This window comes from Emys orbicularis, chromosome 12 (genome assembly GCF_028017835.1).
Source record: "Emys orbicularis isolate rEmyOrb1 chromosome 12, rEmyOrb1.hap1, whole genome shotgun sequence".
NCBI classification, from domain to species: Eukaryota; Metazoa; Chordata; order Testudines; family Emydidae; genus Emys; species Emys orbicularis.
In genome coordinates this window covers 41813654-41885411 of record NC_088694.1, presented here as the reverse complement: position 1 = coordinate 41885411, position 71758 = coordinate 41813654, and positions in this window count along the sequence as shown.

The window sequence follows — 71758 nt, the reverse complement described above, 5'->3', positions numbered from 1 at the left end:
GGGGGGGGGGGAAGGCTTTTGTTTGTGCTCTTTGTTTTGGGGGTTGTTCGCTCTTCGGACTCAGAGGGACCAGACATCAATCCAGGCTCTCCAAATCTTTCTGAACAGGTCTCTCATATTTCAAACTTGTAAGTAAAAAAGCCAGGCAAGGCGTCTTAGTTTTACTTTGTTTTCTCAACTTGTAAATGTACCTTTTACCAGAGTCTTTATCTTTGTTTGCTGTACTTTGAACCTAAGACAGAGGGGGGTCCTCTGAGCTCTTTAAGTTTGATTACCCTGTAAAGTTATTTTCCATACTGATTTTACAGAGATGATTTTTACCTTTTTCTTTAATTAAAAGCCTTCTTTTTAAGAACCAGATTGATTTCTACTTGTTTTAAGATCCAAGGGGGTTTGGATCTGTATTCACCAGGAGTTGGTGAAAGGAAGGAGGGGGGAAGGGTCAATTTCTCCTTGTTTAAGATCCAAGGAGTTTGGATCTCTATTCACCAGGGAATTGGTGAAAGGTTTCTCAAGGCTTCCCAGCGAGGGAATCCATTGAGAATGGTGGCAGCGGGACCAGAGCTAAGCTGGTAGTTAAGCTTAGAGGTTTTCATGCTAGTTAGAAAGTCTCTGTTAACTCAGCAGCACTCAGCAGGAGCCTGAGCTAAGTACATCCCAGTTTCAGTCAACTGCAGAGGGTGTGACCCAGCACAAGAAAACAGGAAAATGACTACCAAAGAAGTAGCTAAAAAAATAGAACTGGCCAAACTAGAAGCAGAAGAAAATGAAATAAAACATCAGAGACTGCTTCAAATTAAAAAACTCGAGAAAGAAGCCAAAGAGGAGGCCCACAAGAGAGAGATGGAGCTGGAAAAAGCCAAAGAGGAGGCCCATGAAAGAGAAGAGAAAGCCAAAGAGGAGGCCCACAAGAGAGAGATGGAGCTGGAAAAAGCCAAAGAGGAGGCGAGAGAAAATGAAAGGAAGCATGAACTGGAAGCAGCAAGGGCTACGCAGGATGCATCAGACCATCCTAGCACCTCCTCTCCAGGTACCACTTCCCATCTCAGGAAATTCCCCACCTACAAGGCAGGCGATGATACTGAGGCCTTCTTAGAAAATTTTGAAAGGGCCTGCCTTGGATACAGCATCCGTCCAACCCGGTACATGGTAGAGCTGAGGCCGCATCTCAGTGGACCCTTAGCAGAGGTGGCGGCTGAAATGCCTAAGGAACACATGAACAGTTATGAACATTTTAAAAACAAGGCCAGACTCAGAATGGGGCTAACACCCGAGCATGCCCGTCGGCGGTTCAGAGCCCTAAGGTGGAAACCAGATGTGTCATTTACTGGGCATGCCTACCACATTGACAAAAATTGTGATGCCTGGGTATCAGGAGCAAATGTTAAATCTCTGGAAGATCTGCTTTCCCTAGTAAAAATGGAGCAGTTTTTAGAGGGTGTTCCTGAGGAAATAGAAAGGTACATCCTAGATAGGAAGCCCAAAACTGTAACCGAGGCAGGGGAGATTGGAGCCAAATGGGTGGAGGTGACAGAAAAGAAAAAAAGCTAGTAGCAGTTGGAGCGAATATCAGAAGGGGCAAGCCGAAACAAAACCTTATCAACGGGGACAACCCAAGGCCCCACCCACATCCCAAGGGAAACCCCAGACGCCTTCTGTCATAACTATAAAGGGAAGGGTGGCAGCTCTCCTGTGTACAGTGCTATGGAATCCCTCCTGGCCAGAGACTCCAAATCCTTTTACCTGTAAAGCGTTAAGAAGCTCGGGTAACCTGGCTGACACCTGACCCAAAGGACCAATAAGGGGACAAGATACTTTCAAATCTTGGGGAGGGAAAGGCTTTTGTGTTGTGCCCTTTGTTTAAGGGGTTGTTCGCTCTTGGGACTGAGACGGACCAGACATCTATCCAGGTTCTCCCCATCTTTCTAAACAAGTCTCTTATATTTCAAATTTGTAAGTAAAAAAGCCAGGCAAGGCGTCTTAGTTTTACTTTGTTTTCTCAACTTGTAAATGTACCTTTTACCAGAGTCTTTATCTTTGTTTGCTGTACTTTGAACCTAAGACAGAGGGGGGTCCTCTGAGCTCTTTAAGTTTGATTACCCTGTAAAGTTATTTTCCATACTGATTTTACAGAGATGATTTTTACCTTTTTCTTTAATTAAAAGCCTTCTTTTTAAGAACCAGATTGATTTCTACTTGTTTTAAGATCCAAGGGGGTTTGGATCTGTATTCACCAGGAGTTGGTGAAAGGAAGGAGGGGGGAAGGGTCAATTTCTCCTTGTTTAAGATCCAAGGAGTTTGGATCTCTATTCACCAGGGAATTGGTGAAAGGTTTCTCAAGGCTTCCCAGGGAGGGAATCCATTGAGAATGGTGGCAGCGGGACCAGAGCTAAGCTGGTAGTTAAGCTTAGAAGTTTTCATGCAGGCCCCTACATTTGTACACTAAAGTTCAAAGTGGGGATACAGCCTTGACATGGTGGCACAGCGGTGGAGATCGTTTTAAACCCAAAAGCCAGTAAGAGATTTTTTTTTCCTTCTAGCTGCTTGGAGAGCAGAGCTGAAGGTAGATGCATATCTTATCTCTCCTTGCCTGAAGGCAGAGGTGTTACGTTTTTTTTTAACGAGGGGCTTTGTTAAGAGAAGGGTTCAAAGTGAGTAGACTTTGACTGGTAAAGACAATTTACAAGCTGAATTGTTTTTTTTTTCTTTTTACATCCTCGGAAGTAGCTAGTTAGAAAGTCTCTGTTAACTCAACAGCACTCAGCAGGAGCCTGAGCTAAGTACATCCCAGTTTCAGTCAACTGCAGAGGGGGTGACCCAGCACAAGAAAACAGGAAAATGACTACCAAAGAAGTAGCTAAAAAAATAGAACTGGCCAAACTAGAAGCAGAAGAAAATGAAATAAAACATCAGAGACTGCTTCAAATTAAAAAACTCGAGAAAGAAGCCAAAGAGGAGGCCCACAAGAGAGAGATGGAGCTGGAAAAATCCAAAGAGGAGGTGAGAGAAAAAGAAAGGAAGCATGAACTGGAAGCAGCAAGGGCTACGCAGGATGCATCAGACCATCCTAGCACCTCCTCTCCAGGTAACACTTCCCATCCCAGGAAATTCCCCACCTACAAGGCAGGCGATGATGCTGAGGCCTTCTTAGAAAATTTTGAAAGGGCCTGCCTTGGATACAGCATCACTCCAACCAGGAGTGGGTGGGAGCTGGGGGCGGGGGATGGTTAATTTCTCCTTGTTTTAAGATCCAAGGGGTTTGGATCTGTAATCACCAGGGAATTGGTGAAGAGTCTCTCAAGGGAAGGGAATTAGCACATTTGGGAGTGGTGGCAGCGGACCAGATCTAAGGTGGTAGTTAAGCTTAGAAGTTTTCATGCAGGCCCCAACATTTGTACCCTAAAGTTCAGAGTGGGGAAGCAGCCTTGACATGGTGGCAGAGCGGTGGGATCATTTTAAACCAAAAGCCAGTAAGATTTTTTTTCTCCTTTCTAGCTGCTTAGAAAGCAGAGCTGAAGGTAGATGCATATCTTATCTCTCCTTGCCTGAAGGCAGAGGTGTTAAGTTTTTTTAACAAGGGTCTTTGTTAAGAGAAGGAGTCAAGCAGTGAGCAAACAGCTGGCAAAAAGAATTTACAGGCTGAATTGTTTTTTTTTTCTTTCTATCTCTTGGGGATAGCTAGTTAGAAAGTCTCTGTTACCTGAGCTGAGTGCATCCCAGTTTCAGTGAACTGCAGAGGGGGTGTGACCCAGCACAAGAAAACAGGAAAATGAGTACCAGGGACGTAGATAACAAACTAGAACAGGCAAGACTAGAAGCAGAAAAAAATGAAAGGAAACATCAGAGACTGCTCCAATTAAAATAAAAAGAGATGGAGGAGAGAGAAAGAGAGAGGAAGCATGAACTGGAATTATCACGGGCTAGGCCAGATATACCAGCCAATCCTAGCATCCCCTCTCCAGGTACCACTTCCCATCCCAGAAAATTCCCCACCTACAAGGCAGGTGATGATACTGAGGCCTTCTTAGAAAATTTTGAAAGGGTCTGCCTTGGGTACAGCATCACTACAGACCAGTACATGGTAGAGCTGAGGCCGCAGCTCAGTGGACCCTTAGCAGAGGTGGCGGCTGAAATGCCTAAGGAACACATGAACAGTTATGAACTTTTTAAAAACAAGGCCAGACTCAGAATGGGGCTAACACCCGAGCATGCCTGTCGGCGGTTCAGAGCCCTAAGGAGGAAACCAGATGTGTCATTTACCCGGCATGACAAAAATTGTGATGCCTGGGTATCAGGAGCAAATGTTAAATCTACGGAAGAGTTGCCCTTCCTAATGCAAATGGAGCAGTTTTTAGAGGGTGTTCCTGAGGAAATAGAAAGGTACATCCTAGATGGGAAGCCCAAAACTGTAACCGAGGCAGGGGAGATTGGAGCCAAATGGGTGGAGGTGGCAGAAAAGAAAAAAACTAGTAGCAGTTGGAGCGAATATCACAAGGGGGAACCCGAAACAAAACCTTACCACCGGGGACAACCCAAGGCCCCACCTACATCCCAAGGAAACCCCAGACGCCTTCTCACCCCACCACACCAGTCTCCACCAACCAACATCACCCCGGTGATACCTTAGCGATGTTTTAAATGTAATGAACTGGGACATATAAAGGCTTATTGCCCCAAGAACCCCAACCAATTACAGTTCATTACACCACACTCACATCAAAGATCCCCAGGCCCAGATGCCTCTCTCATACCCTCGGAGCGAAGGGAAACCTTGAGAGTGGGCGGAAAGAAGGTTATCGCGTGGAGGGACACTGCGGCACAAGTGTCAACTATCCACCAGTCCCTAGTGGACCCCAAACTCATCAACCCGGAGGCTCCAGTGACAATTCAACCCTTCGTGTCACAGTCTGTAACCTTGCCTACCGCCAAGTTGCAGGTCCAGTACAAGGGCTGGTCAGGAACATGGACTTTTCCAGTCTATGACAATTATCCCATCCCCATGCTGCTGGGGGAAGACTTGGCCAACCATGTGAAGTTAGCCAAGAGGGTGGGAATAGTCAACCGCAGCCAGGCTAAGCAAGCCTGCACCCCCATCCCAGTTCCTGAGCCGTCTCCCAGGGCCCCCTCTGTGTTACCAGAGACCCAGCCAAAGGTGGTGGAACTGGATCCCCTGCCAATGACTGCAACAGCCGTAGTGGATCCAATCCCAGAGACCCAGCCAAAGCCAGTCCCAGAACCGGAACTGGCAACGCAACCAGCACCAGAACCATTGCCAGCACTGAGTCCAGCGCTTGCAAACCTGTCTACAACTCCAATGCCAGAGGGCACTAGCGAGCCTGAACTGGCAGAAGCAGCAGATAACCCTACCCCAGATGCTCAGCCAGAGCCTGAAATACCACATAGTGCACCAGCGGACAGCGGTTCACAGTTAACGGAAACAGCCCCAGCACCTGCATCGCTTCCAGAGGGACCAAGCCCAAGTCCACAGTCCAAGGAAGAACTGATGTCTCCAGCATCAAGGAAACAGTTCCAGGCCGAGCAGGAAGCAGATGACAGCCTTCAGAAAGCTGGGGCGGCGGCACGGAGCACCCCACCGCCTCTCAGCTCTTCTAACCGATCCCTGTTTGTGGTAGAACAAGGACTTTTATACAAGGAGACTCTTTCTGGTGGGCACCAGGAAGACTGGCATCCTCAAAGACAGTTGGTAGTTCCCACTAAGTATCGGGTAAAGCTCTTGAGCTTAGCCCATGATCATCCCAGTGGCCATTCTGGGGTGAACAGAACCAAAGACCGGTTGGGGAAGTCCTTCCACTGGGAGGGAATGGGCAAGGACGTTGCTAATTATGTCCGGTCTTGTGAGGTGTGCCAATGAGTGGTAAAGCCCCAAGACCAGGTTAAAGCCCCTCCCCAGCCACTACCCATAATTGAGGTCCCATTTCAGCGAGTAGCTGTGGATATTCTGGGTCCTTTCCCAAAGAAGACACCCAGAGGAAAGCAGTACGTACTGACTTTCATAGATTTTGCTACCCGATGGCCGGAAGCTGTACCCTTAAGGAACACCAGGGCTAAAAGTGTGAGCCAGGCATTAGCAGACATTTAGCCAGGGTAGGGTGGCCCTCCGACATCCTTACAGATTCGGGAACTAATTTCCTGGCAGGGACCATGAAAAACCTGTGGGAAGCTCATGGGGTGAATCACTTGGTTGCCACCCCTCATCACCATCAAACCAATGGTCTGGTGGAGAGGTTTAATGGAACTTTGGGGGCCATGATACGTAAATTCATAAATGAACACTCCAATGATTGGGACCTAGTGTTGCAGCAGTTGCTTTTTGCCTACAGGGCTGTACCACATCCCAGTTTAGGGTTTTCACCATTTGAACTTGTGTATGGCCACGAGGTTAAGGGGCCATTACAGTTGGTGAAGCAGCAATGGAAGGGGTTTACTCCTTCTCCAGGAACTAACATTCTAGACTTTGTAAGCAACCTACAAAGCACCCTCCGACACTCTTTAGCCCTTGCTAAAGAAAACCTAAAGGATGCTGAGGAAGAGCAAAAGGCCTGGTATGATAAACATTCCAGAGAACGGTCCTTCAAAGTAGGAGACCAAGTCATGGTCTTAAAGGCGCTCCAGGCCCATAAAATGGAAGCGTCGTGGGAAGGACCATTCACGGTCCAGGAGCACCTAGGAGCTGTTAACTATCTCATAGCCTCCCCCACCCCCAACATAAAGCCTAAGGTATAGCGTGTTAATTCTCTTAAGCCCTTTTATTCCAGAGAATTAAACGTTTGCCAGTTTACAGCCCAGGAAACAGATGACGCGGAGTGGCCTGCAGGTGTCTACTACGAAGGAAAAAGGAATGGTGGCGTGGAAGAGGTGAACCTCTCCACGACCCTGGGACGTCTGCAGCGACAGCAGATCAAGGAGCTGTGCACACGCTTTGCACCGATTTTCTCAGCCACTCCAGGACGGACCGAACGGGCATACCACTCCATTGACACAGGTAATGCTCACCCAATTAGAACCCCACCCTACCGGGAGTCACCTCATGCCCAAGCTGCTATACAAAGGGAGATCGAGGACATGCTACAGATGGGTATAATCCGCCCCTCTAGGAGTGCATGGGCATCTCCAGTGGTTCTAGTTCCCAAACCAGATGGGGAAATACGCTTTTGCGTGGACTACCGTAAGCTAAATGCTGTAACTCGTCCTGACAACTATCCAATGCCACGCACAGATGAGCTATTGGAAAAATTGGGACATGCCCAATTCATCTCTACTTTAGACTTAACAAAAGGGTACTGGCAAGTACCACTAGATGAACCCACCAAGGAAAGGTCAGCCTTCGTCACCCAGGCAGGGGTGTATGAATTCAATGTACTCCCTTTCGGGTTGCGAAATGCACCCGCCACCTTCCAAAGACTTGTAGATGGTCTCCTAGCGGGATTGGGAGAATCTGCAGTTGCCTACCTTGATGATGTGGCCATTTTTTCTGATTCATCGGCAGAACACCTGGAGCACCTGGGAAAAGTCTTTGAGCGCATCAGGCAGGCAGGACTAACTGTTAAGGCTAAAAAGTGTCAAATAGGCCAAAACAGAGTGACTTACCTGGGGCACCAGGTGGGTCAAGGAACTATAAATCCCCTACAGGCCAAAGTGGATGCTATCTAAAAGTGTCCGGTTCCAAAGTCAAAGAAACAGGTCCAATCCTTCTTAGGCTTGGCCGGATATTATAGGCGAATTGTACCACAGTACAGCCATATCGCTGCCCCGCTGACAGACCTAACCAGAAAGAAACAGCCAAATGCAGTTCAGTGGACTGATGAGTGTCAAAAGGCCTTTAACCAGCTTAAGGCGACACTCATGTCTGACCCTGTGCTAAGGGCCCCAGACTTTGACAAACCGTTCCTAATAACCACAGATGCGTCCGAGCGGGGCGCGGGAGCAGTTTTAATGCAGGAAGCACCGGATCAAGAATTTCATCCTGTTGTGTTTCTCAGCAAGAAACTGTCTGAGAGGGAAAGCCACTGGTCAATCAGCGAAAAGGAATGCTACGCCATTGTGTACGCGCTGGAAAAGCTACGCCCATACGTTTGGGGACGGCGTTTCCAACTACAAACCGACCATGCTGCGCTAACGTGGCTTCATACCGCCAAGGGGAATAACAAAAATCTTCTTCGGTGGAGTTTAGCTCTCCAAGATTTCGATTTTGAAATACAACACATTTCAGGAGCTTCTAACAAAGTGGCTGATGCACTCTCCCGGGAAAGTTTCCCAGAATCAACTGGTTAAACATTGTTCTTGGAATGTGGAACATATTGTCAGTTTTTTATATAATCAGTAGTATGTCTAAAGGTGCATGTGTCTTATTAACTCTGTTTTCTCCTAGAGCTCCGGGAAGAAATCACAGCCAGTGTGGAACCGGCTGTCCAACACTATCTGTGATTTGGGGGGGGCGTGTCATAACTATAAAGGGAAGGGTAACAGCCCTCCTGTGTACAGTACTATAAAATCCCTTCTGGCCAGAGACTCCAAAATCCTTTTACCTGTAAAGGGTTAAGAAGCTCAGGTAACCTGGCTGACACCTGACCCAAAGGACCAATAAGGGGACAAGATACTTTCAAATCTTGGTGGGGGGAAGGCTTTTGTTTATGCTCTTTGTTTTGGGGGTTGTTTGCTCTTGGGACTCAGAGGGACCAGACATCAATCCAGGCTCTCCAAATCTTTCTGAACAAGTCTCTCATATTTCCAACTTGTAAGTAAACAACCAGGCAAGGCGTGTTAGTTTTTATCTTTATTTTCTCAACTTGTAAATGTACCTTTTTGCTAGAGTGTTTATCTCTGTTTGCTGTAACTTTGAACCTAAGGCTAGAGGCGATAACTCTGGGCTCTCTAAGTTTGATTACCCTGTAAAGTTAGTTTCCATCCTGATTTTACAGAGATGATTTTTACCTTTTTCTTTAATTAAAAGCCTTCTTTTTAAGAACCTGATTGATTTTTCCTTGTTTTTAGATCCAAGGGGGTTGGATCTTGATCCACCAGGAGTTGGTGGGAGGTAGGACGGGGGATGGTTAATTTCTCCTTGTTTTAAGATCCAAAGGGTTTGGATCTGTATTCACCAGGGAATTGGTGAAGAGTCTCTCAAGGCTACCCAGGGAAGGGAATTAGCACATTTGGGAGTGGTGGCAGAGGACCAGATCTAAGCTGGTAGTTAAGCTTAGAAGTTTTCATGCAGGCCCCCACATTTGTACCCTAAAGTTCAGAGTGGGGAAACAGCCTTGACAGGCTCACTGAGTGCTACAGCACTACCAGGTTTTGGTAGATGGGGGAGTTGCTCAGATGCTCTCAACTGTTGGGTTTCTTGGACCTCGGTGTGTCAGTTGCTTTAGACACCACCCCATGAGTAGATTAAAGAGAGAGATCACCATTGACAAGGGCTGGCATGGAGTGAGGATGACGTGCCACTGCCTGTGTCTTCAGTGCTATTTAGCTCACTACTACTGAGATTGTCAAAGCTGCCTTGGAAATTGGAATGCCAATTCCCATTAATTTAATTCAGAACTGAGCATCCAAAATCCTCTAAGTGGATTTGCAATTTCAGCCCAAAAGACTAGAGAAAGTTAAAAAAAAAAAACAGGCCTATCTCCCATTTTCAAAAGTGCCCCACTACCTCCCTAGAGGCACCTAAATACCTTTAAAAACTTGGCCCTTAGTCACGTGGGCATCTAAGGTCTTGTCTACACTTTGAAATGAGACAGCATCACAGGTGCAGCTTTGTCCACTCCATTTTAGGGATCCTTCAGCATTAGTATTTTCCGTCTTGTTAATATTAAGACAATACTTGCAATGATTATTTTGAGCCTTATTTTCATCCCGATCCTGAAAAGTGACCCACCTGAGCAGATCATTAGGTCTTGACGTTCTTGGACTTTTTTTTAGAGCTCATGGACTGTATGTCAGTAGAGAGATTGTCTTCTGGAAAGTTCTGCTCTCATTTGTGATCTCACCAACAGACTCTCCAGCCACACACTTATGTGACTTCCCCCTTGCACATTCAGCGTCACAATACATCCTGACACAAGCTACAGAAATTGGACGTGTGGAAATGTAAAGTTACATAAACATTAGGGGCTGGACTAAGAGTAATACACTGTAGGGCAAGGTCCAGGGCTCCAGGTCCAGGAGTCATGGCATTACAGCAGAATCTCAGCTTTCATTTTTTAAACAAAAGTAAATTTCTAGTCTTCATGGGCTGGAAAGCGTCAAAACATGACCCACAACTAAGAAAATAGCCAAGTGTAACCAACAGAGCAACATCTTTTTGAGTCTGCAGAGAGCCTGAGCCAAGCGCTCTGAGGGGACTAGACTGCTTTGAGTGAAACTGACATGATGACACCTGCCTGAGTCTTCACAGAGCCTGATCCACTCACAAAGTTAACTCCCTAAGAATGAGGTGCAGATTTCTGCTCCAGGACCACACTCATCCTCAGTTGATGATGTAGCCCAAAGAGCTAGCTTAGCATTGTATTCAGCAGGAACAAAAGGAACCTACAGGCCTATATCCTGTGAAGCTGTCAGCAGAAGTCTTTGAGATCTATGAGCCTTAGAATAAGCAAGTGGCCCAACAGTGACTCTGAGATTTGAAGAACTGGGAGCATTGTTCTCTGTATAAAATGACACCAGGTAACTGCAGGAACATTGAACTGATACTGGGCTAAGATGTTTTAGGATAGAATCCTTGGTAGATGTTTAGCAATGAACTTACCTTGGCAACAAATTGACCAATATGATAAGTGAAAAGAATTAAAATATGAACTGAAAAGATAAGGCCCCCCCCCCCAATATTATTAGGGTGAGGAACTTATATATGGGCAAAGGAGTTGGGCATATCTATGAATGTATATGGTAACTATCAGACCCTCTACTTGACCAGGCCCCAATGTAAGGGGGATATCTGGACCATTGGACTCGTTTGGCAGGCCAGGGCCCGGAGAGATGACAGCTTGTCTCTTACCACCAAATCCCCCCACCTCCCAAACATTGTGATTCTATGTAAGGGATGATACAAAATATCAGCTTAATGTATATTGCTGCTGTCTTTTTATGTGACTGGAAGCATTTGTGTCTTTACTCATTGTACTAATAAAATTGCTTAAAGTTTTATTTTACCCTGGTATGAAAATGTCACCCTAAAAATCACAGCCCCAAACCAACACTGCTCTGATGCCAAACGTTTCTAATACAGACCTGGTTTCTGCGTTCATTTTTAAGATTACATTCTAAATGCAATTCAGAGTCTACACACTCAAAGTAACAGTGTTGTGTGAATGGGTGTGCTTTGGTCAGTGTACGTTATATCCTATGATATCTATGATATCATAGAATCATAGAATATCAGGGTTGGAAGGGACCTGAGAAGGTCATCTAGTCCAACCCCCTGCTCAAAGCAGGACCAATCCCCAACTAAATCATCCCAGCCAGGGCTTTGTGTGTGCTCCTGAGGAAATCAACATGCAATTGAGTTTTTACATTGCTGTGAGTCTCTTTGAGAACTTACATGATGTGAATGTGTGTTTCTGACTGTGAATCATTGTGTGAATTTATGAATGTATAACATCATGTGTGAAACATACTTGTGCATGTGTGCATTATCAGTGCTCATTAGGGTATCTGAGTGGATTTCTGGGTGTTTATTTGTGTGAGTTTGCTTCTGAATGAGAATACTGTGTTTATCAGTGCAAAATGTTGTGTGAGTGTGTGTGTTTCAAAGTGCACATAACTGGATATTTATGAGTATATATTATTTTGTTCATGTGTTTGTGAGTGTACATTGACTTACCAGAGTCCCTTTATTAAAGCCAAAAGCTGCTATCTACCTGAGCTCCTAGCCTCTAAGATCATAACATTTTAGTGAGTTGAAGAGTAGAACTAGCTGGGAAAGGGGGTTCTCAGCTTGTGAGACTTTTTAAGATTTTGAAATATGTTCCTATCCCATGTCAGTACAAAAAGTCAAAATAGCATTATTTTTCAAACAGATTATATATATGGATATATAATATGCATAGAATTTTAGGCCAGAAGGGACAATGCAAGTGTAACCCATGTGCCTAATAGGGAGATATCTCTTTAAGAGACCCATTGGTGGGAGGTAGGAGTGAGTTGTGTCTGGGTCATTGGTGCTAGGCAGATTAAGCACTCCATATCCAGAAACTTCTAGAATTGGGTGCGTTAGTTTTGGGTATACGCCAATAAGTTCCCTGTTGCTGGAGTCAGACTCCACATGGGCAAGCAGTCAGGACAGCTGCTTAGCAGAAGGCCATGTGCCCTGTGTGAGTTGGGAGAAGCTGAGCCCAGGAGCAGAAAGCCCGCTGTTGTCCCTAACTCTGAAGCATTTTGCAGCAGGTTAGTGATATTGTTAATCCTCTAACAGGGAAGCATGGGCAATGCAAACTATAGCAAGGGGAAATTGGGAGGGAAAATAACTTCTATTTTAATTGTATGCTTTGAATGTTGTTTTGATTTTAGCCAAACTGTTCTAGTTAAATTGTCTCACCTCGTCTGATTCACCAACTTTTCTTTAAATGTAATAATGTGGAAAGAGTTATTTCTATTTTGCTATTCTCAGTTTTCTATTTTCTTGTAACAGAGTTTTTTTTTTTAATCTAGACAGGTAACTGAGTGTTTGGTTAATCAGTCAGCTGACTGGCTAGCAGTGATTTCAGCAGAGGAAGAGGCCGCATGGATTCCAACTGAAGATTCCTACAAGCAAGTGGAGAGATGTTGTTTTAGACTCAGCAGACTGTATAGATTTGCAAAAAGAACAGGAGTACTTGTGGCACCTTAGAGACTAACAAATTTATTTGAGCATAAGCTTTCATGGGCTACAGCCCACTTCATCGGATGCATGTAGTTGAAAATACAGTAGGAAGATATATATATATACTCAGAGAACATGAAACAATGGGTGTTACCATACACACTATGAGGAGAGTGATCAGTTAAGGTGAGCTATTATACTCTGAAACCTGTATAGATTTGGTGATCAAAGACTCTAACTTTAGAGACTTAGATGAACAAAACCTAAGCTTTTGGGAACTTTCAGTTTCTTTTCACTGTATTTTTGTGGGGACTGAACTGTTCAGATTTTAATTGGTTTTCTTTATTTATATTTATGTATAACTGTGAAGGTAATGTCTGTGGGTTATCAAATAGCTATGTCATGGTGTAAAAAATAGATTATTATTTGTTTCTTTATCATAAGATTTTATAAAGTTATTTAACTACATTCATTTCTTTAGTTCCTTTTGGGACTTGAATGTGGGGCAGTTGACCCTGTGCAAGCCTCACTGAAAATCCTTAGAGACTGAACTCTGGGTCTCCAGCTACTTTCTATGGGAGTTGGGTTTTGTTTGTTTTTTTAAGGCACTGGAGACCGGAAATGAAGTGAACTCTAGCCCACCCAAAGGTTACACAAGCAACTAGTTAGAACTTCTTTTTATCACAGGCCATTGAATCCCACCCAGTGATCCCTATGTTGGGCCCAATGACTTCAGAGATCCACCCAGCACCGTGCCCATGCCTGTATGGGATTACATAGATCCCACTTTTATTTCCCCAGGGATTCCCCTCATCTTATTCACAGGGCTGCCCGGGGGAGGCAAGTAGGGCAATTTGCCCCAGGCCCCGCAGGGAACCCATGAGCCCTGGCCCGGCTGCGGTCTGGGTCTTTGGCAGCCCTGAGAGCCCTGGCCTTCTATTTTAATTGTATGCTTTGAATGTTGTTTTGATTTTAGCCAAACTGTTCTAGTTAAATTGTCTCACCTCGTCTGATTCACCAACTTTTCTTTAAATGTAATAATGTGGAAAGAGTTATTTCTATTTTGCTATTCTCAGTTTTCTATTTTCTTGTAACAGAGTTTTTTTTTTTAATCTAGACAGGTAACTGAGTGTTTGGTTAATCAGTCAGCTGACTGGCTAGCAGTGATTTCAGCAGAGGAAGAGGCCGCATGGATTCCAACTGAAGATTCCTACAAGTGGAGAGATGTTGTTTTAGACTCAGCAGACTGTATAGATTTGCAAAAAGAACAGGAGTACTTGTGGCACCTTAGAGACTAACAAATTTATTTGAGCATAAGCTTTCATGGGCTACAGCCCACTTCATCGGATGCATGTAGTTGAAAATACAGTAGTGGGTCAGTCTGGGTCTTCGGCAGCCCCGCGAGCCCTGGCCTGGCAGCGGTCCGGGTCTTTGGCGGCATTTCAGCAGCGGGTGGCCCTTCAGTGCTGCCGAAGTCATGGAGCGACTGAAGGGCCCCCGTCTGCCGAAATGCCGCCGAAGACCCGGACCACTGCTGGGTGAGTACAAGCGCCGCAGCTCCCCCGCTTTGCCCCAGGCCCCTGAATCCTCTGGGCAGCCCTGCTTATTCATCCCTGCAGTACGAGAGTACACCCTGAACAACTGTTTCGCCACCTGCCCCGGGATCAGAAACATATTCCCCAACCCTGCCACATCAATGCCCAGTGTGCCCCGTCTCAACAGACTGTGCCAGACTGTGCCATATGGCCACCTGGTCCTCACGAGTTAAAGCCTGCATCTCTATAACAACATCCACAAGCCACAGCAGAAACTGATCCCAATCATCCCAGGGCACCCTCCCCAGCCGACTCAGCAATGCATCCCAGTCCTTTAGGGACAAGGGATGAATTTCTGCCTGGACTACTATTTCTGGAGCCCAGTCCTGTCCCCAACCCCCCTCAGGGACTACTATTGCCACCTTCTGGAGCTCCTATGGAGTAGGGGATTCTGACTGTGGATTGCCGACTTATAACATCCACTGGCAGTCGTTGGTATAATATACTCAGGGGGGAGGGGGTGCCTCCTTTTCTGCCATTGGTGGTGGAGACGGTTCAGTTACTCCCCTGCTTACACCAATACAGCTCATCTCAATCTACCACCCTCCTGACCAGTTCATCCCTCACCCGCTGAATTGCCTCACAGGACTCCTCTGCCCTTGCAGCGTCCCAAGTCTTTAAATCCACTACCTCCGGCACTAGTACGGATTTTTCTATTAAAATCCATTCTTGGTCCACTATCCCCTACAAAGCTTTCATATGTTGGAGGAGATCAGCTTCCCATTTTACCAAGTACGCCACCCCAGCACACAGACCTTGTAATACCATTCCTTTTTTCTGGTATTCCTTTCCCTTGGGGACCCCAAAAATCTCTCCCATCTCCTTGTCAATCTCATCCCAGGTTGACCCCCACATCTGGTATGGGCCCTGATTCTTCCATATCCATTTATTTAAAAAGTCCATTACCCTGGCTTGCAAGAACCTACAACTACCATTGTGAGAGCCCGCCATACCCCTGCCAAGCAGCTGCGTGGAGAATTGGTGAGAGGGACTTACCTGGCTGTGACTCACCTGTCCAGCATGATGCATCCAAATCACAGCACCAAGATGTTAGGGGGTTTTCCCTTCACCCTGCCCTGATTCTTTGTCACACAGACAGAAAGCAGAAGATGGGAAGTCTGAAGTGCAGGCAATGCGATGTTTATTGGGGTTAATCAAGCAAACATATCCATAGCTCTACACGCCACAGAGCCTTCCCTGTGTCCCCCTCACCTTACTTAGCAGGCATAATTACACCTGCAGTGCACACCCTTGGTCACACTCCTTACAATTTATGGTCATGTTCCATTTTGGAGGGTTGTGACTCGGGGCTTCATGACCACCTCTTTTGTATTCCACGGGAGGGGTAAGGAGTGAGGTTGCCCTTCGGTCCGGGACAGGCAATTCTTTGGTTTTAATGTTTCTTATACCTTCCGCCCAACCCCCCTGACCACTCCCAACTGGTTGCTTGACCTTATCTCGGGAGAGGAGTTGAGGGAGGACTGTCCTTCAAGTGTACACTTGTATATTACACTCCTACTCTGCGCAGCAACACTTTAGCTGTATCTCTTATCTCTTTTCACCCCATTTGCTTGTGGGAAGATGTAACACACAGTGTCTTTGTTCTTTGTTCACACATATTAGTAAGGATATAAAAATATCAAATGGGCAAACAAGACCCAAACTTCTATCTCAGTCAAATATACAGGCCTGAATACTACACAATCATAATACTACATAATCATCACGTACATTCCTAACAATCTACTAACAATCTACTAACCTGTAAGATGAAAATACCCCAATGCCATGAAGGTGAGGCGGTTAAGATATGGTAAAAGAGGATATATGCATGATGAACAGCAACGCCTATACATTTTTAGAATGGGTACGCTCATTGGAATTCTCAGTCAGCATTCTAGAGTCAAATGAAGATCTGTCTCAACCCTTCCAGAGCTCTCAAAGTGTACAGTGAGTATACCCTAGGTAATGGTGCAGGACATTATTACAGGGTTGTATTATTTCTCCTTACGTGTGTGGAGTGTTTTACTTTCAAGACAAATCATAGTAATAATAAAAATTTTGCAATTCCAAAAAGTCTTCCCAGCATGTCGGTGTTGTTGTCACTGACATGCACAATGGGGCTCCCAAATAAACAGTAATATTGATAATACTCAACCCAATCTTGGACAAGAATATACCATATTTTGGAGTGTTAATTGGGAACTCTAAATAATTAGGGTGATCAATACCTAATCAATAGATCAGGCAACAGAAGACAAGGCTACATAGGTGTACGGCACCCAACTAAACAGTAACTCTGATAATACTGGGCCTGATCTTGGGACAAGAAACTAACTAATTCAAGTTTTAAATGGGAATGCTATATACTTAGGCTGATCAATACCTAAGCAATAGATCAGACAACACAAGATGTTCTGCAGAGGCCTACACTTTGGAGAATGAGCTTTCTTATCTGTCTCTATAAATAAATAATGCAGATAGTGCTGTCCCTGGATTCTATGGCATTACACCACCTGTGTGTTTTAGAGGTGACTCCAGACTTGCAGTTGTTGATCTTGTGCGCAGCAGCACAAATTCATATCTCAGGTAAACTGGCCTGGCAACATTAACTCCAGGTGATGATGAGCCCTTTTATACCGGGACTGGATTTGGCTCACTGGGTGCTACTGCACCACTACGTTTTGGTAGTTGGGGGAGTTGCTCTGATGTTCTCTCTGGCCTTTGTCAACAGTTAGGTTTCTGGGACCTGGATGTGTCCATGGCTTTTGACACCACCCTGCTAAGTAGAATAGAGAGAGATCACCATTGACAGGGGCTGGCATGGAGTAAGGATGCCGAGCCACTGCCCAGGTCATCAGTGCTATTTAGATCACTACTGCTGAGATTTTCAAAGCTGCCTTGGAAATTGGGATGCCAGTTCCCATTAATTTCATTCAGAACTGAGTATCCAAAGTCCTCTAAGTCAGTGGTTCTCAAACTAGGGCCGCCGCTTGTTCAGGGAAAGCCCCTGGCGAGTTGGGCCAGTCTGAATATCTGCCGCTTCCGTGGGTTGGCCGATCGCAGCTCCCACTGGCCACGGTTCACTGCTCCAGGCCAATGTGGGCTGCAGGAAGGGCCGCCAGGGCCTTTTCCTGAACAAGCGGCGGTCCTAGTTTGAGAGCCACTGCTCTAAGTGGCTTTGCTATTTCAGCCAAAAAGATTAGAGAAAGGTCAAAACACTTTTGCTGAGCCCCTCCAAATATCAAGAGCTTTCTAAACTGCAGCTATGTCCAGATATGAGTTTTGAAAACCCTCTCTCTTTAAAATGAGCCAAACACAGACCCCGGGACCAAACACCCAAGAACAATGAGGTTTCCAAAATGTAGGTTTGCTCCCATCTCAGCTTAGATAAGGACCATCTCACTTCAAGGTCACAACAAGAATCTGGTCTCGGGTTGATAAAGGATGAAAGATTATTCTGTTTCATGAATATCTGACAGCCAATGGTAGCTGGGCACATTTGAAAATGAGGCCCCTTTGAAAATTGCAACTCAGCACCTTGTAAAGTGGGAACATACCCAGCCTCAGAGTTTACAAATGAGTCCTCTCTTTATCTTGGCCAAAGAAAACCACCAGAAACATCATCCTGGAGCATGGCAGTGCTCAATATTGAGCCTCACGTTCACCTCTGACTGCCTAAGAACCGTTCCCCCTCTAGGCCACTCATGGAAACATTCCCAGACACATCAAAGCTCCCTGAATACAATCAGATGGATTGATGGTGACTGGCCTGAAATGCACTGGAGAGCTTTGTCAAGTTCCCAGACAACAAATGTGCCCTACATCCACAATATTAGCAATAATATTCCCCCTTGTGGTCTTTTACTGTGGAGAGGTCCAGGGGGATGAAGAAGGGAATCCTCAGTCAGACATTATTTAAATCTGGATGTCCAGACAACTTGTTTCCAAGAGTTTTTAAGGAGTTGTCTGCAGAGCTCACTGGATCATTAATGTTTCATTGTAGTGAGACTTGGAACACAGGGGAAATTCCAGAAGACTGGAAATAATCTAATGTTGTGCCAATATTTAAAAGGGGTAAACGGGGTGACCCAAGTAATTATTGGCCTCTCAGCCTGACATAGATCGCAGCCAAGCATGACTGATATGGAACTCAATTAATAAAGAATTTAATGTTGTTAACATGGATTTATGGAAAATAGATCCTGTCAAACTAACCTGATCTCTTTTTGTGATGAGATTACAAGTTCGGTTGATAAAGAAATGGATGTTAATGTAATATATTTAGACATCTGGAAGGCATTTGAGGTGGTACCGTGTGACATTTTGCAGGGATTGGTTCCTGGCCCAACACAACTTAACATTTTTATCAGTGACCTGGAAGAAAACATAAATCATAACTCATAAAGTTTGCATGTAACACAAAAATTGGGAGAGTGGTAAATAATGAAGAGGATGGGCCACTGATACAGAATTATCTGGATCACTTGTTAAATGGGACATGCAAACAATAAGAATATAAGAACATAAGAAAGGCCCTACTGGGTCAGACCAAATGTCCATCTACCCCAGTATCCTGTCTTCCGACAGTGGCCAGTGCCAGGTGCCCCAGAGGGAATGAACAGAACAAATAAGCATCAAATGATCCAACCTGTCGCTCATTCCCAGCTTCTGGCAAACAGAAGCTAGGGACACCATTCCTGCCCATCCTGGCTAATAGCCATTGATGGACCTATCCTCCATGAATTTATCTAGCTCTTTTTTGAACCCTGTTATGGTCTTGGCCTTCACAACATCCTCTGTCAAGGAGTCTCACAGGTTGACTGTGAGTTGTGTGAAGAAATACTTCTTTTTATTTGTTTTAAACCTGCTGTCTATTAATTTCATTTGGTGACCACTAGTTCTTGTGTTATGAGAAGTAGTAAACAACACTTCCTTATCTACTTTCTCTACACCAGACATGATTTTATAGACCTCAATCATATCTCCCCTTAGCTGTCTCTTTTCCAAGCTGAAAAGTCCCAGTCTTATTAATCTCTCCTCATACAGAAGCCGTTCCATACCCCTAATAATTTGTGTTGCCCTTTTCTGAACCTTTTCCAATTCAAATATATATTTTTTGAGATGGGGCGACCACATCTGCACACAGTATTCAAGATGTAGGGTACCATGGATTTATATAAAGGCAATATGATATTTTCTGTCCTATTATCTATCCCTTTCTTAATTATTCCCAGCATTCTGTTTGCTTTTTTGACTGCCGCTGCACATTGAGTGGATGTTTTCAGAAAACTATCCATAATGACTCCAAGTTCTCTTTCTGAGTGGTAACAGCTAATTTAGAGCACATCATTTTATATGTATAGTTGGGATTATGTTTTCCAATGTGCATTACTTTGCATTTATCAACATTACATTTTATCTGCCATTTTGTTGCCCAGTCACCCAGTTTTGAGAGATCCTTTTGTAGCTCTTTGCAGTCTGCCTGGGTCTTAACTATCTTTAGTAATTTGTGTCATCTGCAAATTTTGCCACTTCACTGTTACCCCTTTTTCCAGATCATTAATGAATATGTTGAATAGGACTAGTCCCAGGACAGACCCCTGGGGGACACCACTATTTACCTCTCTCCATTCTGAAAACTGATCATTTATACCTACCCTTTTTTCCTATCTTTTAACCAGTTACCAATCCATGAGAGCACCTTCCCTCTTATTCTGTGGCAGATTAATTTGCGTAAGAGCCTTTGGTGAGGGACCTTGTCAAAGGCTTTTTGTAATTGTATGCCAGCTGACTGGTTGGCCGAAGCATTCCCGACTAGATGAGCAACCACCTTGGAAGTGGGAAAGACCTTATTGAACCATGTCATTCCTAGGTTTGGACCTCCTAGGTCTATTGATTCTGATCAAGGGACTCATTTCACCGCCCAGGTTATTCAACACATTGTTAAGGCCCTAGGTATTACCTGGCTTCTACATACCCCTTGGAGACCACCATCTTCTGGACAAGTGGAAAGAATGAACCAAACTTTAAAGCTTAAGCTCTCCAAATTGTGTGCACATACTGGGTCAAAGTGGCTTCAGGCTCTACCTTTGGCCCTCTTGGCAGTTCAAACTGCACCTAGGGGCCGGCTTGCTCTCTCACCTTTTGAACTTTTCTTTGGCACACCATACACCAGATTTGCTGACCCAGGACCAGTGACTGATTTAGCCACTTGAAGGGACGAGGAGTTGACCAGATACGTTGTTTCCCTCCAAAACAATCTCATGTCTCTTCATAGGTATGCAGCTCAATTTCAGTCCCTACCTGCTGATGTACCTGCTCACTGGATCAAGCCAGGGGATTGGGTCTATGTAAAGGAGTGGAGAAACGAGCCTCTCCAACCCCGGTGGGCTGGCCCTTTCCAAGTCCTTCTTACCTCCCACACTGCCATTCGAGTAAGGGAATGGGATACCTGGATCCACCACACTCGGGTCAAGCTAGCCCCTAGGCCGGGGCCAGAAGCAGACGACACTGGACTTCGAGGGAGCCCCGCTAGCTCTTCCCACCGTGATCCGAAAGAGCCAGAAGCAGACGACACCTGGAAAGCTGAACCTCTCTAGGGACTAAAACTTTTGTTCCGAAGAGCAAAACCCTGAGACTTTGTGACTATGGATTCACAGACGGTGCTGCGGTGGCTATTATTTCTGTTCCTGCCCCTTGTACAAGCCAACCCGCACCCAACAGCCAGATCCCTTCAGCGACTGGCCACTTTGGGACACTTATCTGACTGCTGGTTGTGTCACCAGACTCGTTCTGAGGAAGGAATAGGACTGTGGGCTGTACCTGTAAATCTCTCTGAAGCACTCTTCCTACAGGTAGTACGGAAAACTGAATGGTGGTGGGATGGGGAGTACCAGTCTGATAAGTATGGGAAAATGTCTGAGGTTTGGCATTATAGTTGGGAGGCTAAGAATATCTTCAATATTCTTGGGATCGGATAGAAGTTGGCCCTATGTTTCGAGGCTACTGATGGAACCGGGAGGGAAATGGGTTACCTCCCCCTAGAAGCCTGTAATCAAACCCTTTGGTTTAGTGTTAGGAATGGAACCCTTTACCCCTTAAGAATTGTTGGAGATGCCCAGAGACCTCCCTGCCAGTTTCAAAAGGCCTATACTGCAAAATTGACAGGCAAACGTTATCAGGGGGAGTGGATTCCTTCATTCCTTCCGTTAGGTCCCATAAATGAGACATATACATATTATATGGATATTTCCTCTGGTATTTTGTCACCTCACTCATCCCTTGAAAAGATTTCTGAGTGCCAAGGAGCGCTAGTAAGCTTTACATCACATCTATTTGCTGTTACATATTGTGGGGGCATCCTAAACAACACCCAATGCCCTAGGACACTTGAAGGTGTCCCATTGGCGGTGCCGGGGCCGAATAGTTGGCAACTCCAAGCATCGAGATGTCAGGGTAAATTGGCGCCACCGAGTAGCGGGAAGCTCTCTCACCCTTTATTTACAAACCCCTGGTCTGTATTTCATTTGTGGCCATAACACTTACAAAGCCCTCCCGCAAGGTTGGAGTGGCCGGTGTGGTGTGGCCAGAGTATTGCCAGCTGTTCAGATAAACACCACACTATACTCACGCCAAATCCTCAACCTGCGAACCTATTCTCACAAGCTCTTTACCTCCTTGAAAGGGACTCGAGTTAAACGTGCTGAAAATCCTTTAGTAGTCAGGCAAACGGGGTTTCATTCCTTTGTCTGTGCGCTCATTCCAGGGCTGGGAGTAGCAGATCTGGAAAGGGCTGTAGTAAATATTTCTGCTGAGCTTGAAAAGGCAGCTAATGCCTCCTTATACACTTTTCAAAGGTTACAACAAGAAATCGATGAGATAGCAGAAGTAACACTGCAAAATAGGCGTGTGCTAGATGCCATGAATGCTGAAGTAGGGGGGGCTTGTGCTCACATTGGGGGAAAATGCTGTTTTTATATTAATCGCTCTTGCTTAATTGAGGAGGATTTGCAAGCTATTAAGAATGCTGCTGTTGTTTTTCATGCTGTATCCCTTGACCATACCTTTAGCTTTGAGGACCTCCTCCCAGACCTCGGGTCATGGTTTACGGGGCCCTTCCGAAAAATTATCAAGTGGATTATTCTTCTTCTTTTCTTTCTATGTGTCATTTGGGTAATGTTACAATGTGCAAAATGTTTGTGTAGTGCTGTTACTAAGGGCTCTGCTGTCGGTGGGAAAACACAGTATCTTTCCCTCCAGCTTGATCGCAAGTTGCGCCACGGGCCTGACAATTTGGGTTTGTCAGGCCCGAAGGGTGGACTGTGACAGTCGGCAGTGACTCCCCTTAACAGCTAGCAGCCTTTATGGCAGCCAGTGGCCATTACGGGGAAACAGACACCTCATGAACACAGTAGCCTGAACTTTTGAACTGTCTTCCCTTCTCTGCCTTGAGGTAGTTGGAGCTGGTCCCAAACCGGTTTTCACTGACCAGATAGTATAAGTGCAGGATTTGGCAACCACCAATCAAATGTTAACACGACCAGAGCCTGTGTTTCAGTGTGTATAGAAGATTTTTGGTTTTTGTATGAGTTAGAGTTTTTGTACTAAGGTGCAAAGCTCTCCTTTCTTCTGCAGAATAAAGCAATCTCTTCCTTATTCCTGTCTGGCTGTTATTGGCTCTCAGCTAGGCGGACCCGATATTTTGGTAACATTAGGGATCCTTCAGTGTTAACATTTGCCATCTTGTTAATATTAAGACAATATTTGCAATAATTATTTTGAGCCCTGTTTTCAAATGTAGCTTTTCTTTGGTCCCAATCCTGAAAAGGGACTCAACTAGGCAGATTTTTCTGTCTTGAAGTTCTCAGACTATTTTTTTAGAGCACAGTAGAGAGATTGTGTTGTGGAAGGTTCCTCTCTCATTTGTGATCCTCTGCCTCTCCACCCAGACAAAATTACGGGGACTATCCACATTGCCCATTCAACATCACATAACATCCCTGCACAAGCTATAGAAATTGTTCATATGGAAATGTGACAGTAGGATACTATTAGTAACTGGATTAAGGGTTAAGCACTGTAGACCTAGCCCAGGGCCCCAGCTCCAGGAGTCATGGAATTACAGCAGAATCTCAGTTTTTTATTTTTTTTAAACAAAAGTAATTTTTAATTCTTCATGGGCTAGAAAGCTTGAAAACAACCCATAACCAAGTTGATAGCCAAGTGTAACCAATACAACATCTGCCTGAGTCTGCAGAGAGCCTGATACAGTGAAAATGTTAACTCCAGATGGGGAGTTAACTTTACCACATGGATCAATTATACAACCCAGAAATACAACCCAGTTTTTTACAGATGTGCCACCACTTCTCCCCACTCTTTCTAGGAGTACCTCTGAAGTTGCCTGCCTCATGCTGGAGTAGGTGCTTTCTCTGGGTGGATGTCTGTGACTGGGCCTTTCCCCACTCTCTGATCCCTCACCATCCCTGTTATGTTATCTAGCCACCACATACCTAATGTGTATATATTCATCAGCCAATTTCCCAGCTGGGTGACCACCTCTCACATTTCTGTCGATGAACCATGATCTCAAGATCTTAGACTGTTTCATGGTTATTAAAATGGGATGGAGGTTCTAAGCAATAAGAATCTCAAATACAGAAACAAACATAAAACTAGGCATCATGGTACAGATACTCAGGTCATGTCAACTGGAATAGCTCTATAGCACTAGGCAAATTTACACCATCTGGGCATCTGGCCTCATTGACTCCAATGGTACTGTGACAGATTTACACAAAGTGTGTGTGTGGGCAGGATTGATGTACAACAGATATGGATCTGGCCCCTTTGACTCCAATGGAGCTACAACTGATTTACACCACATGGGGATCTGACCCTTCTTATTTGTTCAGTCTCTCTGACATACTTACAATCAGTGTGAAATAAACAGTTTTAAGATGGCATACAGCATTTCACCTGCAGACTAATGTGTCTTTTATTTTTGTGTTGTGTGTGCTAATATATATGAAAGAAAGAAAGAAAGAAAGAAAGAAAGAAAGAAAGAAAGAAAGAAAGAAAGAAAGAAAGCCGGGCCATCCATCCCTATAGAAGTTGAAATTCAGATACAGAAAAAACTCTGCAACACTGAATTGGTCCAAAGTTCTCTCCCCAGTGGAAATGAATTGCTCCTTAGCCATTGAATTTACACTCCGGCAATTAATCCCATGGGGCAAAGAGCAAAGAATGTGTCGACTGAATAGAAAGTTTTGTCTTTCATTCAGTTGAGATTCACAGGCAAAGAAAATGGATTTGAAATTGTTTAAGGGGACATATCCCCAGCTGGTGTAAATCAGCAGTAGCTCCAGTGGAGTTAATGAAGCCTGATTCCCAACTGATGAAAACTGACATAGCTTCATCGCTGTTTTAGATCCCCAGCTAATGTAAAACAAAGTAGCTCCATTGAAATAAAAGGGCCACATCTCCACTTGGTGTAAAGAGCCCTAACTCATTGGAACTCAATGGAACTATATCAATTTACACCAATTTAGGACATTGCACTGAGCTTTTAGTGTTTGCCTCCGGCTACCTCCTAGTGACCAACATCAAACAGCCAGAGCAGCCTCAGCTGTGGGTTCCTCTGGTGGCTGCATCCCAAGAGCTGCAGACAAAATGCAGGAGAAAAAGAAAACTCTCCTCCCCCAGAGCTGTTTATGTGGCATTGATAAAGGAACAGGCTAGTCCAGGCCGGCTGGTGCTCTGGTGCCACTGGGCTCTGAGCTATTGTAGGTCACATGTCTGTGCTACCAATATTTATTCTATTCTGCAATCCCCTTGGGATGCCACATGGGACTCAGCCCTGCCTTGTTTTTAACCAGGGGTACTTGCAGGGATGCTGCCATCGTGTGAGATCCAGGCTGGGTGCTCTTCCCCCTCTGTGGGGTTAGGGTCAGCTAGGGCAGCTTGTCAGGGTGGTTTGTTCCTGAGGTGAGATCACGGCTGGGCTCACAGTCCTGGAGACCAGATTCAGCTATTTAGCTCCAGGCCAGGTATATCCTGGCCTATGACTGTGTCTGAATTCTGCACAGGCGAGGATCGATTTCAGAGCTGGGAGGGGTTTCCAATCCCCATCCCATTTAGTCCTTCACCTTTCAGCCAAGTCTGCCCAAAGAGGGGAGCACCCATCTGTGGAGTGGTTCCCTGTTTGCTAGGAACTGCAGAGAGACCCAGCAACTCAGGGAATATCGCAAAGAGACTGGGAGACAGCAGCTTGATAATACAGTGATGAGGCATTATTGACAGGTGCACAGACAGACAATGACTGAAGAATCCTGGCAGTGGACTGTCCAGTGCTTCAGAGGCTGGGAAACATTCCACAAAGACCAACACTGTAAGTCTGCTATTTCAGTTAAATATGTATGGGTGCTAATATAGTGGAGCAATGTAATACTAGAACTATGAGTTACAATTGGAACTCTTTGAAACTTTTACTATAATTTAATCAGATATCTAGAGCTGCTGATTTTTTTTCCAGCATAAAAATTTCTATTGTCATTGAAATTGTAGAAACCAAACCAATTTTTTGGTTTTGTAAATCGAGAACCAAACAATTGCTGGTAAAAAAATGCTGAAAACTGAAAAATTTTCACTGAGTTTTTTTTTTAAAGAAAAAGATGCTTCCAATACATACGTTGATTTTAAGGATAGCACAGACCTTTCATAAAATGTTTTCAATTTAAAGCCCACTTTTCCTTTGAAATAATTTGAACAGAAAATATCTGAATTCTCCAGATTGAATTCTCCACAGCATGGCGCGGTGCGCATCAGAGAAGCTTTGAAAACGAGTTTTGTGACTGGCCAGGCTACGGTGTGAAACTTCTGTTTGTTTCTCCTTGATGAAATCTCCGCCCCCCCACCCATCCGGTTAACTCTACTTCCCTGTAAACCAACCACCCCACCCTCCCCTACCCTCCCCCCTTCAAGCACCACTTGCAGAGGCAATAAAGTCATTGTTACTTCACATTCATGCATTCTTTATTAATTCATCACACAACTAGGGGGATAATTGCAAAGGTAGCCCGGGATGGGTGGGGGAGGAGGGAAGGAAAAGGACACACTGCAGTTTAAAACTTTAAAACTTTAACACTTATTGCTCGGGAAATCATCTGGGGTGGAGTGACTGGGTGGCCGGAGGCCCCCCCACCGTGTTCTTGAGTGTCTGGGTGAGGAGGCAATGGGACTTGGGGAGGAGGGCTGTTGGTTACACAGGGGCTGTAGCAGCGGTCTGCGCTCCTGCTGCCTTTCCTGCAGCTCAACCATACGCTGGAGCATATCAGTTTGATGCTCCAGCAGCCGGAGCATCGACTCTTGCCTTCTGTGTGCAAGCTGACGCCACCTCTCAGATTCAGCCCGCGATTCAGCACGCCTTCTCTCCTCTTCAGCCCGCGATTCAGCACGCCACCTCTCCTCTCGCTCATATTGGGCTTTTCTATAATCAGTCATTGACTGCCTCCACGCATTCTGCTGCGCTCTGTCAGCGTGGGAGGCAGTCTGTAGTTCTGTAAACATTTCATCACGCGTCCTTCGCTTTCGGTTTCGAATCTTCACTAGCCTCTGTGAAGGAGAAAGATTTGCAGCTGGTGGAGGAGAAGGGAGAGGTGGTTAAAAAAGATACATTTTAGAGAACAATGGGTACACTCTTTCATGTTAAATTTTGCTGTTCACATTACACAGCACATGTGCTTTCGTTACAAGGTCGCATTTTTCCTCTTATATTGAGGGCCTGCAGGTTTGGTGTGAGAGATCACTCACGCAGTGCCAGGCCACAGATTTCAGCTTGCAGGCAGCCATGGTAAGACACAGTCTTTTGGCTTTTTTAACCTTCTTAACATGTGGGGATGGTTTCAAACAGTACTGCTCTCATTAACCATACCAAGCACCCATTGGGTTGGCCATTTCAAATGGGTTTGCAATGTAAAAGGAGGGGCTGCGGTTTCAGGGTTAACATGCAGCATAAACCCAACTAATTCCCCTCCCCAACACACCCAATTCTCTGGGATGATCACTTAACCCCTCCCCCCACCGCGTGGCTAACAGCGGGGAATATTTCTGTTCAGCAGAGCAGGAACGGGCACCTCTGAATGTCCCCTTAATAAAATTGCCCCATTTCAACCAGGTGACCGTGAATGATATCACTCTCCTGAGGATAACAAAGAGCGATAAGGAATGGATGTTGTCTGCATGCCAGCAAACACCGGGACCATACGCTGCCATGCTTTGTTATGCAATGATTCCAGACTACGTGCTACTGGCCTGGCGTGGTAAAGTGTCCTACCATGGCAGACGGGATAAGGCAGCCCTCCCCAGAAACCTTTTGCAAAGGCTTTGGGAGTACATGAAGGAGAGATTTCTGGAGATGTCCCTGGAGGATTTCCGCTCCATCCCCATACACGTTAACAGACTTTTCCAGTAGCTGTACTGGCCGCGATTGCCAGGGCAAAGTAATCATTAATCATTAAACACGCTTGCTTTTAAACCATGTGTAATATTTACAAAGGTACACTCACCAGAGGTCCCCTGTGTGCCCACAGGGTCTTGGGTGAGTTCGGGGGTTACTGGTTCCAGGTCCAGGGCGATAAACATATCCTGGCTGTTGGGGAAACCGGTTTCTCTGCTTCCTTGCTGCTGTGAGCTATTTACATTATCTTCATCCTCATCTTCCTCGTACCCAGAACCCGCTTCCCTGTGTGTTTCTCCAGTGAGGGACTCATAGCACACGGTTGGGGTAGTGGTGGCTGCACCCCCTAGAATGGCATGCAGCTCCGCGTAGAAGCGGCATGTTTGCGGCTCAGCCCCAGACCTTCCGTTTGCTTCTCTGGCTTTGTGGTAGGCTTGCCTTAGCTCCTTAATTTTCACGTGGCACTGCTGTGCGTCCCTGTTATGGCCTCTGTCCTTCATGGCTTTGGAGACCTTTTCTAATATTTTGCCATTTCTTTTACTGCTTCGGAGTTCAGCCAGCACTGATTCATCTCCCCATATGGTGAGCAGATCCCGTACCGCCCGTTCTGTCCATGCTGGAGCTCTTTTGCGATCCTGGGACTCCATCACGGTTACCTGTGCTGATGAGCTCTGCGTGGTCACCTGTGCTCTCCACGCTCAGCAAACAGGAAATGAAATTCAAACATTCGCAGGTCTTTTCCTGTCTACCTGGCCAGTGCATCTGAGTTGAGAGTGCTGTCCAGAGCGGTCACAATGAAGCACTGTGGGATAGCTCCCGGAGGCCAATAACGTCGAATTACGTCCACACTAACCCAATTCCAACCCCCTAAGGCCGATTTTATCACTAATCCCCTCGTCGGAGGTGGAGTAAAGAAACCGGTTTAAAGGGCCCTTTAAGTCGAAAGAAAGGGCTTCGTCGTGTGAACGTGTCCAGGCTTAATTCGATTTAACGTGGCTAAAGTCGACCTAAACTCGTAGTGTAGACCAGGCCATAGATCTTCTTTTAGCGTCCCCTGATAAACCCCCCTTAACCCTTCACCGAAAACCCCCGGAAAATAACATGTGCCTTGTCGAGAAATGTACTCAAACTGGTGCCAAGTACCACCCCTGGGGAAAACCACCAAACGCCCCTCTACCCAAATAAACACCCAGCTCTTGGTAAATAATGAGGAGGGTACCGGGTGGAGGGGGGGGGGGGCTGACCCCAACCCCAATTTCTTAACTCATGACGTATTGTTTGTACTTTGCTTGCAGTTTAATGAAATAAAAACCCGCCTGCAAGCGGTCCTCAGTGTGTCAGTCTTCGGACTGCACCCCAGTGCACTGGTATGTATGTCAATAAACTGGCCTCAGGCTTGAGTCTTTGAACTAAAATCCCTGCATGGGTGTCTTTGACCATGACAATTTGGGGGCTCATCCGGGATCACTCGACGTCCCACCAGACCGGAGGACCGTGGACCGCTTCCACACCGATCCCAGGCGCCAGGTAAGAGACCCTTGTCTCTATTTGGGCTTTGGTGGGGAGCTGCCCATAGGCTCTGGGTTCAGGTAAGGACGCGCTGTGATCCGAACCTTTTGAGGCTAAACTCATTTGCCTGACGCCTGTTCGTTTTGTGTGTGTCCGTTCTGTAACTTGTCTATTTAATTTCTTGCATCATGCTGTGCTATCTCTATCATCGTTTACTTAGGCTATAAGCTATGGGGCGTCGGAGACTGTCTGTTTGTGGTGTGTACACGAGGGTCTTAGACCCAACAGTTTCCTTGGAACAGCCTCAGTGAAATTACTGGGACATCCATCTGGCAGTTAAACACTTTTAGAGTGCCAGCCCAGTATAAAAACAAGTTTTGGATGACAGGAGATTATTCAGGCAGGAACAGAGGCTAAATAGACTGTGTGGTCTCTCCGGAACATAAAGGAAACTTTTACTAACCACGAGAACAAGGAGTATGCCAAGCTCCTATGCTTTGCTTTTTAAGCTTTCTACTTTGTCTTAGTCAGCTTTGTGGCTTACGCCTTTGTGGAGTGATTCCCCTGGAGGGTGAACGACAGGCTGCTGAGGAACCCCGTGAAGGTGGACCCCATTGTGAGTAGGGGAAGGAATCCACCCCCTGGAACCTACTGCAGGTGGGGTAAGGGACCGAGGATAGCAGAGACCCCCGCCTTGTTGGAGCTTAATAAGTAGGGTGAGGCCAGGGCACCCTGGAACTGACTGCGAGTGGGGTAAGGGATTGGGAATACCGGAGACCCCCATTGCGTAAGTGGACAGGGAATCCCGGAGCAGCCGAAGGGGCAGGCAGGGCTCCCACCAGCAATAGGCTGTGTGGCCAGGTTGGTCCTGAGGCCCGGAGATTGGCAGGACTCCCACCAGTATTAGGCTGGTGGCCGGATAGGACTGTCATAGTAAAGATCCCCTGGTGTGATTGTGGGTCGTAAGGTGGTCCCGGGACCTGCTACGGGCGGGGTAAGGGACCGAGAATAGCGGAGACCCCCGCTTTGTGTGAGTAGTAGGTCCCCATCCTTTCCTGCCCATTAAGTGACGATTGCGTCCCTCCTTGCTCGGAAAGCAGGGAGGCCCCGGGAAACCGCCCGCATACTCCTAGGTAGTAGAGTAACCCATCCCGTTCTCTTGAAGGCAGGCCGGTGCTCTCTGCTGGGGGAGGGGTGTGCGGGGACCAGGACTTTCCTAAACTTTCTGTGTGGTTGACCTACGACCGAAACCGTACCCCAAATCTTCCCCTGGAGCATGGACTCACGTATGGAGTGAGCTCCAGCCCCTGGAAATCATTTGCCAAAACCTGGGGCAACTGAGCATCCTACCCCGTTCCTCTCAGAGGCGGATTGGTAACTAGTTTCCGGACAGGGTGCATGTGAGGACCTCCCTTGTAAATCCTCCCCAGTGGCGTGCATGTTGGGGGATTGGCCTCACCGGAGTTATAGAGGCTAGGAAAATTGCTCTCGCCTGGAAAGGAGACCAAGGCTTACTGCAGTGTTCTAGTGTTGTTGTGTTGTTTAACCACTCTTTGTGTATAATAGTAATTGCTTTGTTAAATAATTAATCCTCTCCTACAAGGGGGGTTAGCAAAAAGCCCACCCTCCTTGCTGAATTGATAGTACAACAATGCCTGTGCCCATGAAAAAAAGGATTGGGCCCAAACGGGCAGGCAACTGCAGTTTAAGGAAGTTAAAAGAAAGAAAGTAAAAAGTTAACTCTGTAATTACTGGTGGGAATTAAGCAGTGAAACTATAAATAAATGTTAAAAGAAAAATTCTTGGTTTCTTTGCAGCCATTCCTTTGGGAGTGTCTGTAAATAATCCAGGCAAAAGGTTATATAGGTAAAATCAATTGACTATGAAAAAGTTAGTTAAATTTGTTAAGAAACACTACTGGTGTGTATAATTTTTTGTTTTATAAGTTTAAGTTAAATTAATGTTATTTTGGGGTTATAGAACCAAAAAAAATACTTTTGCCAAACAAAGTAAACTAGTGTTGTTTGATTTTGGTATTTAGCATTTAATCCTTAAAGTAACTTAATGCTTTACAAAATTTAAATTGTTTTAAATAAAGACCAAAGTTGTGGCTGCAGCAGGGTAGTCAAAGCCAGGAGAATGGAAAATTTTAAATCTGTTTTGGTAACAAATAGCAAATAAAAGCTAATATCAACTAAAAAGCCACAAATTGTTCTTGAAGTGTTGCTGGGTACACCTTATACCCTGATCACCTTTGGCGCTCCCTGGACGGTTGCGCCTCAGGTGCTCTGGCCCTATTTGCTCGCGTGCATCACCGGATGACTGTGCACTGTTGATTGCTGCAGTTAAGTAAAACTTTTCCTTTGTGGCCCAGCACTACTGCCAGCAACATAATGATTAGGCAGGCAGCACTTTTCCCTGTTTGAAAACTTTTTCTAGATATTTGGATTAATTTTATTCAAATGTTTAAATGTTATAATTGTAAGTATGTGTTAGTTTTAGTAATATATTTTCTTGTAAAAAGGGCAAATGCAGGGTCTTGGGAAGAGGTTTTACAACAGTTTTTGCATTGGTAGAATATGTCATGCGGGGGCTGTTGTAAGACTTTTGCTTAAGAATTTTGTATCACAATCTGGCATATCTAAACTGATTATAAAAAAGCTATGTGCAGCTTCACAGATCCAGTATGGCCAAATGCCCATTAAAGGCCACTCCCAATCAAAAGACCAGATTCAGCCCTCATAAAATTTTTACCAGGGCACCCAATGCAACTACCGACAGTGCCCTGCTGGCCCATCTCAAATAAACAGTTGTTTAATAAATTACACAATAGTCAGGCACTAACAAAATGTGTTAGGTCTTTTTATATACAGCAGTCCTGCCACTCACTGAAACCAGAAGACTGGGTCTACATAAAGGTCCATCAGCAAAGAACTGCCCTGGCCCCATGCAAAGGGACTCTTGTCCGCTGACAAAACCAGTAAGCTTTCGGATCTTGCTAAGAAAACAACTTCTCCACCTGAGGCCATAATAAAGCCTGCAACCAAGCAAGGTGATTGTGCTAGTAACCCCTCAGTTGCAGCCTCATTGCCGGACAGCTAAGTGAACTAAGACTACGAAATCTTGAAGAATAGCTTGCGGAAGCTAGCCAAAACTACCTGAAGATAAAACTTTTAATATTCCTGTCAAGGCTGCTTCCCCACTTTGAACTTTAGGGTACAAATGTGGGGGCCTGCATGAAAACTTCTAAGCTTAACTACCAGCTTAGATCTGGTCCGCTGCCACCACTCCCAAAGTGCTAATTCCCTTCCCTGGGTAGCCTTGAGAGACTCTTCACTAATTCCCTGGTGAATACAGATCCAAACCCCTTAGATCTTAAAACAAGGAGAAATTAACCATCCCCCCCCTTTCTCCCACCAACTCCTGGTGGATCAAGATCCAACCCACTTGGATCTAAAAGGAAGGAAAAATCAATCAGGTTCTGTGACAATGCGGTTCTGGCGGGACCCAACTGAGAGTGCCAACTCAGGACAAATTGCTAAAACAGGGCAGTTACAGCCCAAGGCTGGGGTTTCTCTACCTCTAAGGCAACCAAACCAGCCAGACTAAGAGGACTTCGGTCTCACCCCACTGGCTAACCGCAACCTCACAAGCAATTTCCTTAGACACTCCAGTTTCCCAGTATCACCACCAGTGCCGCTCGTTATGGGGATAAATGGTTATGAAAACCAATATCCCAATATACACAAAAAGGGTTCTCTCGATCCCAAAGGACCAAGCCCCAGATCCAGGTCAATATACAAATCAGATCTTTCCCACAAATCACGCTGTTACCAATCCTTTAGAATCTAAAAACTAAAGGTTTATTCATAAAAGGGAAAAAGATAGAGATGAGAGTTGGAATTGGTTAACTGGAATCAATTACATACAGTAATGGCAAAGTTCTTGGTTCAGGCTTTCAGCAGCGATGGAATAAACTGCAGGTTCAAATCAAGTCTCTGGAATACACCCCCACTGGGATGGGTCCTCAGTCCTTTGTTCAAAGCTTCAGCTTGTAGTAAAGTTCCTCCAGAGGTATGAAGCAGGATTGAAGACAAAATGGAGATGAGGCATCAGCCTTTTATAGTCTTTTCCAGGTGTAAGAACACCTCTTTGTTCTTACTGTGGAAAATTACAGCAACATGGAGTCTGGAGTCATATGGGCCAGTTCCTGCATACTTTGCTGAGTTACAAGGCGTATCTGCCTTCTCTCAATGGGTCCATTGTATAGCTGATGGTCCTTAATGGGCCATCAAGGAGGCTAGGCAGAGCTAATCCCAGCTTGTCTGGGATGTCACCCAGAAGCATAGCATAAGTTTGCCATAGAGACAGTATAGTGCCAAGATTCATAACTTCAACTACAAAACTGATACACACATATAGACAGCATAATCATAACCAGTAAACCCTGACCTTGTCTAAGACACCCCATTTGACCCCCTTTATACAAGATTTGGGTGCCACTACTGGACCTTGGTTGCAACAATGATCTATATGGTCCCAATTTATGTCAATAACGTCACAGGTTCTTAAAAAGAAGGCTTTTAATTAAAGAAAAAGGTAAAAATCATCTCTGTAAAACTAACTTTACAGGGCAATCAAACTTAAAGAGCCCAGAGGAATCCCCTCTAGCCTTAGGTTCAAAGTTACAGCAAACAGAGATAAACACTCTAGCAAAAAGGTATGTTTACAAGTTGAGAAAACAAAGATAAAAACTAACATGCCTTGCCTGGCTGTTTACTTACAAGTTCGAAATATGAGAGACTTGTTCAGAAAGATTTGGAGAGCCTGGATTGATGTCTGGTCCCTCTCAGTCCCAAGAGCGAACAACCCCCAAAACAAAGAGCACAAACAAAAGCCTTCCCCCCACCAAGATTTGAAAGTATCTTGTCCCCTTATTGGTCCTTTGGGTCAGGTGTCAGCCAGGTTACCTGAGCTTCTTAACCCTTTACAGGTAAAAGGATTTTGGAGTCTCTGGCCAGGAGGGATTTTATCCCTCCCGTTACCCTTCCCTTTATAGTTATGACACGCCCCCCAAATCACAGATAGTGTTGGACAGCCGGTTCCACACTGGCTGTGATTTCTTCCTGGAGCTCTAGGAGAAAACAGAGTTAATAAGACACATGCACCTTTAGACATACTACTGATTATACACAAACTAACAATATGTTCCACATTCCAAGAACAATGTTTAACCAGTTGATTCTGGGAAACTTTCCCAGGAGAGTGCATCAGCCACTTTGTTAGAAGCTCCTGAAATGTGTCTTATTTCAAAATCGAAATTTTGGAAAGGTAAACTCCACCGAAGACGTTTTTTGTTATTCCCCTTGGCGGTATGAAGCCACTGTAGCGCAGCATGGTCGGTTTGTAGTTGGAAATGCCGTCCCCGAACGTATGGGCATAGCTTTTCCAGCGCGTACACAATGGCGTAGCATTCCTTTTCGCTGATTGACCAGTGGCTTTCCCTCTCAGACAGTTTCTTGCTGAGAAACACAACAGGATGGAATTCTTGATCCGGTCCTTCCTGCATTAAAACTGCTCCCACACCCCGCTCGGACGCATCTGTGGTTACTAGGAACGGTTTGTCAAAGTCTGGGGCCCTTAGCACAGGGTCAGACATGAGTGTCACCTTAAGCTGGTTAAAGGCCTTTTGACACTCATCAGTCCACTGAACTGCATTTGGCTGTTTCTTTCTGGTTAGGTCTGTCAGTGGGGCGGCGATTTGCTGTAGTGTGGTACAAATCGCCTATAATATCCAGCCAAGCTTAAGTAGGATTGGACCTGTTTCTTTGGAACTGGCCACTTTTGGATAGCATCCACTTTGGCCTGTAGGGGATTTATAGTTCCTTGACCCACCTGGTGCCCCAGGTACGTCACTCTGTTTTGGCCTATTTGACACTTTTTAGTCTTAACAGTTAGTCCTGCCTGCCTGATGCGCTCCAAGATTTTTTCCCCGTGCTCCAGGTGTTCTGCCCATGAATCAGAAAAAATGGCCACATCATTGAGGTAGGCAACTGCAGATTCTCCCAATCCCGCTAGGAGACCATCTACAAGTCTTTGGAAGGAGGCGGGTGCATTTCACAGCCCGAAAGGGAGTACATTGAATTCATACACCCCTGCCTGGGTGACGAAGGCTGACCTTTCCTTGGCGGGTTCATCTAGTGGTACTTGCCAGTACCCCTTGGTTAAGTCTAAAATAGAGATGAATTGGGCATGTCCCAATTTCTCCAATAGCTCATCTGTGCGTGGCATTGGATAGTTGTCAGGACGAGTTACAGCATTTAGCTTACGGTAGTCCATGCAAAAGTGTATTTCCCCATCTGGTTTGGGAACTAGAACCCCTGGAGATGCCCATGCACTCTTAGAGGGGCGTATTATACCCATCTGTAGCATGTCCTGGATCTCCCTTTGTATAGCCGCTTGGGCATGAGGTGACTCCCGGTAGGGTGGGGTTCTAATTGGGTGAGCATTACCTGTGTCAATGGAGTGGTATGCCCGTTCGGTCCATCCTGGAGTGGCTGAGAAAATCGGTGCAAAGCTTGTGCACAGCTCCTTTATCTGCTGTCGCTGCAGACGTCCCAGGGTCATGGAGAGGTTCACCTCTTCCACGCCACCATTCCTTTTTCCTTCATAGTAGACACCTGCAGGCCACTCCGCGTCATCAGTTTCCTGGGCTGTAAACTGGCAAACGTTTAATTCTCTAGAATAAAAGGGCTTAAGAGAATTAACATGGTATACCTTAGGCTTTATGTTGGAGGTGGGGGAGGCTATGAGATAGTTAACAGCTCCTAGGCGCTCCTGGACCGTGAATGGTCCTTCCCACGACGCTTCCATTTTATGGGCCTGGAGCGCCTTTAAGACCATGACTTGGTCTCCTACTTTGAAGGACCGTTCTCGGGAATGTTTATCATACCAGGCCTTTTGCTCTTCCTGAGCATCCTTTAGATTTTCTTTAGCAAGGGCTAAATAGTGTCAGAGGGTGTTTTGTAGGTTGCTTACAAAGTCTAGAATGTTAGTTCCTGGAGAAGGCGTAAACCCCTCCCATTGCTGCTTCACCAACTGTAATGGCCCCTTAACCTCGCGGCCATACACAAGTTGAAATGGTGAAAACACTAAACTGGGATGTGGTACAGCCCTGTAGGCAAAAAGCAACTGCTGCAACACTAGGTCCCAATCATTGGAGTGCTCATTTACGAATTTACATATCATGGCCCCCAAAGTTCCATTAAACCTCTCCACCAGACCATTGGTTTGATGGTGATGAGGGGTGGCAACCAAGTGATTCACCCCATGAGCTTCACACAGGTTTTTCATGCTCCCTGCCAGGAAATTAGTTCCCGAATCTGTAAGGATGTCGGAGGGCCAACCTACCCTGGCAAAAATGTCTGCTAATGCCTGGCACACACTTTTAGCCTTGGTGTTGCTTAAGGGTACAGCTTCCGGCCATCGGGTAGCAAAATCCATGAAAGTCAGTACGTACTGCTTTCCTCTGGGTGTCTTCTTTGGGAAAGGACCCAGAATATCCACAGCTACTCGCTGAAATGGGACCTCAATTATGGGTAGTGGCTGGAGAGGGGCTTTAACCTGGTCTTGGGGCTTTCCCACTCGTTGGCACACCTCACAAGACCGGACATAATTAGCAACGTCCTTGCCCATTCCCTCCCAGTGGAAGGACTTCCCCAACCGGTCTTTGGTTCTGTTCACCCCAGAATGGCCACTGGGATGATCATGGGCTAAGCTCAAGAGTTTTACCCGATACTTAGTGGGAACTACCAGCTGTCTTTGAGGATGCCAGTCTTCCTGGTGCCCACCAGAAAGAGTCTCCTTGTATAAAAGTCCTTTTTCTACAACAAACCGGGATCGGTTAGAAGAGCTGAGAGGCGGTGGGGTGCTCCGCGCCGCCGCCCAAGCTTTCTGAAGTCTGTCATCTGCTTCCTGCTCGGCCTGGAACTGTTCCCTTGATGCTGGAGACATCAGTTCCTCCTTAGACCGTGGACTGGGGCTTGGTCCCTCTGGAAGCGATGCAGGTGCTGGGGCTGTTTCCATTGACTGTGAACCGCTGTTCGCTGGTGCACTATGTGGTATCTCAGGCTCTGGCTGAGCCTCTTGGGTAAGGTTATCTGCTGCTTCCGCCAGTTCAGGCTCGCTGGTGTCCTCTGGCATTGGAGTTGTAGATGGGCTTGCAAGCGCTGGACTCAGTCCTGACAATGGTTCTGGTGCTGGTTGCGTTGCCAGTTCTGGTTCTGGGACTGGCTTTGGCTGGGTCTCTGGGATTGGATCCACTACGGCTGTTGCAGTCGTTGGCAGGGGATCCGGGTCCACCACCTTTGTTTGGGTCTCTGGTAACATAGACGGGGTCCTGGTGGATGGCTCAGGAACAGGGATGGGGGTGGAAGCTTGCTTAGCCTGGCTGCGGGTGACTATTCCCACCCTCTTGGCTAGCTTCACATGGTTGGCCAAGTCTTCCCCCAGTAGCAAGGGAATGGGATAATTGTCATAGACTGCAAAAGTCCACATTCCTGACCAGCCCTTGTACTGGACATGCAACTTGGCTGTAGGCAAGGTTACAGACTGTGACACGAAGGGTTGAATTGTCACTGTAGCCTCAGGGTTGATGAGTTTGGGGTCCACTAGGGATTGGTGGATAGTTGACACTTGTGCCCCAGTGTCCCTCCAAGCGATAACCTTCTTTCCGCCCACTCTCAAGGTTTCCCTTCGCTCCGAGGGTATGAGAGAGGCATCTGGGTCTGGGGTTCCTTGGTGTGATTGGGGTGTAATGAACTGTAATCGGTTGGGGTTCTTGGGGCAGTGAACCTTTATATGCCCCAGTTCATTACATTTAAAACATCGCCCTGCTAAGGTACCACCGGGGCGATGTTGGTTGATGGAGACTGGTGTGGTGGGGTGAGAAGGCGTCTGGGGTTTCCCTTGGGATGTGGGTGGGGCCTTGGGTTGTCCCCGGTGATAAAGTTTTGTTTCGGCTTGCCCCTTCCGATATTCACTCCAACTGCTACTAGCTTTTTTCTTTTCTGTCACCTCCACCCATTTGGCTCCAATCTCCCCCGCCTCGGTTACAGTTTTGGGCTTCCCATCTAGGATGTACCTTTCTATTTCCTCAGGAACACCCTCTAAAAACTGCTCCATTTGCAATAGGAAGGGCAACTCTTCCCTAGATTTAACATTTGCTCCTGATATCCAGGCATCCCAATTTTTCCCAATGTGGTAGGCATGTCGGGTAAATGACACATCAGGTTTCCACCTTAGGGCTCTGAACCGCCGACGGGCATGCTCAGGTGTTAGCCCCATTCTGATTCTGGCCTTGTTTTTAAAAAGTTCATAACTGTTCATGTGTTCCTTAGGCATTTCAGCCGCCACCTCTGCTAAGGGTCCACTGAGCTGCGGCCTCAGCTCTACCATGTACTGGGTTGGAGGGATGTTGTATCCACGGCAGGCCCTTTCAAAATTTTCTAAGAAGGCCTCAGTATCATCGCCTGCCTTGTAGGTGGGGAATTTCCTGGGATGGGAAGTGGTACCTGGAGAGGAGTTGTTAGGATGGTCTGATGCACCCTGCCTAGTCCTTGCTGCTTCCAGTTCCATCTCTTTTTCTTTCAGCTCCATCTCTCTTTTATGGGCCTCCTGTTTGGCTTTTTCTTCTCTTTCACGGGCCTCCTGTTCGGCTTTTTCTTCTCTTTCATGGGCCTCCTGTTTGGCTTTCTCTTCTCTGTCTCTCAGCTCCATCTCTCTCTTGTGGGCCCCCTCTTTGGCTTTCTCCAGCTCCATCTCTCTCTTGTGGGCCCTCTCTTTGGCTTTCTCTTCTCTGTCTCTCAGCTCTATCTCTTTTTCTTTCAGCTCCATAGCTCTCTTGTGGGCCTCCTCTTTAGCTTTTTCTTCTTTGGTAGTCATTTTCCTGGTTTTCTTGTGCTGGGTCTCACCCTCTGCAGTTGACTGAAACTGGGATGTATTTAGCTTAGGCTCCTGCTGAGTGCTGCTGAGTTAACAGAGACTTTCTAACTAGCTACTTCCGAGGATGTAAAAAGAAAAAAAACACAATTCAGCTTGTAAATTACCTTTACCAGATCAAAGTTTGCTTGCTTATTTGAACACTTCTCTTAACAAAGGACCTTGTTAAAAAAACTTAACACCTCTGCCTTCAGGCAAGGAGAGATAAGATATGCATCTACCTTCAGCTCTGCTCTCCAAGCAGCTAGAAGGAAAAAAAAATCTCTTACTGGCTTTTGGGTTTAAAATGACCCCACCGCTGTGCCACCATGTCAAGGCTGTATCCCTACTTTGAACTTTAGGGTACAAATGTAGGGGCCTGCATGAAGACTTCTAAGCTTAACTACCAGCTTAGTTCTGGTCCGCTGCCACCATCCCAAAGCTAATTCCCTTTCCTGGGTAGCCTTGAGAGACCTTCACCAATTCCCTGGTGAATACAGATCCAAACTCCTTGGATCTTAAATAAGGAGAAATTGACCCTTCCCCCCTCCTTCCTTTCACCAACTCATGGTGAATACAGATCCAAACCCCCTTTGGATCTTAAAACAAGGAGAAATCAATCAGGTTCTTAAAAAGAAGGCTTTTAATTAAAGAAAAAGGTAAAAATCATATCTGTAAAATCAGTATGGAAAATAACTTTACAGGGTAATCAAACTTAAAGAGCTCAGAGGACCCCCCTCTTCTGTCTTAGGTTCAAAGTACAGCAAACAAAAATAAACACTCTGGTAAAAGGTACATTTTCAAGTTGAGAAAAACAAAGTAAATCTAAGACGCCTTGCCTGGCTTTTACTTACAATTTTGAAATAAGAGAGACTTGTTTATAAAGATGGGGAGAACCTGGATTGATGTCTGGTCCCTCTCAGTCCCAAGAGCGAACAACCCCTTAAACAAAGGACACACACAAAAGCCTTTCCCCCCCCCCCAAGATTTGAAAGTATCTTGTCCCCTTATTGGTCCTTGGGGTCAGGTGTCAGCCAGGTTACCCGAGCTTCTTAACCCTTTACAGGTAAAAGGATTTGGAGTCTCTGGCTAGGAGGGATTTTAGTACTGTACACAGGAGATCTGTTACCCTTCCTTTTATAGTTATGACAAGGTTAGATAAATGTCTATCAGGGATGGTCTAGACAGTATTTGGTCCTGCCATGCGGGCATTGGACTGGACTTGATGACCTCTCGAGGTCCCTTCCAGTCCTAGAATCTATGAATCTATGAAACTCTTCACAGTCTGCTTTGGACTTAACTATCTTGAGTACTTTTGTATCATCTGCAAATTTTTCCACCTCACTGTTTATCCTTTATTCCAGATCATTTATGAATATGTTGAATCGGACTGGTCCCAGTACAGACCCCTGGAGGACACCACTATTTAACTCTCTCCATTCTGAAAATTGACCATTTATTTCTAGCCTTTGTTTCTTATCTTTTAACCCCTTACTGATCCATGAGAGGATTTTCCCTCTTATCCCATGGCAGCTTACTTTGCTTAAGAGCCTTTGGTGAGGGACCTTGTCAAAGGCTTTGTCATAACTATAAAGGGAAGGGTGACAGCTCTCCTGTGTACAGTGCTATGGAATCCCTCCTAGCCAGAGACTCCAAATCCTTATACCTGTAAAGGGTTAAGAAGCTCGGGTAACCTGGCTGACACCTGACCCCAAGGACCAATAAGGGGACAAGATACTTTCAAATCTTGGGGGGGGGGGAGGCTTTTGTGTGTGTCCTTTGTTTGAGGGGTTGTTCGCTCTTGGGACTGAGAGGGACCAGACATCAATCCAGGTTCTCCCCATCTTTCTAAACAAGTCTCTCTTATTTCAAAATTGTAAGTAAAACCAGGCAAGGCGTCTTAGATTTACTTTGTTTTCTCAACTTGTAAATGTACCTTTTACTAAAGTGCTTATCTTGTTTGCTATACTTTGAACCTAAGACAGAGGGGATTCCTCTGAGCTCTTTAAGTTTGATTACCCTGTAAAGTTATTTTCCATACTGATTTTGCAGAGATGATTTTTACCTTTTGCTTTAATTAGAAGCCTTCTTTTTAAGAACCTGATTGATTTCTCGTTGTTTTAAGATCCAAAGGGGGTTTGGATCTGTATTCACCAGGAGTTGGTGAAAGGAAGGAGGGGGGAAGGGTCAATTTCTCCTTTTTTAAAATCCAAGGAGTTTGGATCTGTATTCACCAGGGAACTGGTGAAAGGTTTCTCAAGGCTTCCCAGGGAGGGAATTCTTAAGATGGTGGCAGCGGACCAGAGCTAAGCTGGTAGATAAGCTTAGAAGTTTTCATGCAGGCCCCTACATTTGTACCCTAACGTTCAAAGTAGGGATACAGCCTTGACAGGCTTTCTGAAAATCTAAGTACTCTATATCCCTGGAATGGGTTCGCCCCAAGAGAGGGGCCCGAGCCTTGGAAAGCATCGCAGTTCCGGCAGCGTCCGATGAGCTCTCACTGACCCTTGAAAATCCGGGGGAGATGGTGTAAATCTCACGCCGGGCCGTACCCATATCCGCAGCAGGTCTCCAAGGTGAACAGCCTCTGGCATGTTAGAACAATGTAGGTATGGGAACTCTCAAAACTGGATACTCTCATGAAAAACTAACCTTCCACACAAACTTCCTCATGGATAGACTTTACAAAAACTAGACAAGCCATTTACAACACAAACTTTGCTTCTCTACAAAAGAAAAAGGACACTAAACTGTCTAAACTGCTACATGTCACAAGGAGCCACAACAGTAGCTCCCTTACCCCACCCAACAATATTCTTAATCTTTCCAGCTATTCTCTTAGCCCAGCAGAAGAATCTGTCCTATCTCGGGGCCTTTCCTTTTGTCCTTCCAGACCCACGAACATGATACAGTTCTGCGGTGACCTAGAATCCTACTTTCGCCATCTCCGACTCAAAGAATATTTCCAACACACCTCTGAACAACATACTAACCCACAGAATCCTTCCTACCAACACTACAAAAAGAAGGGTTCTGCATGGACTCCTCCTGAAGGTCGAAACAACAGACTTCACTTCTACATAGATTGCTTCCATCAACGTGCACAGGCTGAAATTGTGGAAAAGCAGCATCACTTGCCCCATAACTTAAGCCGTGCTGAACACAATGCCATCAACAGCCTCAGGAACAACTCTGACATCATAATCAAAAAGGCTGACAAAGGAGGTGCTGTCGTCATCATGAATATGTTGGAATATGAACAAGAGGCTGCTAGACATCTCTCTAACTCCACATTCTACAAGCCATTATCCTCTGATCCCACTGATGATTACCAAAAGAACTACACCATCTACTCAGGAAACTCCCGGAGAAAGCACAGGAACAGATCTGTACAGACACATGCCTAGAACCCCAACCAGGTGTATTCTATTTGCTACCCAAGATCCATAAACCTGGAAATCCTGGACGCCCCATCATCTCAAGCATTGGCACCTTAACAGCAGGATTGTCTGGCTATGTGGACTCTCTCCTCAGGCCCTACACTACCAGCACTCCCATCTATCTTTGAGACACCACTGACTTCCTGAGGAAACTACAATCCATTGGTGATCTTCCAGAAAACACCATCCTGGCCACTATGGATGTAGAATCCCTCTACACCAACATTCCACACAAAGATGGACTAGAAGCCATCAGGAATAGCATTCCCGATACCATCACGGCAAACATGGTGACTGAACTTTGTGACTTTGTCCTCACCCACAACTATTTCACATTTGGGGACAATATATACCTTCAAGTCAGCGGCACTGCTATGGGTACCCGCATGGCCCCACAGTATGCCAACATCTTTATGGCTGACTTAGAACAACGCTTCCTTTGCTCTCGTTCCCTAAAGCCCCTACTCTACTTGCGCTACATTGATGATATCTTCGTCATCTGGACCCATGGAAAAGAAGCCCTTGATGAATTCCACCATGATTTTAACAATTTCCATCCCACCATCAACCTCAGCCTAGACCAATCCACACAAGCGGTCCATTTCCTAGACACTACTGTGCTAATAAACGATGGTCACATAAACACCATCCTATACCAGAAACTCACTGACCGCTATACTTACCTACATGCCTCCAGCTTCCATCCAGGACACACCACACGATCCATTGTCTACAGCCAAGCTCTAAGATACAACCGCATTTGCTCCAATCCCTCAGACAGAGATAAACACCTACAAGATCTCTATCAAGCATTCTTAAAACTACAATACCCACCTGCTGAAGTGAAAAAACAGATTGATAGAGCCAGAAGAGTACCCAGAAGCCACCTACCACAGGACAGGCCGAACAAAGAAAATAACAGAACGCCACTAGCCGCCACCTTCAGCCCCCAACTGAAACCTCTCCAACAAATCATCAAAGATCTACAACCTATGCTGAAAGATGATCCCTCACTCTCACAGATCTTGGGAGACAGACCAGTCCTCGCTTACAGACAGCCTCCCAACCTTAATCAAATACTCACCAGCAACCGCACACCATACAACAAAAACACTAACCCAGGAACCTATCCTTGCAACAAAGCCCGATGCCAGCTCTGTCCACATATCTATTCAAGTGACACCGTCATAAGACCTAACCACATCAGCCACACCATCAAGGGCTCATTCACCTGCACATCTACCAAAGTGATATATGCCATCATGTGCCAGCAATGTCCCTCTGCCATGTACATTGGCCAAACTGGACAGTCTCTACGCAAAAGAATAAATGGACACAAATCTGACATCAGGAATCATAACATTCAAAAACCAGTGGGCGAACACTTCAACCTGTCTAATCACTCAGTGACAGACTTGAAGGTGTCAGTTTTGCAACAAAAAACTTCAAAAACAGACTCCAAAGAGAGACTGCTGAACTCGAATGAATATGCAAATTAGACACAATTAACTTAGGTCTAAACAGAGACTGGGAATGGTTGGGTCATTACACTAATTGAATTCCCCCCCCCCCCATGTTAAGTTCTCCTCACACCTTCTATGGGTCATCTCGATTGTCACTTCAAAGTTTTTTTCTTCTGCTGCTACTGATACCTCATCTCAATTGATTGGCCTCTTACAATTGGTATGCGTAGTGCCACCTTTTCATGTTCTCTGTATGTATAACTATCTTCTGTCTGTGTGTTTCACTCTATGCATCTGAAGAAGTGAGCTGTAGCCCATGAAAGCTTATGCTGAAATAAATTTGTTAGTCTCTAAGGTGCCACAAGTACTCCTGTTCTTTTTGCGGATACAGACTAACACGGCTGCTACTTTGAAATCTATATCCACTGGATCCCCTTTGTCCACATGCTTGTTGACCACCCTCAAAAATTTTTTTGTAGATTGGTGAGGTATGATCTCCCTTTTCAAAAATTATGTTGACTCTTCCCCAACCAATCATGTTGATCTATGTGTCTGATCATTCTGTTCTTTTCTATAGTTTCAACCAATTTGCCCGGTACTGAAGTTAGGCTTACCAGCCTGTAATTGTCAAGATTGAGTCTGAAACCTTTAAAAAAAAATTGGTAGCACATTAGCTATCTTCCAGTCATTTGGTACAGAAGCTGATTTAGATGATGGGTTACAGACTACAGTTAGTAGTTCTGCAATTTCACATTTGAGTTCCTTCAGAACTCTTGGGTGAATCCCATCTGGTCCTGGTGACTTATTGATGTTTAGTTTATCAATTTGTTCCAAAACCTCCTCTGATGACACCTCAATCTGGGACAGTTCCTCAGATTTGTCACCAAAAATAGTAGTAGAATGCTACAGGATCAAGATCTAGTCAAGATCAGGGCACCACCGAGCTGGGCTCTCTTGAATTGTCCTGCATTTTACTTCCTTTGATATCAGTGATGGTCTGTCTTGTGTATGAACTGCAAGATTTAACACCATCCTTTCCTTTCTCCCTCTCCCTCTCACCTAATCAATTACAAGTTGCATCAACAAGGAAGATAAATGAGATTTCAGAAGGACTAATGATTACCCTTTCTGGAACACTCGTATGCAGGGTCATCCAATCCATCCCCCTGTTAAAGTCATTCGGGTACACAAAATATTATTTGGCATTTGGGTATTGATTGACATTATTCTAGGTGGGGCTGGTAATGCTGCCTCTTATTAATGTTGCCTAACACTTCTCATTATAAAGTCCTGTTTTCTGTTGCTTATAACTTTACCAGACCTTAACCACTGAAATTGCTATTTTCTATGCCAGGTGTCTAGCTCAAAACACTTGAGACATTTCCAAGAACGAAGCCAGAGGAAAATATGGTATTCTGCTCATTTTAAGCTCTAGTGTGACAATGCTTTGGAGACTGGACTTGACATTTGGCATGAGGAGTCATTTTATAAAATAAAAAAGGTCAGATAAAAATAATCTAAAATAAGATATAAAGTAAAAATAAAATATTGAAAATTGAACAAAATGCTTCAATTTCGCTGAAATGTAATGTTTGAACCGATACCCAAATTAAAAAAAAATAATTTCAAGGGAAATTTTGAAATTTGATTACAATTTGGAATGAAAACAAATTTTCAAATCACAGCCTATCCCATGAAATGGACTTGCTGGTTCCTGACCAACTCTATAACAAAGCAATCAGATGCTGTATTGATGAGCAACATAGAAAATGCCAAGATAAAAATCAATTATTTTGTCTTTGGAGCAAAGTTAGAGCAGTGTGCTGTGAATAAGGCCTGGGGCCACACACTGAAGATGAGGAGAAAACAAAATACTGAAAACCAGCTTACTCAGTGAGCCCTGTCCATCCCATGCAAACAAGGCAGGGGTCCCGTGCAAAATGTAATACATGGTCGTGTAATTAAAGACTGCATTATAACTTCATTGAAGAGGAACCAAAATTTGTTTGTTGGAAACTATACTTAACTGGTGGACAATATAATAAGCCACTGGGGTAGTCTGACCATAATCCCATTTTGTGGTCCTTAAAAAGATGGGGGGCTCAATTGGGGAACAGACTCTTGGGAGATTCCCAGGGGACAGACTGACAGGCCTTTCCTTCAACTCCAGAGACTCTGTCCTTTGTTCATGAGCCCTTGTACAACCAGACCACAGGTCACCAGTGGATATGCCTGGCCATCAGCGCTGGACCAGTGATGATCACAGACTGATAGATGTGAGCTCCTGCTCTTGTTTCCCCTCCATTTCCCTCCCCCACTATCATCCTCTCTGTTGGCTTTTCACCTGATCCTGAGACCAACTGCACCATACAGCATGAGCACAGTGAGCTGAGATGGCCCATCCAGCTCGGCCCAGACTGACAAGGATCAGCAAAAATAGAGACCTAACCATACCCACCATGTGACATCCCAGACCAGGGAAGCGAGCCAGAATCCAGAGCAACAGTTGTCCTAGCTGACCTGCCACCAACCCAAAGCATCCATCTGTGATGGGGCAGCCACCAGCTATGCTGAGATGTATTTTCCCACCTTTATGATCCTATATCTTCTCCTTGCTAGGTGTGAAGGTTGTGCACCTTTCAAGATATCTAGAAAGACTTATGTGCACGGATGAAGAGGAGTCGGTGCCCATGGTACATGTAGGTACCAATGACATAGGCAAAGGAAGGAGACAGGTCCTGGCTGCCAAACGTAGGCTGTGGGTAAGAGATTAAAATCCAGGAGTGCCATTGTAACATTCTCAGAAATGTTTCCAGTTCCACGTCCAGGCCACGGAGAGAGGCAGAACTACAGGATCTCAATATGTGGATGAGATGATACTGTTCAGAGAAGGAATTTAGGTTCATTAGCAACCAGACAACGTTTAGAGAAAGGAGGAGCCTATACAGGAATGATGGGCACCACCTAAACCAAAACAGAACCAGACTGTTGAATGTAAAATTAAATAGGTTCTTCAGAAGTTTTTTAATGAACGGCTGGGGGAAAGCCAACAGGACCAGAGAAGCACAGGGTCTGGAGACACACATCCCATAGGGGAGGATTTATTAATGGGGATTCTCTCTATTCTCATAAAGAGGAGAGGAGAGAAGTGGATAAAGTTGATAGAAGATGGGGGGACAGGTAGATACACTGGAGGATAGGGAAAGGGTCCAGAGTGACCTAGACAAATTGGAGGATTGGGCCAAAAGAAATCTGATGAGGTTCAACAAGGACAAGTGCAGAGTCCTGCACTTAGGACAGAATAATCCCATGCACTGCTACAGGTTGGAGATCGACTGGTTAAGCAGCAGTTCTGCAGAAAAGGACCTGGGGATTACAGTGCATGAGAAGCTGGATATGAGTCAGCAGTGTGCCCTTGTTGCCAAGAAGGCTGTCAAGGCTGCTTCCCCACTTTGAACTTTAGGGTACAAATGTGGGGGCCTGCATGAAAACTTCTAAGATTAACTACCAGCTTAGATCTGGTCCGCTGCCACCATCCCAAAGCTGATTCCCTTCCCTGGGTAGCCTTGAGAGACCTTCACCAATTCCCTGGTGAATACAGATCCAAACCCCTTGGATCTTAAAACAAGGAGAAATTAACCATCCCCCCTCCTTCCTGCCACCAACTCCTGTTGAATACAGTTCCAACCCCCTTGGATCTTAAAACAAGGAGAAATTAACCATCCCCCCTCCTTCCTTCCACCAACTCCTGGTGAATACAGTTCCAACCCCCTTGGACCTAACACAAGGAAAAATCAATCAGCTTCATAAAAAGAAGGCTTTTAATTAAAGAAAAAGGTAAAAATCATCTCTGTAAAATCAGTATGGAAAATAACTTTACAGGGTAATCAAACTTAAAGAGCTCAGAGGACCCCCCTCTAGTCTCAGGTTCAAAGTACAGCAAACAGAGATAAACACTCTAGTAAAAGGTACATTTACAAGTTGAGAAAACAAAGGTAAACTAACACGTCTTGCCTGGCTGTTTACTTACAAGTTTGAAATATGAGAGACTTATTCAGAAAGATTTGGAGAGCCTGGATTGATGTCTGGTCCCTCTTAGTCCCAAGAGCGAACAACTCCCCAAACAAAGAGCACAAACAAAAGCCTCCCCCCCCCCCAAGATTTGAAAGTATCTTGTCCCCTTATTGGTCCTTTGGGACAGGTGTCAGCCAGGTTACCCGAGCTTCTTAACCTTTTACAGGTAAAAGGATTTTGGAGTCTCTGGCCAGGAGGGATTTTATAGTACTGTACACAGGAGAGCTGTTACCCTTCCCTTTATAGTTATGACAAAGGCTAACAGCATATTGGGCTGCATTAGTAGGAGCATTGCCAGCAGATCGAGGGAAGTGATTATTCCCCTCTATTAGGCAGTGGTGAGGCCACATCTGGAGAATTTTGTCCAGCTTTGAGCCCCCCACTACAGAAGGGATGTGGACAAATTGCAGAGAGTCCAGCGAAGGGCAACGAAAATGATCAGGGGACTGGGGCACATGACTTACGAGGAGAGGCTGGGGGAACTGGGCTTGTTTAGGCTGCAGAAGAGAAGACTGAGGGGGGATTTGATAGCAGCCTTCAACTACCTGAAGGGGGTTTCCAAAGAGGATGGAACTAGGCTGCTGTCAGTGGTGGCAGATGACAGAACAAGAAGCAATGGCCTCAAATTGCACTGAGAGAGGTCTAGGTTGGATATAAGGAAACACTCAATAAGAGGGTGGTGAAGCACTGGAATGGGTTACCTAGGAAGGTGGTGGAATCTCCATCCTTAGAGGTTTTTAAGGCCCGGCTTGACAAAGCCCTGGCTGGGATGATTTAGTTGGTGTTGGTCCTGCTTTGAGCAGGGGGTTGGACTAGATGAACTCCTGAGGTCTCTTCCAACCCCAATCTTCTATGATTCTATGATTCTATGACAGGTAGGAACTGAACAGAAACAGCCAGGCATAAAATAGTCCCATTCAATTACATCCCATGAAGGCAGACAACTAAATATTGACAAATTTTATAAGTGCTCATATACAAATGCTAGAAGTCTAAACACTAAAATTGGTGAACTTGAATGCCTGGTATTAAAGGAGGATATTGAGATAATTGACATCACAGAAACTTGGTGGAGCAGTGAGAATCAGTGGAACACGGTAACTCCAGGGTATAAAATATCAAGGAAGGACAGAGTAGGTCATGCTGGTGGAGGAGTGGCACTACACGTGAAAGAAAGTAGAGACTTAAATAGAGTAAAAATCTGAAATGAATCGAACTGTACCATAGAATTTGCATAGATAGCAAATCCATGTTTGAATAATAAGGGTATAGCAGTAGGAATATACTACAGACCACCTGACCAGGATGGTGATAGTGACTGTGAAACGCTCAGGGAACTTAGAGAGGCTATAACAGGAGAAAACTCAGTAATGAAGGGGGATTTCAAATTATCCTCATATTGACTGGGTACATGTCACTTCAGGACAGGATGCAGAGATAAAGTTTCTAAACCCCAGTAATGACTGCTTTTTAGAGCAGCTAGTCCTGGAACCCACAAGGGGAGAGGCAATTCTTGATTTAAGTGGCACTCACTATCTGGTCCAAGAGATGAATATAGCTGAATTGCTCAGCGATCGTGACCATAATGTAATTAAATTTAATATCCATAGGTTGGTGGGTGGGAACTCCCAAAGAAGCCCACCATAGTAGCATTTAACTTCAAAAAGGGGAACTACCCAAAAATGAGGAATCTAGTCACACTTGAAAATTGCCCTGTCCTGTTCATTCCCTCTGAAGCATCTGCCACCGGCCTCTGTCAGAAGACAGGGCACTGGGTTAGAAGGACTATTGGTCTGACCCAGTGTAGCCGATCTTATATTTCCCCACTTTGTGTCTGTCAGTCTTTTCAAAAGCAGGAAAAGTAATCACCATTCACAGGGGTTCACTTGACATTCAGCAATAAATTGCCTGACAGAATAAGAGACTCTAAGGGCTTTCCAACATGGTGCCCTAGTCCGCAGTAGAGGGGTGTAAATTCTTGTGCGCTCATGTGGACTCTGCTGGCCTGCACTAAAAGTTCCCTAGTGCACATTAACACAGTATTGTTTGAAACAGAACTACATCAGTGTGCCCTAGAGTCCTTTGGGAGTGTGACAAGCTAATGCACAGTAGAGTATACACCCCTCTCCCGTTGACTACAGCACCATGTAGACAAGCTCTAAATAATGCCCTCTCTCTTTAAAAGGAACTTGGGTGAGTTTTAATTATGGTTGTTTTACAGAACCATTCTGTTTCAATTTCCATATGCTTTATGTCTTGCTTTGATTCCTTTCCTTGTGTATCCTAGTCAATACATTTCCAATCTTTGGCATGGATTTTCCAGGGCATGTGCCATGGGATTAAACAGGTTGAGGTCTCTGTACCCAAAATCTGGAAGCACGTTTGACTGTTCAGTGTTGTACAGTGACAGGGAGAATTCAACGCCTTTGACTCTCTGGGACAATTTATGCCAGCAAAATGAACATAATATACACCAGACTAATAGAAAGGAAGAGAAGTAACAGCACATAGCTAGTGTTGGGGTCCACTAGGCATAGCTACCAGGTAACTCAGGAAAGCGGAAGGCCAAAGTGTCGATGAAACTCTTTTGCTCTGGGCCTATCTGGAACCCCCAAACTCCATCTTGTGAACTCTCACCTACTTCTGTGTTTACTGCTTTATATGCTCTGTAGCAGACTGAAGCAGAAATGTATTAGTCAGCTATTTGCTAATTGGCTCACTTGGCTCACAAGTATATGCAGCTGTGTCTCCAGATATCCCCAAGGTATTTAGTGCAAAGGGTCAAGGGATGTACCTTGTTCTCCCTTCAAAATGACAAATGTATCCGCAACAGATGTCTCTTGTATCTCCTTCCCCAAAATAATATATGTATCCTGTGTAACCTATTATCTATAGGACAGCATAATGACGCAAAAGGATAAGTTGTTTGTTACTGGTTATAAAAAGGGCCTGTTCTGTCATGTAAGGTGTGTTTCTCCTCTGGCATTAGCCGATGAGAGCTCACCCGCTTAGCTAATCGATTAATAAAGAACCTGATATCCGTCTTCTTGTCTCTCCATGCCTCCTTGGTGTAATTAGGTAAGCTCTGGGGGGAAACGGGCCCTATTTGGCTAACAAATTGGCGACTCCGCCGGGACTTCTCTCCCTGTAGAGGACACTGACCGACGACCGAGGGCGATTCCGAGGAGTGGCCACCTCGAGCTGTTGGTTTGCTCGGGCCTCGGGTCGTCACGATCGGTCGGGGCGGCTGCGTCCTCTCTGAAGAGAACTCCTAACGACACGGAGATAAGATGGTACCAGAAGAAGGGGAAGGTCCAACAGCCGGACGCGGCCACTCCGGGCGGTAAGTGCGTTTTACCTCTTGGGTTTGAGGGATAACGCCCCCGCAGTGTAGAATTGGACCCTTTAGGTAACCCCTGTGTGGGAAGGTGTTGTAGGTGGACAAATGTTTTGTGGTCATGATAAATAAGCCAGGCAACAGTTAATGAATAATTTTACTAACTTCACTAGTCCGTGGGCCGTACTGAACAATTACTGGGACGTAGAAAAGCCCCAGGGCTTGCTTTTATTCTTGGCAGGAATATTGTTCTTTTTCATACTAATGATATGCTGGAAGCCAAAATTGTGATAACCAGGTCTAGGACTTAAACCGACTCTAGCCGCACCGAGACTCCTGCGAGGGGAAACCCCGTGACCAGGATATCTTGATCGCAAGGGGGGTCGGTCGAATCCGTGACCAGGTTTAATTAAACACAAGCATAATGGGGTCCGGACAAAGCACATATGCTGGGACACCCTTGGAATGTATGTTAAATAATTGGAAGGCGTTTAGACGCCAGGCTCATTATGGAATGGTATTATGTAAAGATGATCTGATATTTTGCTCAAGTGCCATTTGACTCCGACAGGCTCGGTAGTAACGGCTGCTAAACCCCAGAACCCTCCCACTGTTGTAATGCCAGAATCGGTGTCCCCTTCGGCTCCTCCACCCCCACAGGCTTCAGAGAGTACCCCCCCCCAGTGGGATTGTATCCGTTGATTACTGAGATTGTGGTAGCCCGTCCCGGAACACAAGAACGGCCAGCACAAATAGTGTCAGTGTATTCTCATGTTGCTTTTAACATCTGGCTGCTCTGTGCAGACGAGCTGTGTGTGTCTAACTGTTGGAAGGATATTTATCCATATCTATTCCTCTAAGGGCTTTCAGGCACTCGCTCCCTGGAGCCCTGCACAGCACAGGAGCAGAGGCAAAGTTACTGTAGTGTGTTTTCCTGACAGTTCCCGGAAACTGAAGTGATCACAATTACAGAGAGGCAGTAGGGTATAGAATAATGAGTCCGATCCAATTGGTAGGGGCACAGGCCTGGTACTCAGGAGACATGGCATTTATTCCTGGCCCTGACACTGACCTGCTGTGTGACCTGGCCCAAGTTGCATCACTCTGTGCCTTGTTTTCACTATTTTCCCCAGCATTCAATGTAAAAAAGTGTTTAAATATTGCTAACATACAATCAACAGTTTTTGATATCGGATTTTTGTGTATGAAAATTTCCAATGTTGATGTCAAATGCAGAAAAATGGTCTTTCAATAAAAATTCACAAAAATTAGTACATCTAACTCAACATTTTCCATCAGAAGCTTCTAATTTTAACTCCCTGTAAGATGAAAGCAAAGTGTTGCCAAAATCGTCGTGACCTTGAACTTTGTACTATTGAATGTCACCATATTTCTCTCACATAAGAACATGAGACCATAAGAATGGCCCTACTGGGTCAGACCAAAGGTCCATCTAGCCCAGTATCCTGTCTTCCAACAGTGGCCAGTGCCAGGTGCCTCACAGGGAATGAACAGAACAGGTAATTATCAAGTGATCCATCCCCTGTCGCTCATTCCCAGCTTCTGGCAAACAGAGGCTAGGGACACCATTCCTGTCCATCCTGGCTAATAACCATTGATGGACGTATCCTTCATGAATTTATCTAGTTCTTTTTTGAACCCTGTTATGGTCTTCACAACATCCTCTGGCAAGGAGTTCCACAGGTTGACTGAGTGTCATGTGAAGAAATACTTCCTTTTATTTGTTTTAAACCTGCTGCCTATTAATTTCATTTGGTGACCCCCTAGTTCTTGTGTTATGAGAAGTAGTAAACAACACTTCCTTATCTACTTTCTCTACACCAGTCATGATTTTATAGACCTCAATCATATCTCCCCTTAGCTGTCTCTTTTCCAAGCTGAAAAGTCCCAGTCTCATTAATCTCTCCCCATATGGAAGCCGTTCCATACCCCTAATCATTTGTGTTGCCCTTTTCTGAACCTTGAGATGGGGTGACCATATCTGCACACAGTATTCAAGATGTGAGCATACCATGGATTTATAGAGAGGCAACATGATATGTTCCGTCTCATTATCTATCCCTTTTTATTATTATTCCCAGCATTCTGTTCGCTTTTTTGACTGCCATTGCACATTGAGTGGATGTTTTCAGAGAACTATCCACAATGACTTCAAGATCTCTTTCTTGCGTGGTCACAGCTAATTTAGACCTCATCATTTTATATGTATAGTTGAGATTATGCTTTCCAATGTGCATTATTTTTCATTTAACAACATTAAATTTCATCTGCCTTTTTGTTGCCCAGTCACCCAGTTTTGAGAGATCCTTTTGTAGCTCTTCACAGTCTGCCTGGGTCTTAATTATCTTTAGTAATTTTGTACCATCGGCAAATTTTGCCACCTCACTGTTTACCCCTTTTTCCAGATCATTTATTAATATATTGAATAGGACTGGACCCACTATAGATCCCTGGGGGACACCACTATTTACCGCTCTCCATTCTGAGAACTGACCATTTATACCTACTCTTTGTTTCCTATCTTTTAACCAGTTACCAATCCATGAGAGCACCTTCCCTCTTATCCTGTGGCAGATTACTTTGCGTAAGAGCCTTTGGTGAGGGACCTTGTCAAAGGCTTTCTGAAAATCTAAGTACACTATATCCACTGGATCCCCTTGGTCCACATGCTTCTTGACCCCCTCAAAGATCTCTAATAGATTGGTGAGCCATGATTTCCTTTTACAAAAACCATGTTGTTTCTTCCTCAACAAATTTTGTTAATCTATATGTCTGACAATATTGTTCTTTATTATAGTTTCAACCAGTTTCCCAGTACTGAAGTCAGGCTTACAGGACTGTAATTGCCGGGATGACCTCTGGAGGCCTGTTTAAAAATTGGTGTCACATTAGCTATCCTCCAGTCATCTGGTACAGAAGCTGATTGAAATGCTAGGTTACAGACTAAAGTTAGTAGTTCTGCAAGTTCACATTTGAGTTCCTTGGGTGAATACCATCTGGTCCTGGTGACGTATTGCTGTTTAATTATTCAATTTGTTCCAAAACCTTCTCTAATGACACCTCAGTCTGGGACAGTTCCTCAGATCTGTCACCTAAAAAGAATGGCTCAGGTTTGGGAATTTCACTCACATCCTCAGCCATGAAGACCAATGCAAAGAATTCATTTAGGTTCTCCGCAACTGGCTTATCATCCTTGAGTGCTCCTTTAGCACCTCAATCGTCCAGTCTTCAAGTTCATTCAGATTTTCCTGTATAACTTTCTGATCCTCCCGTGCATTGACGATGCCTCCCAACTCTGTGTCATCAGCAAGCTTCATTAGCACACTCCTACTCTTTGTGCCAAAGTGAATAACAAGAATATTGAATAAGGCTTGTCCAAAGACAAATCCTTGAGGAACTCTACTTGTTACCTCCATCCAGTCCGATAATTCATCTTTCAGCACAATGCATTGCCTTCTCCCCTTTAGCCAGCTCCTTATCTACTTTACAATGTTTGTACTAATCCCCATCTTCTCTAATTTAACTAATAATTTCCCATGTGGTATTGTATCAAATGCTTTACTGAAGTGAAAGTAGAATAGATCGACTGAACTTGCCTTCTCTAAATAATCAGATAGTTTCTCAAAGAAGGAATTCAGGGTAGTTTGGCATGATCTACCTTGGGTAAATCCATGTTGCATTACATTTCCTTTACCATTTACCTCCATTAATTTAATTATTTCCTCCACTGTTTATTCTAAAGCCGTGCTTACTATTGAGGTCAGACTAACAGGTCTCTAATCGCCCAGATCACTTTTTTCTCTTTATTAAATATAGGTGTTAGAGGGCTTTCCCTTCACCCCTCCCCTGTTTCTTTTCACGCAGACAGAAAGCAGAAGACAGAAGTCCGAAGTGTAGGCAATGTAATGTTTATTGGGGTTAGTTCCAAGGAAGCAGATCCATAGCTCTACAAGCTGGCAGAGTCTGTTTCCCCAGTGTTCCGTTCCCACCTCCCCATTCCCATTTCCCATTCCCACCTCCTCCTTCTTATCAGGCCCAAATATATCTGCAGTGCACGCCCCTAATCTCACCCCTTACAATTTATGGTCGTGTTCTGTATTGGAGGGTTGTGAGGCTAGGGTCTTCATCCCACCTCTTTTGTATTCCATTGGAGGGGTAAGGAGTGGGGCTGTGTTCTGGCCAAGGCCAGGCTTTTCTTTGGCTTTTAGTGTTTCTTATGCCTGCCCCCCACCTCCCATTTCCCCTTGCCCCTCCTAACTGATTGCTTGACCTTGGCTTGAGAGAGGAACCAGGCAGCCTTCCAGTGTATGCTCATATATTACACTCCCACAATACCCTGTAACACTTTAGCTCTATCCCTTATCTTTTTGAATTACAATAAAAGCCCCATCTGACAGGACTTCCGGGCTCTATTCATTGTTGCCTTTGAATCTCTGTGTGACCATCTCGTTGTGAGAAATGTGTGTGACCATCTGTTTGTGGGAAATGCAACACAGTGTCAAAAAGTCAAACCCAAAATTCTATCTCAGGCTAACAAACAAGACTATATATTAACAATAGGTATGATGTTAGCTATTCTCCAGTCCGCTGGATTTATTTAGACAGATTTTTTTAAAGTATAGACAGATTGTGATGCTGTCTAAACAGTTTGCCAACTCTGTGATGCAGACAGACCAACAGGGCAATTCACTTGCATAAGATTATCAAAGAGATAGTAAGTGGGCTAGTAGACATAGCTCCATTCATTTGTCTTGATTGAAATCAAGGGAGATGTTAATTGTATTGTTTTTACCTGTCTGTATCTTGGATTTAATTAGCCTTAGATCAAAGCGAGCAGCGGCCCCCAGGAGCCGGCCAACAGGGCTGCTAACAGGGGAGTTTAAGTGGGAGTGAGTCTCATTGGAGGAGAAGGTATCTGTACTTGCGTCTGTCTTTGTAGTGCTTGTATGTGTAGAGGCCTGTAGGGGCAGTGTGCTGAGCCCCGAGCCCTGAGTAGGGGCTCCGCCCTGATTAGGGGGCGGAGCTTGGCTGATTAGGGGGCCTATAAAAGAGGCCTCCCAGCCGAGCAGCGGCCCTAGCAGCGAGCAGCGGCCCCCAGGAGCCGGCCAACAGGGCTGCTAACAGGGGAGTTTAAGTGGGAGTGAGTCTCATTGGAGGAGAAGGTATCTGTACTTGCGTCTGTCTTTGTAGTGCTTGTATGTGTAGAGGCCTGTAGGGGCAGTGTGCTGAGCCCCGAGCCCTGAGTAGGGGCTCCGCCCTGATTAGGGGGCGGAGCTTGGCTGATTAGGGGGCCTATAAAAGAGGCCTCCCAGCCGAGCAGCGGCCCTAGCAGCGAGCAGCGGCCCCCAGGAGCCGGCCAACAGGGCTGCTAACAGGGGAGTTTAAGTGGGAGTGAGTCTCATTGGAGGAGAAGGTATCTGTACTTGCGTCTGTCTTTGTAGTGCTTGTATGTGTAGAGGCCTGTAGGGGCAGTGTGCTGAGCCCCGAGCCCTGAGTAGGGGCTCCGCCCTGATTAGGGGGCGGAGCTTGGCTGATTAGGGGGCCTATAAAAGAGGCCTCCCAGCCGAGCAGCGGCCCTAGCAGCGAGCAGCGGCCCCCAGGAGCCGGCCAACAGGGCTGCTAACAGGGGAGTTTAAGTGGGAGTGAGTCTCATTGGAGGAGAAGGTATCTGTACTTGCGTCTGTCTTTGTAGTGCTTGTATGTGTAGAGGCCTGTAGGGGCAGTGTGCTGAGCCCCGAGCCCTGAGTAGGGGCTCCGCCCTGATTAGGGGGCGGAGCTTGGCTGATTAGGGGGCCTATAAAAGAGGCCTCCCAGCCGAGCAGCGGCCCTAGCAGCGAGCAGCGGCCCCCAGGAGCCGGCCAACAGGGCTGCTAACAGGGGAGTTTAAGTGGGAGTGAGTCTCATTGGAGGAGAAGGTATCTGTACTTGCGTCTGTCTTTGTAGTGCTTGTATGTGTAGAGGCCTGTAGGGGCAGTGTGCTGAGCCCCGAGCCCTGAGTAGGGGCTCCGCCCTGATTAGGGGGCGGAGCTTGGCTGATTAGGGGGCCTATAAAAGAGGCCTCCCAGCCGAGCAGCGGCCCTAGCAGCGAGCAGCGGCCCCCAGGAGCCGGCCAACAGGGCTGCTAACAGGGGAGTTTAAGTGGGAGTGAGTCTCATTGGAGGAGAAGGTATCTGTACTTGCGTCTGTCTTTGTAGTGCTTGTATGTGTAGAGGCCTGTAGGGGCAGTGTGCTGAGCCCCGAGCCCTGAGTAGGGGCTCCGCCCTGATTAGGGGGCGGAGCTTGGCTGATTAGGGGGCCTATAAAAGAGGCCTCCCAGCCGAGCAGCGGCCCTAGCAGCGAGCAGCGGCCCCCAGGAGCCGGCCAACAGGGCTGCTAACAGGGGAGTTTAAGTGGGAGTGAGTCTCATTGGAGGAGAAGGTATCTGTACTTGCGTCTGTCTTTGTAGTGCTTGTATGTGTAGAGGCCTGTAGGGGCAGTGTGCTGAGCCCCGAGCCCTGAGTAGGGGCTCCGCCCTGATTAGGGGGCGGAGCTTGGCTGATTAGGGGGCCTATAAAAGAGGCCTCCCAGCCGAGCAGCGGCCCTAGCAGCGAGCAGCGGCCCCCAGGAGCCGGCCAACAGGGCTGCTAACAGGGGAGTTTAAGTGGGAGTGAGTCTCATTGGAGGAGAAGGTATCTGTACTTGCGTCTGTCTTTGTAGTGCTTGTATGTGTAGAGGCCTGTAGGGGCAGTGTGCTGAGCCCCGAGCCCTGAGTAGGGGCTCCGCCCTGATTAGGGGGCGGAGCTTGGCTGATTAGGGGGCCTATAAAAGAGGCCTCCCAGCCGAGCAGCGGCCCTAGCAGCGAGCAGCGGCCCCCAGGAGCCGGCCAACAGGGCTGCTAACAGGGGAGTTTAAGTGGGAGTGAGTCTCATTGGAGGAGAAGGTATCTGTACTTGCGTCTGTCTTTGTAGTGCTTGTATGTGTAGAGGCCTGTAGGGGCAGTGTGCTGAGCCCCGAGCCCTGAGTAGGGGCTCCGCCCTGATTAGGGGGCGGAGCTTGGCTGATTAGGGGGCCTATAAAAGAGGCCTCCCAGCCGAGCAGCGGCCCTAGCAGCGAGCAGCGGCCCCCAGGAGCCGGCCAACAGGGCTGCTAACAGGGGAGTTTAAGTGGGAGTGAGTCTCATTGGAGGAGAAGGTATCTGTACTTGCGTCTGTCTTTGTAGTGCTTGTATGTGTAGAGGCCTGTAGGGGCAGTGTGCTGAGCCCCGAGCCCTGAGTAGGGGCTCCGCCCTGATTAGGGGGCGGAGCTTGGCTGATTAGGGGGCCTATAAAAGAGGCCTCCCAGCCGAGCAGCGGCCCTAGCAGCGAGCAGCGGCCCCCAGGAGCCGGCCAACAGGGCTGCTAACAGGGGAGTTTAAGTGGGAGTGAGTCTCATTGGAGGAGAAGGTATCTGTACTTGCGTCTGTCTTTGTAGTGCTTGTATGTGTAGAGGCCTGTAGGGGCAGTGTGCTGAGCCCCGAGCCCTGAGTAGGGGCTCCGCCCTGATTAGGGGGCGGAGCTTGGCTGATTAGGGGGCCTATAAAAGAGGCCTCCCAGCCGAGCAGCGGCCCTAGCAGCGAGCAGCGGCCCCCAGGAGCCGGCCAACAGGGCTGCTAACAGGGGAGTTTAAGTGGGAGTGAGTCTCATTGGAGGAGAAGGTATCTGTACTTGCGTCTGTCTTTGTAGTGCTTGTATGTGTAGAGGCCTGTAGGGGCAGTGTGCTGAGCCCCGAGCCCTGAGTAGGGGCTCCGCCCTGATTAGGGGGCGGAGCTTGGCTGATTAGGGGGCCTATAAAAGAGGCCTCCCAGCCGAGCAGCGGCCCTAGCAGCGAGCAGCGGCCCCCAGGAGCCGGCCAACAGGGCTGCTAACAGGGGAGTTTAAGTGGGAGTGAGTCTCATTGGAGGAGAAGGTATCTGTACTTGCGTCTGTCTTTGTAGTGCTTGTATGTGTAGAGGCCTGTAGGGGCAGTGTGCTGAGCCCCGAGCCCTGAGTAGGGGCTCCGCCCTGATTAGGGGGCGGAGCTTGGCTGATTAGGGGGCCTATAAAAGAGGCCTCCCAGCCGAGCAGCGGCCCTAGCAGCGAGCAGCGGCCCCCAGGAGCCGGCCAACAGGGCTGCTAACAGGGGAGTTTAAGTGGGAGTGAGTCTCATTGGAGGAGAAGGTATCTGTACTTGCGTCTGTCTTTGTAGTGCTTGTATGTGTAGAGGCCTGTAGGGGCAGTGTGCTGAGCCCCGAGCCCTGAGTAGGGGCTCCGCCCTGATTAGGGGGCGGAGCTTGGCTGATTAGGGGGCCTATAAAAGAGGCCTCCCAGCCGAGCAGCGGCCCTAGCAGCGAGCAGCGGCCCCCAGGAGCCGGCCAACAGGGCTGCTAACAGGGGAGTTTAAGTGGGAGTGAGTCTCATTGGAGGAGAAGGTATCTGTACTTGCGTCTGTCTTTGTAGTGCTTGTATGTGTAGAGGCCTGTAGGGGCAGTGTGCTGAGCCCCGAGCCCTGAGTAGGGGCTCCGCCCTGATTAGGGGGCGGAGCTTGGCTGATTAGGGGGCCTATAAAAGAGGCCTCCCAGCCGAGCAGCGGCCCTAGCAGCGAGCAGCGGCCCCCAGGAGCCGGCCAACAGGGCTGCTAACAGGGGAGTTTAAGTGGGAGTGAGTCTCATTGGAGGAGAAGGTATCTGTACTTGCGTCTGTCTTTGTAGTGCTTGTATGTGTAGAGGCCTGTAGGGGCAGTGTGCTGAGCCCCGAGCCCTGAGTAGGGGCTCCGCCCTGATTAGGGGGCGGAGCTTGGCTGATTAGGGGGCCTATAAAAGAGGCCTCCCAGCCGAGCAGCGGCCCTAGCAGCGAGCAGCGGCCCCCAGGAGCCGGCCAACAGGGCTGCTAACAGGGGAGTTTAAGTGGGAGTGAGTCTCATTGGAGGAGAAGGTATCTGTACTTGCGTCTGTCTTTGTAGTGCTTGTATGTGTAGAGGCCTGTAGGGGCAGTGTGCTGAGCCCCGAGCCCTGAGTAGGGGCTCCGCCCTGATTAGGGGGCGGAGCTTGGCTGATTAGGGGGCCTATAAAAGAGGCCTCCCAGCCGAGCAGCGGCCCTAGCAGCGAGCAGCGGCCCCCAGGAGCCGGCCAACAGGGCTGCTAACAGGGGAGTTTAAGTGGGAGTGAGTCTCATTGGAGGAGAAGGTATCTGTACTTGCGTCTGTCTTTGTAGTGCTTGTATGTGTAGAGGCCTGTAGGGGCAGTGTGCTGAGCCCCGAGCCCTGAGTAGGGGCTCCGCCCTGATTAGGGGGCGGAGCTTGGCTGATTAGGGGGCCTATAAAAGAGGCCTCCCAGCCGAGCAGCGGCCCTAGCAGCGAGCAGCGGCCCCCAGGAGCCGGCCAACAGGGCTGCTAACAGGGGAGTTTAAGTGGGAGTGAGTCTCATTGGAGGAGAAGGTATCTGTACTTGCGTCTGTCTTTGTAGTGCTTGTATGTGTAGAGGCCTGTAGGGGCAGTGTGCTGAGCCCCGAGCCCTGAGTAGGGGCTCCGCCCTGATTAGGGGGCGGAGCTTGGCTGATTAGGGGGCCTATAAAAGAGGCCTCCCAGCCGAGCAGCGGCCCTAGCAGCGAGCAGCGGCCCCCAGGAGCCGGCCAACAGGGCTGCTAACAGGGGAGTTTAAGTGGGAGTGAGTCTCATTGGAGGAGAAGGTATCTGTACTTGCGTCTGTCTTTGTAGTGCTTGTATGTGTAGAGGCCTGTAGGGGCAGTGTGCTGAGCCCCGAGCCCTGAGTAGGGGCTCCGCCCTGATTAGGGGGCGGAGCTTGGCTGATTAGGGGGCCTATAAAAGAGGCCTCCCAGCCGAGCAGCGGCCCTAGCAGCGAGCAGCGGCCCCCAGGAGCCGGCCAACAGGGCTGCTAACAGGGGAGTTTAAGTGGGAGTGAGTCTCATTGGAGGAGAAGGTATCTGTACTTGCGTCTGTCTTTGTAGTGCTTGTATGTGTAGAGGCCTGTAGGGGCAGTGTGCTGAGCCCCGAGCCCTGAGTAGGGGCTCCGCCCTGATTAGGGGGCGGAGCTTGGCTGATTAGGGGGCCTATAAAAGAGGCCTCCCAGCCGAGCAGCGGCCCTAGCAGCGAGCAGCGGCCCCCAGGAGCCGGCCAACAGGGCTGCTAACAGGGGAGTTTAAGTGGGAGTGAGTCTCATTGGAGGAGAAGGTATCTGTACTTGCGTCTGTCTTTGTAGTGCTTGTATGTGTAGAGGCCTGTAGGGGCAGTGTGCTGAGCCCCGAGCCCTGAGTAGGGGCTCCGCCCTGATTAGGGGGCGGAGCTTGGCTGATTAGGGGGCCTATAAAAGAGGCCTCCCAGCCGAGCAGCGGCCCTAGCAGCGAGCAGCGGCCCCCAGGAGCCGGCCAACAGGGCTGCTAACAGGGGAGTTTAAGTGGGAGTGAGTCTCATTGGAGGAGAAGGTATCTGTACTTGCGTCTGTCTTTGTAGTGCTTGTATGTGTAGAGGCCTGTAGGGGCAGTGTGCTGAGCCCCGAGCCCTGAGTAGGGGCTCCGCCCTGATTAGGGGGCGGAGCTTGGCTGATTAGGGGGCCTATAAAAGAGGCCTCCCAGCCGAGCAGCGGCCCTAGCAGCGAGCAGCGGCCCCCAGGAGCCGGCCAACAGGGCTGCTAACAGGGGAGTTTAAGTGGGAGTGAGTCTCATTGGAGGAGAAGGTATCTGTACTTGCGTCTGTCTTTGTAGTGCTTGTATGTGTAGAGGCCTGTAGGGGCAGTGTGCTGAGCCCCGAGCCCTGAGTAGGGGCTCCGCCCTGATTAGGGGGCGGAGCTTGGCTGATTAGGGGGCCTATAAAAGAGGCCTCCCAGCCGAGCAGCGGCCCTAGCAGCGAGCAGCGGCCCCCAGGAGCCGGCCAACAGGGCTGCTAACAGGGGAGTTTAAGTGGGAGTGAGTCTCATTGGAGGAGAAGGTATCTGTACTTGCGTCTGTCTTTGTAGTGCTTGTATGTGTAGAGGCCTGTAGGGGCAGTGTGCTGAGCCCCGAGCCCTGAGTAGGGGCTCCGCCCTGATTAGGGGGCGGAGCTTGGCTGATTAGGGGGCCTATAAAAGAGGCCTCCCAGCCGAGCAGCGGCCCTAGCAGCGAGCAGCGGCCCCCAGGAGCCGGCCAACAGGGCTGCTAACAGGGGAGTTTAAGTGGGAGTGAGTCTCATTGGAGGAGAAGGTATCTGTACTTGCGTCTGTCTTTGTAGTGCTTGTATGTGTAGAGGCCTGTAGGGGCAGTGTGCTGAGCCCCGAGCCCTGAGTAGGGGCTCCGCCCTGATTAGGGGGCGGAGCTTGGCTGATTAGGGGGCCTATAAAAGAGGCCTCCCAGCCGAGCAGCGGCCCTAGCAGCGAGCAGCGGCCCCCAGGAGCCGGCCAACAGGGCTGCTAACAGGGGAGTTTAAGTGGGAGTGAGTCTCATTGGAGGAGAAGGTATCTGTACTTGCGTCTGTCTTTGTAGTGCTTGTATGTGTAGAGGCCTGTAGGGGCAGTGTGCTGAGCCCCGAGCCCTGAGTAGGGGCTCCGCCCTGATTAGGGGGCGGAGCTTGGCTGATTAGGGGGCCTATAAAAGAGGCCTCCCAGCCGAGCAGCGGCCCTAGCAGCGAGCAGCGGCCCCCAGGAGCCGGCCAACAGGGCTGCTAACAGGGGAGTTTAAGTGGGAGTGAGTCTCATTGGAGGAGAAGGTATCTGTACTTGCGTCTGTCTTTGTAGTGCTTGTATGTGTAGAGGCCTGTAGGGGCAGTGTGCTGAGCCCCGAGCCCTGAGTAGGGGCTCCGCCCTGATTAGGGGGCGGAGCTTGGCTGATTAGGGGGCCTATAAAAGAGGCCTCCCAGCCGAGCAGCGGCCCTAGCAGCGAGCAGCGGCCCCCAGGAGCCGGCCAACAGGGCTGCTAACAGGGGAGTTTAAGTGGGAGTGAGTCTCATTGGAGGAGAAGGTATCTGTACTTGCGTCTGTCTTTGTAGTGCTTGTATGTGTAGAGGCCTGTAGGGGCAGTGTGCTGAGCCCCGAGCCCTGAGTAGGGGCTCCGCCCTGATTAGGGGGCGGAGCTTGGCTGATTAGGGGGCCTATAAAAGAGGCCTCCCAGCCGAGCAGCGGCCCTAGCAGCGAGCAGCGGCCCCCAGGAGCCGGCCAACAGGGCTGCTAACAGGGGAGTTTAAGTGGGAGTGAGTCTCATTGGAGGAGAAGGTATCTGTACTTGCGTCTGTCTTTGTAGTGCTTGTATGTGTAGAGGCCTGTAGGGGCAGTGTGCTGAGCCCCGAGCCCTGAGTAGGGGCTCCGCCCTGATTAGGGGGCGGAGCTTGGCTGATTAGGGGGCCTATAAAAGAGGCCTCCCAGCCGAGCAGCGGCCCTAGCAGCGAGCAGCGGCCCCCAGGAGCCGGCCAACAGGGCTGCTAACAGGGGAGTTTAAGTGGGAGTGAGTCTCATTGGAGGAGAAGGTATCTGTACTTGCGTCTGTCTTTGTAGTGCTTGTATGTGTAGAGGCCTGTAGGGGCAGTGTGCTGAGCCCCGAGCCCTGAGTAGGGGCTCCGCCCTGATTAGGGGGCGGAGCTTGGCTGATTAGGGGGCCTATAAAAGAGGCCTCCCAGCCGAGCAGCGGCCCTAGCAGCGAGCAGCGGCCCCCAGGAGCCGGCCAACAGGGCTGCTAACAGGGGAGTTTAAGTGGGAGTGAGTCTCATTGGAGGAGAAGGTATCTGTACTTGCGTCTGTCTTTGTAGTGCTTGTATGTGTAGAGGCCTGTAGGGGCAGTGTGCTGAGCCCCGAGCCCTGAGTAGGGGCTCCGCCCTGATTAGGGGGCGGAGCTTGGCTGATTAGGGGGCCTATAAAAGAGGCCTCCCAGCCGAGCAGCGGCCCTAGCAGCGAGCAGCGGCCCCCAGGAGCCGGCCAACAGGGCTGCTAACAGGGGAGTTTAAGTGGGAGTGAGTCTCATTGGAGGAGAAGGTATCTGTACTTGCGTCTGTCTTTGTAGTGCTTGTATGTGTAGAGGCCTGTAGGGGCAGTGTGCTGAGCCCCGAGCCCTGAGTAGGGGCTCCGCCCTGATTAGGGGGCGGAGCTTGGCTGATTAGGGGGCCTATAAAAGAGGCCTCCCAGCCGAGCAGCGGCCCTAGCAGCGAGCAGCGGCCCCCAGGAGCCGGCCAACAGGGCTGCTAACAGGGGAGTTTAAGTGGGAGTGAGTCTCATTGGAGGAGAAGGTATCTGTACTTGCGTCTGTCTTTGTAGTGCTTGTATGTGTAGAGGCCTGTAGGGGCAGTGTGCTGAGCCCCGAGCCCTGAGTAGGGGCTCCGCCCTGATTAGGGGGCGGAGCTTGGCTGATTAGGGGGCCTATAAAAGAGGCCTCCCAGCCGAGCAGCGGCCCTAGCAGCGAGCAGCGGCCCCCAGGAGCCGGCCAACAGGGCTGCTAACAGGGGAGTTTAAGTGGGAGTGAGTCTCATTGGAGGAGAAGGTATCTGTACTTGCGTCTGTCTTTGTAGTGCTTGTATGTGTAGAGGCCTGTAGGGGCAGTGTGCTGAGCCCCGAGCCCTGAGTAGGGGCTCCGCCCTGATTAGGGGGCGGAGCTTGGCTGATTAGGGGGCCTATAAAAGAGGCCTCCCAGCCGAGCAGCGGCCCTAGCAGCGAGCAGCGGCCCCCAGGAGCCGGCCAACAGGGCTGCTAACAGGGGAGTTTAAGTGGGAGTGAGTCTCATTGGAGGAGAAGGTATCTGTACTTGCGTCTGTCTTTGTAGTGCTTGTATGTGTAGAGGCCTGTAGGGGCAGTGTGCTGAGCCCCGAGCCCTGAGTAGGGGCTCCGCCCTGATTAGGGGGCGGAGCTTGGCTGATTAGGGGGCCTATAAAAGAGGCCTCCCAGCCGAGCAGCGGCCCTAGCAGCGAGCAGCGGCCCCCAGGAGCCGGCCAACAGGGCTGCTAACAGGGGAGTTTAAGTGGGAGTGAGTCTCATTGGAGGAGAAGGTATCTGTACTTGCGTCTGTCTTTGTAGTGCTTGTATGTGTAGAGGCCTGTAGGGGCAGTGTGCTGAGCCCCGAGCCCTGAGTAGGGGCTCCGCCCTGATTAGGGGGCGGAGCTTGGCTGATTAGGGGGCCTATAAAAGAGGCCTCCCAGCCGAGCAGCGGCCCTAGCAGCGAGCAGCGGCCCCCAGGAGCCGGCCAACAGGGCTGCTAACAGGGGAGTTTAAGTGGGAGTGAGTCTCATTGGAGGAGAAGGTATCTGTACTTGCGTCTGTCTTTGTAGTGCTTGTATGTGTAGAGGCCTGTAGGGGCAGTGTGCTGAGCCCCGAGCCCTGAGTAGGGGCTCCGCCCTGATTAGGGGGCGGAGCTTGGCTGATTAGGGGGCCTATAAAAGAGGCCTCCCAGCCGAGCAGCGGCCCTAGCAGCGAGCAGCGGCCCCCAGGAGCCGGCCAACAGGGCTGCTAACAGGGGAGTTTAAGTGGGAGTGAGTCTCATTGGAGGAGAAGGTATCTGTACTTGCGTCTGTCTTTGTAGTGCTTGTATGTGTAGAGGCCTGTAGGGGCAGTGTGCTGAGCCCCGAGCCCTGAGTAGGGGCTCCGCCCTGATTAGGGGGCGGAGCTTGGCTGATTAGGGGGCCTATAAAAGAGGCCTCCCAGCCGAGCAGCGGCCCTAGCAGCGAGCAGCGGCCCCCAGGAGCCGGCCAACAGGGCTGCTAACAGGGGAGTTTAAGTGGGAGTGAGTCTCATTGGAGGAGAAGGTATCTGTACTTGCGTCTGTCTTTGTAGTGCTTGTATGTGTAGAGGCCTGTAGGGGCAGTGTGCTGAGCCCCGAGCCCTGAGTAGGGGCTCCGCCCTGATTAGGGGGCGGAGCTTGGCTGATTAGGGGGCCTATAAAAGAGGCCTCCCAGCCGAGCAGCGGCCCTAGCAGCGAGCAGCGGCCCCCAGGAGCCGGCCAACAGGGCTGCTAACAGGGGAGTTTAAGTGGGAGTGAGTCTCATTGGAGGAGAAGGTATCTGTACTTGCGTCTGTCTTTGTAGTGCTTGTATGTGTAGAGGCCTGTAGGGGCAGTGTGCTGAGCCCCGAGCCCTGAGTAGGGGCTCCGCCCTGATTAGGGGGCGGAGCTTGGCTGATTAGGGGGCCTATAAAAGAGGCCTCCCAGCCGAGCAGCGGCCCTAGCAGCGAGCAGCGGCCCCCAGGAGCCGGCCAACAGGGCTGCTAACAGGGGAGTTTAAGTGGGAGTGAGTCTCATTGGAGGAGAAGGTATCTGTACTTGCGTCTGTCTTTGTAGTGCTTGTATGTGTAGAGGCCTGTAGGGGCAGTGTGCTGAGCCCCGAGCCCTGAGTAGGGGCTCCGCCCTGATTAGGGGGCGGAGCTTGGCTGATTAGGGGGCCTATAAAAGAGGCCTCCCAGCCGAGCAGCGGCCCTAGCAGCGAGCAGCGGCCCCCAGGAGCCGGCCAACAGGGCTGCTAACAGGGGAGTTTAAGTGGGAGTGAGTCTCATTGGAGGAGAAGGTATCTGTACTTGCGTCTGTCTTTGTAGTGCTTGTATGTGTAGAGGCCTGTAGGGGCAGTGTGCTGAGCCCCGAGCCCTGAGTAGGGGCTCCGCCCTGATTAGGGGGCGGAGCTTGGCTGATTAGGGGGCCTATAAAAGAGGCCTCCCAGCCGAGCAGCGGCCCTAGCAGCGAGCAGCGGCCCCCAGGAGCCGGCCAACAGGGCTGCTAACAGGGGAGTTTAAGTGGGAGTGAGTCTCATTGGAGGAGAAGGTATCTGTACTTGCGTCTGTCTTTGTAGTGCTTGTATGTGTAGAGGCCTGTAGGGGCAGTGTGCTGAGCCCCGAGCCCTGAGTAGGGGCTCCGCCCTGATTAGGGGGCGGAGCTTGGCTGATTAGGGGGCCTATAAAAGAGGCCTCCCAGCCGAGCAGCGGCCCTAGCAGCGAGCAGCGGCCCCCAGGAGCCGGCCAACAGGGCTGCTAACAGGGGAGTTTAAGTGGGAGTGAGTCTCATTGGAGGAGAAGGTATCTGTACTTGCGTCTGTCTTTGTAGTGCTTGTATGTGTAGAGGCCTGTAGGGGCAGTGTGCTGAGCCCCGAGCCCTGAGTAGGGGCTCCGCCCTGATTAGGGGGCGGAGCTTGGCTGATTAGGGGGCCTATAAAAGAGGCCTCCCAGCCGAGCAGCGGCCCTAGCAGCGAGCAGCGGCCCCCAGGAGCCGGCCAACAGGGCTGCTAACAGGGGAGTTTAAGTGGGAGTGAGTCTCATTGGAGGAGAAGGTATCTGTACTTGCGTCTGTCTTTGTAGTGCTTGTATGTGTAGAGGCCTGTAGGGGCAGTGTGCTGAGCCCCGAGCCCTGAGTAGGGGCTCCGCCCTGATTAGGGGGCGGAGCTTGGCTGATTAGGGGGCCTATAAAAGAGGCCTCCCAGCCGAGCAGCGGCCCTAGCAGCGAGCAGCGGCCCCCAGGAGCCGGCCAACAGGGCTGCTAACAGGGGAGTTTAAGTGGGAGTGAGTCTCATTGGAGGAGAAGGTATCTGTACTTGCGTCTGTCTTTGTAGTGCTTGTATGTGTAGAGGCCTGTAGGGGCAGTGTGCTGAGCCCCGAGCCCTGAGTAGGGGCTCCGCCCTGATTAGGGGGCGGAGCTTGGCTGATTAGGGGGCCTATAAAAGAGGCCTCCCAGCCGAGCAGCGGCCCTAGCAGCGAGCAGCGGCCCCCAGGAGCCGGCCAACAGGGCTGCTAACAGGGGAGTTTAAGTGGGAGTGAGTCTCATTGGAGGAGAAGGTATCTGTACTTGCGTCTGTCTTTGTAGTGCTTGTATGTGTAGAGGCCTGTAGGGGCAGTGTGCTGAGCCCCGAGCCCTGAGTAGGGGCTCCGCCCTGATTAGGGGGCGGAGCTTGGCTGATTAGGGGGCCTATAAAAGAGGCCTCCCAGCCGAGCAGCGGCCCTAGCAGCGAGCAGCGGCCCCCAGGAGCCGGCCAACAGGGCTGCTAACAGGGGAGTTTAAGTGGGAGTGAGTCTCATTGGAGGAGAAGGTATCTGTACTTGCGTCTGTCTTTGTAGTGCTTGTATGTGTAGAGGCCTGTAGGGGCAGTGTGCTGAGCCCCGAGCCCTGAGTAGGGGCTCCGCCCTGATTAGGGGGCGGAGCTTGGCTGATTAGGGGGCCTATAAAAGAGGCCTCCCAGCCGAGCAGCGGCCCTAGCAGCGAGCAGCGGCCCCCAGGAGCCGGCCAACAGGGCTGCTAACAGGGGAGTTTAAGTGGGAGTGAGTCTCATTGGAGGAGAAGGTATCTGTACTTGCGTCTGTCTTTGTAGTGCTTGTATGTGTAGAGGCCTGTAGGGGCAGTGTGCTGAGCCCCGAGCCCTGAGTAGGGGCTCCGCCCTGATTAGGGGGCGGAGCTTGGCTGATTAGGGGGCCTATAAAAGAGGCCTCCCAGCCGAGCAGCGGCCCTAGCAGCGAGCAGCGGCCCCCAGGAGCCGGCCAACAGGGCTGCTAACAGGGGAGTTTAAGTGGGAGTGAGTCTCATTGGAGGAGAAGGTATCTGTACTTGCGTCTGTCTTTGTAGTGCTTGTATGTGTAGAGGCCTGTAGGGGCAGTGTGCTGAGCCCCGAGCCCTGAGTAGGGGCTCCGCCCTGATTAGGGGGCGGAGCTTGGCTGATTAGGGGGCCTATAAAAGAGGCCTCCCAGCCGAGCAGCGGCCCTAGCAGCGAGCAGCGGCCCCCAGGAGCCGGCCAACAGGGCTGCTAACAGGGGAGTTTAAGTGGGAGTGAGTCTCATTGGAGGAGAAGGTATCTGTACTTGCGTCTGTCTTTGTAGTGCTTGTATGTGTAGAGGCCTGTAGGGGCAGTGTGCTGAGCCCCGAGCCCTGAGTAGGGGCTCCGCCCTGATTAGGGGGCGGAGCTTGGCTGATTAGGGGGCCTATAAAAGAGGCCTCCCAGCCGAGCAGCGGCCCTAGCAGCGAGCAGCGGCCCCCAGGAGCCGGCCAACAGGGCTGCTAACAGGGGAGTTTAAGTGGGAGTGAGTCTCATTGGAGGAGAAGGTATCTGTACTTGCGTCTGTCTTTGTAGTGCTTGTATGTGTAGAGGCCTGTAGGGGCAGTGTGCTGAGCCCCGAGCCCTGAGTAGGGGCTCCGCCCTGATTAGGGGGCGGAGCTTGGCTGATTAGGGGGCCTATAAAAGAGGCCTCCCAGCCGAGCAGCGGCCCTAGCAGCGAGCAGCGGCCCCCAGGAGCCGGCCAACAGGGCTGCTAACAGGGGAGTTTAAGTGGGAGTGAGTCTCATTGGAGGAGAAGGTATCTGTACTTGCGTCTGTCTTTGTAGTGCTTGTATGTGTAGAGGCCTGTAGGGGCAGTGTGCTGAGCCCCGAGCCCTGAGTAGGGGCTCCGCCCTGATTAGGGGGCGGAGCTTGGCTGATTAGGGGGCCTATAAAAGAGGCCTCCCAGCCGAGCAGCGGCCCTAGCAGCGAGCAGCGGCCCCCAGGAGCCGGCCAACAGGGCTGCTAACAGGGGAGTTTAAGTGGGAGTGAGTCTCATTGGAGGAGAAGGTATCTGTACTTGCGTCTGTCTTTGTAGTGCTTGTATGTGTAGAGGCCTGTAGGGGCAGTGTGCTGAGCCCCGAGCCCTGAGTAGGGGCTCCGCCCTGATTAGGGGGCGGAGCTTGGCTGATTAGGGGGCCTATAAAAGAGGCCTCCCAGCCGAGCAGCGGCCCTAGCAGCGAGCAGCGGCCCCCAGGAGCCGGCCAACAGGGCTGCTAACAGGGGAGTTTAAGTGGGAGTGAGTCTCATTGGAGGAGAAGGTATCTGTACTTGCGTCTGTCTTTGTAGTGCTTGTATGTGTAGAGGCCTGTAGGGGCAGTGTGCTGAGCCCCGAGCCCTGAGTAGGGGCTCCGCCCTGATTAGGGGGCGGAGCTTGGCTGATTAGGGGGCCTATAAAAGAGGCCTCCCAGCCGAGCAGCGGCCCTAGCAGCGAGCAGCGGCCCCCAGGAGCCGGCCAACAGGGCTGCTAACAGGGGAGTTTAAGTGGGAGTGAGTCTCATTGGAGGAGAAGGTATCTGTACTTGCGTCTGTCTTTGTAGTGCTTGTATGTGTAGAGGCCTGTAGGGGCAGTGTGCTGAGCCCCGAGCCCTGAGTAGGGGCTCCGCCCTGATTAGGGGGCGGAGCTTGGCTGATTAGGGGGCCTATAAAAGAGGCCTCCCAGCCGAGCAGCGGCCCTAGCAGCGAGCAGCGGCCCCCAGGAGCCGGCCAACAGGGCTGCTAACAGGGGAGTTTAAGTGGGAGTGAGTCTCATTGGAGGAGAAGGTATCTGTACTTGCGTCTGTCTTTGTAGTGCTTGTATGTGTAGAGGCCTGTAGGGGCAGTGTGCTGAGCCCCGAGCCCTGAGTAGGGGCTCCGCCCTGATTAGGGGGCGGAGCTTGGCTGATTAGGGGGCCTATAAAAGAGGCCTCCCAGCCGAGCAGCGGCCCTAGCAGCGAGCAGCGGCCCCCAGGAGCCGGCCAACAGGGCTGCTAACAGGGGAGTTTAAGTGGGAGTGAGTCTCATTGGAGGAGAAGGTATCTGTACTTGCGTCTGTCTTTGTAGTGCTTGTATGTGTAGAGGCCTGTAGGGGCAGTGTGCTGAGCCCCGAGCCCTGAGTAGGGGCTCCGCCCTGATTAGGGGGCGGAGCTTGGCTGATTAGGGGGCCTATAAAAGAGGCCTCCCAGCCGAGCAGCGGCCCTAGCAGCGAGCAGCGGCCCCCAGGAGCCGGCCAACAGGGCTGCTAACAGGGGAGTTTAAGTGGGAGTGAGTCTCATTGGAGGAGAAGGTATCTGTACTTGCGTCTGTCTTTGTAGTGCTTGTATGTGTAGAGGCCTGTAGGGGCAGTGTGCTGAGCCCCGAGCCCTGAGTAGGGGCTCCGCCCTGATTAGGGGGCGGAGCTTGGCTGATTAGGGGGCCTATAAAAGAGGCCTCCCAGCCGAGCAGCGGCCCTAGCAGCGAGCAGCGGCCCCCAGGAGCCGGCCAACAGGGCTGCTAACAGGGGAGTTTAAGTGGGAGTGAGTCTCATTGGAGGAGAAGGTATCTGTACTTGCGTCTGTCTTTGTAGTGCTTGTATGTGTAGAGGCCTGTAGGGGCAGTGTGCTGAGCCCCGAGCCCTGAGTAGGGGCTCCGC